The 60,420-nt window shown below is 35.2% G+C and overlaps 10 protein-coding genes, 1 long non-coding RNA gene and 1 pseudogene across 13 annotated transcripts; 5 read left to right on the plus strand and 7 right to left on the minus strand.

Annotated features, from left to right (window-relative positions):
• The first annotated feature begins 3,408 nt into the window (after positions 1 to 3,408).
• On the plus strand, positions 3,409 to 5,107 carry LOC105127540 (CASP-like protein 4D1). Its single transcript, XM_011028884.1, has 3 exons — positions 3,409 to 3,721; positions 3,904 to 4,042; positions 4,647 to 5,107. Exons 1-3 carry the CDS (start codon positions 3,513 to 3,515, stop codon positions 4,842 to 4,844), a joined length of 546 nt encoding a protein of 181 aa, XP_011027186.1. The 5' UTR covers positions 3,409 to 3,512; the 3' UTR covers positions 4,845 to 5,107.
• A 2,012-nt stretch (positions 5,108 to 7,119) lies between these two features.
• On the minus strand, positions 7,120 to 12,054 carry LOC105127542 (uncharacterized). Of its 2 annotated transcripts, XM_011028887.1 has the most exons (3): positions 11,934 to 12,054; positions 8,817 to 8,891; positions 7,120 to 8,063 (listed from the first exon to the last, which is right to left on the minus strand). In XM_011028887.1, exon 3 carries the CDS (start codon positions 8,059 to 8,061, stop codon positions 7,300 to 7,302), a length of 762 nt encoding a protein of 253 aa, XP_011027189.1. In that variant the 5' UTR covers positions 8,062 to 8,063; positions 8,817 to 8,891; positions 11,934 to 12,054; the 3' UTR covers positions 7,120 to 7,299. The 2 variants fall into 2 exon arrangements, with proteins under 2 accessions (XP_011027189.1, XP_011027188.1); XM_011028886.1 differs by lacking the exon at positions 11,934 to 12,054 and having other exon boundaries at positions 8,817 to 9,080.
• LOC105127541 (uncharacterized) lies at positions 10,303 to 11,938 on the minus strand. Its single transcript, XM_011028885.1, has 2 exons — positions 11,863 to 11,938; positions 10,303 to 11,278 (listed from the first exon to the last, which is right to left on the minus strand). The coding sequence occupies exon 2, from the start codon at positions 11,274 to 11,276 to the stop codon at positions 10,512 to 10,514; it is 765 nt and encodes a 254-aa protein (XP_011027187.1). The 5' UTR covers positions 11,277 to 11,278; positions 11,863 to 11,938; the 3' UTR covers positions 10,303 to 10,511.
• Positions 12,055 to 14,111: 2,057 nt separating the features above from the next.
• On the minus strand, positions 14,112 to 15,868 carry LOC105127544 (uncharacterized). Its single transcript, XM_011028888.1, has 2 exons — positions 15,639 to 15,868; positions 14,112 to 15,088 (listed from the first exon to the last, which is right to left on the minus strand). Exon 2 carries the CDS (start codon positions 15,084 to 15,086, stop codon positions 14,325 to 14,327), a length of 762 nt encoding a protein of 253 aa, XP_011027190.1. The 5' UTR covers positions 15,087 to 15,088; positions 15,639 to 15,868; the 3' UTR covers positions 14,112 to 14,324.
• A 2,842-nt stretch (positions 15,869 to 18,710) lies between these two features.
• LOC105127545 (DNA/RNA-binding protein Kin17, conserved region) lies at positions 18,711 to 20,308 on the plus strand. Its single transcript, XM_011028889.1, has 2 exons — positions 18,711 to 18,814; positions 18,897 to 20,308. The coding sequence occupies exon 2, from the start codon at positions 18,944 to 18,946 to the stop codon at positions 20,147 to 20,149; it is 1,206 nt and encodes a 401-aa protein (XP_011027191.1). The 5' UTR covers positions 18,711 to 18,814; positions 18,897 to 18,943; the 3' UTR covers positions 20,150 to 20,308.
• A 7,817-nt stretch (positions 20,309 to 28,125) lies between these two features.
• On the plus strand, positions 28,126 to 31,423 carry LOC105127546 (very-long-chain enoyl-CoA reductase-like). Its single transcript, XM_011028890.1, has 4 exons — positions 28,126 to 28,531; positions 28,654 to 28,693; positions 29,569 to 30,323; positions 31,047 to 31,423. Exons 1-4 carry the CDS (start codon positions 28,463 to 28,465, stop codon positions 31,113 to 31,115), a joined length of 933 nt encoding a protein of 310 aa, XP_011027192.1. The 5' UTR covers positions 28,126 to 28,462; the 3' UTR covers positions 31,116 to 31,423.
• A 1,567-nt stretch (positions 31,424 to 32,990) lies between these two features.
• LOC105127547 (actin-97-like) lies at positions 32,991 to 36,022 on the plus strand. Of its 2 annotated transcripts, none has more exons than XM_011028892.1 (5): positions 32,991 to 33,133; positions 34,003 to 34,072; positions 34,320 to 34,713; positions 35,025 to 35,638; positions 35,743 to 36,022. In XM_011028892.1, the coding sequence occupies exons 2-5, from the start codon at positions 34,013 to 34,015 to the stop codon at positions 35,806 to 35,808; spliced, it is 1,134 nt and encodes a 377-aa protein (XP_011027194.1). In that variant the 5' UTR covers positions 32,991 to 33,133; positions 34,003 to 34,012; the 3' UTR covers positions 35,809 to 36,022. The 2 variants fall into 2 exon arrangements, with proteins under 2 accessions (XP_011027194.1, XP_011027195.1); XM_011028893.1 differs by lacking the exon at positions 32,991 to 33,133 and adding an exon at positions 33,168 to 33,252.
• Positions 36,023 to 37,251: 1,229 nt separating this feature from the next.
• LOC105127549 (uncharacterized) lies at positions 37,252 to 38,040 on the plus strand. Its single transcript, XR_842653.1, has 2 exons — positions 37,252 to 37,596; positions 37,703 to 38,040. It is a non-coding gene; the product is annotated as an uncharacterized LOC105127549 (long non-coding RNA).
• LOC105127548 (uncharacterized) lies at positions 37,871 to 39,441 on the minus strand (annotated as a pseudogene).
• Positions 39,442 to 40,746: 1,305 nt separating this feature from the next.
• On the minus strand, positions 40,747 to 44,830 carry LOC105127550 (Nucleotide-diphospho-sugar transferases superfamily protein). Its single transcript, XM_011028894.1, has 10 exons — positions 44,550 to 44,830; positions 44,402 to 44,450; positions 43,602 to 43,708; positions 43,056 to 43,101; positions 42,494 to 42,628; positions 42,271 to 42,360; positions 42,017 to 42,148; positions 41,824 to 41,907; positions 41,602 to 41,666; positions 40,747 to 41,323 (listed from the first exon to the last, which is right to left on the minus strand). Exons 1-10 carry the CDS (start codon positions 44,660 to 44,662, stop codon positions 41,137 to 41,139), a joined length of 1,008 nt encoding a protein of 335 aa, XP_011027196.1. The 5' UTR covers positions 44,663 to 44,830; the 3' UTR covers positions 40,747 to 41,136.
• Positions 44,831 to 47,651: 2,821 nt separating this feature from the next.
• LOC105127552 (uncharacterized) lies at positions 47,652 to 48,877 on the minus strand. The gene is made up of 2 exons (XM_011028896.1): positions 48,753 to 48,877; positions 47,652 to 48,721 (listed from the first exon to the last, which is right to left on the minus strand). Exon 2 carries the CDS (start codon positions 48,684 to 48,686, stop codon positions 48,012 to 48,014), a length of 675 nt encoding a protein of 224 aa, XP_011027198.1. The 5' UTR covers positions 48,687 to 48,721; positions 48,753 to 48,877; the 3' UTR covers positions 47,652 to 48,011.
• A 5,209-nt stretch (positions 48,878 to 54,086) lies between these two features.
• LOC105127677 (glucan endo-1,3-beta-glucosidase) lies at positions 54,087 to 57,153 on the minus strand. The gene is made up of 5 exons (XM_011029053.1): positions 56,689 to 57,153; positions 55,624 to 56,208; positions 55,096 to 55,112; positions 54,642 to 54,837; positions 54,087 to 54,197 (listed from the first exon to the last, which is right to left on the minus strand). Exons 1-5 carry the CDS (start codon positions 57,151 to 57,153, stop codon positions 54,087 to 54,089), a joined length of 1,374 nt encoding a protein of 457 aa, XP_011027355.1.
• Positions 57,154 to 60,420: the final 3,267 nt, after the last annotated feature.

The raw sequence follows: 60,420 nt of genomic DNA on the forward strand, positions 1-60,420 counted from the left end.
GGACATCAATCTTATTCATATAACAAAATAAAATATCAAAACATTTACCCAATCGATTGACATAAAACTCTCATTCGAATAGATAATCATATCCGAAAACAATATCTGAAAATACCAGGCTTCGATAATAATAAATAAACAAAAGGATGGAATAAAATCTTATATGTAGAATTGAAGATAAGAAAAAAATCAACCAAATAGAATTTCAAAACTTTTATATATGTAAAGGGCCTAATTTCCTAGACCTGAAGACATTAAAGTTTTATTCAAAGAGGGAATTGTATTTGCAAATCAGATTTGAAAAAAGCAGGCTGCCTTATAACAAGAAGAAATGAATAAAAGGTGTTATTGTCATTCAATCTAAGTTATGAGATTCGTAGGTTAATCTTTTGATTATAAGATATATTAACATTTTATTCGGTCTATTTTTTATTGCCACGCTATATATGTTGAGATCGTTTTACATATGCTTGGGTGTGATTTTTTTTTTTCTCATTTTTTCAGTATGATCAAACATTTAGGTGAATTGCACTCGGTTAGGTTCCAACTAGTAGGCCCATTTGGATATCATGACATGGACTAGTGGTGTGCATCATGGGAATCTTGGGTGAATGGGTCCCCGTGAATCGAAAATGTTTAACCGGCGGCAAGATCAATGGGAGGAGTCCTGGCTAGAAGCTTAAATTAACCGTAGTGAGGTTGTGGGGATACAGAAAAGTGGTCACAAAATCATATTTGACAGGCAAAAGACACTGGTTCCATGCTAAAGAGAAGGCCTGTTTAATCAATTTAAGGCCGGCTTTAGATTGTACCGAAGCTCATCACATTCTTCAAGATAAAAGGTGCGAATGGCAGCACCCTAGGCAACTCGGAGAAGCTAAAATTCTCTCACGTTTTCTGTTCTATCATCTGCTTTTGACCCGTCCTATTCTATTATTTGGACGACTGTTCGGGGAGAATCTTAAGTTTCCATGGAACAGAACGAAGGCTGATTTAATGCGTTCACGTGGCTAAAGCAATTGCTCAAGATTGCGCAGGAGTGACCTGAGAGGGCACTTATGGAAGGAAATTAACCATGCCGTTCGGGCCCAATTCAGCCCACCAAGCTGGGTTTTGTTTTGGAACGAACAAAAAAAGTCTGAATTTGATGGGTGCATATGGATCACCTTTAATCGGGCCTCCTTTTTTTTTTCTCCAAGAAAAACGATGGTGAGAAGTTTTACACTTGGCTGAAGTGCGGGGGAATCAGCAATCCATGAGCTATGACAGGTCGAATGATCACTAAATCATCAATAATTTGAATCAAGAAGTCATGGAAAAGAGGATTTGCTTGAATAAATTAATCCTGTTGTGGAGGTTTGTATAAATTTCAATTAAAAGAAAAAATAAATAAATCTGATACACTAAAGCTGCGAGTCCCGTGACAAACTTAATCATTAAATAAATAATAAAAATGTTTATTAATTCATAATAAACTATAAATATGCTCCAAAACAACACTTCTTAGAATTAAATTTATAGACGGGCGGTGGTTTTTACTGAAGGGGGGTTGAAATTCCAAGTTCGAGTTTCATTTTTTTCATAAATCCTAATTAAACCGGAACGCTCTCATAAAAAATAAAACAAAAAACACATAATCGTACATGTATGAGAGACTAATGGGAGTCGGGACCGCATATTTTTGTATACAATTTGTGTATAATGCAATTAAAGAGTTGAAATGGCTAGTGGTTGTTGAAGAAGTAATACCAAACGGCCCATCATTTAGCCAGGAAGGGCCTAGGGCGACAGTGAAGTTATGGCTTGAATAGAATATGAAAACATCTACCACATTTTATTTGTTCATGTCATATGTTAAACTAATCTCGTGGTTAACTCGGTATCAAAGTTTAATTTATATTATATTTAAACTAATCTCGTGGTTACCTCGGTATCAAAGTTTAATTTATATTATATTTTTTATTGAACCGGTTAAAATATATTGATTTTAAACAAATTAATTGATATTTTAGTCAAGTTTTTAATGTTTTGGATAACCCGATCCAAACTTGGTCGTATTAACATAAAGGGAAAAAAAATGTTTTTAAAGGGTTGTCTTTCCCATGCCCCAGGACGAGAGTAGTTTGCAACACCGAAAATTTGCTTCAGGCCAGGCCAGCAATCCATGGTAGACGACAAGTGGACGACTTATCTCACAAGAGCAATATCTTGTGCAGCTTTGAGCATTACTTAGATTTAACAATTTTACTGATAATTTTTTTAATTAATATTGATATTAATAATTTATCTATAATTATTCTATCGACAGGATTAAGTACAAAACTGAGCGCCAAAATGTTTGCAAGCGATTCTGAGTTAAGAGGTAAATTCTAAAACGAGAAGACATCAAGTCAACTTGTGCTTAATCTATAAATATTTTAATGAAACTTATACTGACAGCACGCGATTCTGATGCGGTGACAGCCCACAACCTTTGCTTTGATATCGGACGAACACGCATGAAACCAGATTAGTAGAGATAGCTGACAATACTTAGACATGATCACATGACATTCGGTTGGAAATGAGAGTTTGCACCGTTATAAACCAATCAGTGATCAATTTAGATATTGTTTTAATTAATCCGCATGTTGGAGGTTAAGTTCAAGATCATTTATTCATTCCTACGGGAATTTAAAATTGATTTGACCAATTGTACGGTTAAAAGTAATTGAGCTCACTCAATTTTTTTATTTTATAAAAAAACTAAAAAATGATATCATTTAAAAAAATAAAAAATATTAATAAATCATAACTGAGTTTTTTCTAGGCTAATAGATTCATGTATCAATTTAAGTTTTTTTTATCAAATTATATTAAGTGATTTTTTTCTAATTTTTATTGAAATTCGACTTAATTTCAACCTCGAATTATCTTAATGACAGATCAACTTGGTTATAAATGCTTGCAAAGGACAACCGTGCATCTAATAAATTCAACTGTAATTATAAATCATCAGGTTGTCCAACGAATTATTAATTCTATACTGAAAAATAAGAATCTACACTATATGAACTATTGATGTTGCACAAGTTTTTTAAGACGTCTAGATTAATTCTATATGAGATTCTATTTCATTGAAGGATTGAAAAATGGTGGTAATGTTCTCCGAAGTTGCGGATACGTGGAATGGAAAAATGAACACAATTGATGGAAACGGAGAGCTTCTTCTCTACGTTTTGTTTCGGGTCATTGAACCAAGCATGTTACGATGCCAGCTAATTACATTCCGAATTCTGAGTGCAAGTAAACTCATGTTTATGTTGACTACTTGGGCTCGTTAACCAGCTGGGTATGCTAGGTGATGCAAAAGTCAAAGTAAACGATGGAATCATGGCCCTGTAGTGGCTCTAGCCTCCGTCAACTTGGTTATAAATCGAGATGAATGTTGAGCATCGATTGCACTATCTTCTTAATTGGCTAATTACTGAAATTAATACTATAGCTAGCATTAATTTTGCAGTAAACGAGAGATGACCGCCCCCCCACCACCATCCATGGCTTCTCGAATGACCGCCCCCCCACCACCATCCACGGCTTCTCGAATGACCGCTCTTTTTTTGAGGGTCCTCACTTTTGCTTTCCTTGTGGTGTCACTTGTCATCTTGACCACCAATACTGGCACCTTAGAAATAGGCTTCGAAGAGTTTAAATTCCGCTTCAAGGATATTTATTCTTATCGGTAAGTGATCGGATACATGATCCTTGCTAGAATTTGCTTTGCAATGCAAGAATTTGTGCATAACAAGCTAGGTACTAGCATTGATGCTATCATACATAATTATACAGGTTCTCTTCCTCTTGCCTTTTTTAAACTCGATTTTTTAGTGATTCTTAATATCTCTTACTCTCTATAAATCGCAGATACATGCTTGCGGCAATTGCATGTGGATTAGCGTACACAATTTTGCAAATTGCTCTCACTTTAAACCATATTGTCAAAGGAAACGGCGTCCAGACAAGTGGTGACGGCAACCTTGTGTTTGATTTCTATGGTGACAAGGTACAACGTTTAGAACATGATCGATCCCTCGATTTTATTGGAAGATTTCCATGTTTAAATTGACTTAAAAAGGGATGGACAGAGAATATAGGAAAACTCTAAAAACGACGGATATGAATTAAATGATTGTCGGAGAGTCTGCTCTGATCATATGGCCTAGCCCGGCCGTTGTCCTCCCATACATTCATACTCTAATTTATTCAGAAGATAATTTTGAGTATGATTTTTCGATGCCCGTTTACTCAGGGATTCTACGTTAATTACTCGTGCTTTTAAAGATGTTTTGCTTCGAATATTTACTTTTTGAGAAACACAAGATTGTTTCCAGTTTTCATATAAAATCAACAAGATGACGTTGATAAAAAATAAAAATAAAAGTTGATTCTTCAAAACCAAGGCTGGCCCGTTTATTAGTGCATAAGATCCAGGAAGTTGCAGCCCAGACTAGCCTCTGAATTCTGATGAGAGATAATCCTGCGCGGTGGAAGCAAGCCTCAGGACTAGATCTGGCCTGACACCTAATTCCCTTTTGATATGTACATTTCTTAGTTGGATTTTTTTTTCCATGATGATGGCTGGACACTTTTGTTTTGTGTTTGGGCAGGTTGTATCGTACATACTAGCCACGGGTGCTGCTGCGGCTTTTGGAGCGACAAAAGACTTGAAGACACAATTTGCAGGGCTAGGAGGTGATAAGTTTTTCAACAAAGGTTATGCATCCGCTAGTCTCCTCCTCCTCGGATTTGTGTGCACGGCTATATTATCCGTTCTCTCATCATACGCGCTCCCAAAGAAAGTTTAATTGTATCAGCGCCTAGTTTCGTGTTTATAGTGTGTTTTGATTTTCCGTTCAAGTCCTAAGAAATCACCGTTCGCGTTCTCGTTTGGAATTTGTTTGTCACCAATGTAATATATGTTGTCCTAGTTTCCTTCTGGCTAATTTAAAGCATATAGCTGCGGGGGCGAGAGTCTCACTTTGTTAAACAGTTTACTGAATCAATGTTATGTTAATGTCTAGTCTTTCTATAGAAGAATTGAGCACATAAACTTCGGAACAATTTGTCATTCTAGCTACTAATAATTATCAGGCTCGGGCCCAGACAGCTGGAAAACCTAGCCATGTGGCTGCACCAGACTGGGTCTAGACTAGGTCCGGAAACCCAGCCTTGGTTGTGTGGCTGAAAACCAAGCCCATCATTCGCCCCGTTTTCTCTGCAATAACCTCCGTTTCTGTAAAAAATGGCCCTCGAAATAACACACACTCGCCATTCATTTATTCACAGAATATTATCATGTCATCCCCGCTTACCGGCGGTACCTTGATCTATCAAAGCGCTAGTTTTTACGTCAAATATAGACTTCAGATTTTTCATCAAATAATTTATTTGGACAGAAAACTAAAATTGACCGTTACAAGTATGAGTACGAGCTACGCTAGATACCATCATCCTATAACACACAAGTAGCGACCTTCTGTCTTCATGGGTAAGTCAGTGTCTTCTGGGACTTCAGGATATACGAGATGTACACAGTACAAATATTGTATATTACACTTGCACCCGTTTTGGGTTAAAATATATACCGGAGGAAAGTAAAAACGACAAATCCGGGGCCTCTTGATTATTATTTTTTTGATTTTTCAATATATACATACACATGTGGTGTTTCCTGTGTTCTTGATGAACTTTTATGGCTCTGGCACTTTCCACCTTTCAGTCTCCTTTTTGTTTGTTTAAAGAAATAACATCTGCATAATTATTAAGAAGAAAAAAAATATTATTTTAATATATTTATAAATAAAAATATTTTAAAAATTAATCATCACCACAGGCGCAATCACTATTTAAATATCTCAACTATTGTATTCCTTCTGTCCAAAGAAAAAGAAATATTAAAAAAATCAAAGAAAATCTGACCACTGCCTCAGTTTCTCAGCAATAGCACCGAAAGGAAATTCGGTGACATTTTTCTTTCAAATATACGAGTAGGAAATATAAAAAGAAAAAGGTACTTTCTCCGCACTTTACACTTGTGCGAAAGGAGGAGTCACAGTTTTCAATTGTTATTTTCCAAGGGAAGAAACCTTCCTTGTCCTGTTCTTGCTGGACGTGGCACCCAACCAAATTTTTTTGATTAGTTTTAAAAATAATTTTTATTTAAATATATATTTAAATAAAAATTATTTTTAAAACTAATCAAAAAAATTTGGTTGGGTGCCACGTCCAGCAAGAACAGGACAAGGAAGGTTTCTTCCCTTGGAAAATAACAATTGAAAACTGTGACTCCTCCTTTCGCACAAGTGTAAAGTGCGGAGAAAGTACCTTTTTCTTTTTATATTTCCTACTCGTATATTTGAAAGAAAAATGTCACCGAATTTCCTTTCGGTGCTATTGCTGAGAAACTGAGGCAGTGGTCAGATTTTCTTTGATTTTTTTAATATTTCTTTTTCTTTGGACAGAAGGAATACAATAGTTGAGATATTTAAATAGTGATTGCGCCTGTGGTGATGATTAATTTTTAAAATATTTTTATTTATAAATATATTAAAATAATATTTTTTTTCTTCTTAATAATTATGCAGATGTTATTTCTTTAAACAAACAAAAAGGAGACTGAAAGGTGGAAAGTGCCAGAGCCATAAAAGTTCATCAAGAACACAGGAAACACCACATGTGTATGTATATATTGAAAAATCAAAAAAATAATAATCAAGAGGCCCCGGATTTGTCGTTTTTACTTTCCTCCGGTATATATTTTAACCCAAAACGGGTGCAAGTGTAATATACAATATTTGTACTGTGTACATCTCGTATATGCTGAAGTCCCAGAAGACACTGACTTACCCATGAAGACGGAAGGTCGCTACTTGTGTGTTATAGGATGATGGTATCTAGCGTAGCTCGTACTCATACTTGTAACGGTCAATTTTAGTTTTCTGTCCAAATAAATTATTTGATGAAAAATCTGAAGTCTATATTTGACGTAAAAACTAGCGCTTTGATAGATCAAGGTACCGCCGGCAAGCGGGGTGGCATGCTTTTGCTAGTCTTTCCTTGAAATCTTACATAGATAATTAATTACAATATTAATTTTCATATCCCTTTGAGAAAATCAATCTACAGGACAAACCTATACACAGAGAAACAATACACAGGAAAACAAAGATATATAGATAGCTTTGGTACTCAAACAAACATTAATTACAAGAATCTAGCTATAAAAGAAAGCAAAATCATCGATGAGGCCTGTATTACGCTTTAATCGGAGAGCAACTGTTGAACAAGCACTGAAATCAGCGTCGTGGGATCTCCAAATAAAGCAGAAATAATGAGCATAATAACTTTTTTTGCCTGTCTGATCCATGTTTTCTTGGCCTTGCTTGAACTTTTCCTACTTGGGAGTTCTAGTTCTCTACCTGGGATGGCACTTTGAAGTGCTAGGTAATTATCCGTCTCATTCACTTTGCCATCTTGAAGGAAATAGCCCTTCTTCCACTTCTTCAAGATCATGTCCTTCACACATGCTACATGGTAACAATATTTCCCACAGGAAGAAACATAGGACCAGCCTTTGATTTTTGAGTTCAAAGTTTTCCTACTTCCACAGTTTAAGCATTTCGATGGCAGCTTCTTCCTCAGGTGTAACCTCGTGCCATCTTCAGCTGTTAAGGTACGCTGGAGCTTTAAACAGCTGGGATGGTAATCGTGTGGGTTCTTATTATGGTTGCACTGGTACACGAACCCTAATACATCTTGTCCACAAGCATCACACAATCTTTCATCCCCTTGCGGGGCTCTGGAGTGAAATGTCAAGCTGCAATTTGAAAATGGATGGGAGGCTGATTTAGTAGCAATTGCGCATTCCTCGTGAAGATGGAAGCTGCAGTCTTCGTGCTCGCATTCGTAGCATGGGCCAAGCCCAAGTACTTTGCATCCGTTACATTCATAAGGCTCTCGTGGATACTTCAACAAGAGAAGATGTTTGCTATGACTGGCATGTTTAATCGTGGAAATTCCCATATCTGTTGAAGCAAAATAAATTTGCTCAATTAATCTCAAGCAAGTGCGTAATAAAACACGTATAGTGTTGTGTGAAATTCAATAGACCCAAACCGAAAAAAGAGAAGAATTGATCACCAAATAATATATTATGTCTTTATCCGAAATTAAGCTATATTTATAGGAGAAATTGTTTCCGGATTGAAATGAAAAGAGGAGAAAGAAAGAAAAGTACGTAGACTACCCGTTCAACAACAAAGATATTGTTTATGAATTAAGAGAGCGAGTCTCTAGCCGCGTATTTGAGATTTTCTTTTTTGAATTTGAAGAAATCTTATTTTAAAAAAAAATATATTTTATGGATGCAAATAAGTGAATAAAATCTTAATTATTATATATTTTTATAAAAAATATAGGCCTTAATCTAAACTCAACTCGAGAATTACTTTATAAATTTTAAATTTTTTTTAGCATCACGTCATGATTTTTGGAGACGTGGTTGAGAGTATGCTAACACATGATATTCATCTTGTGATCACCAGACACCTGGCATGTATGCCTTTTTCGGAGATGTTATCCTCGAGAAAAGAAAAGGGGAAGCGGGGGTGCAATTAGGGATGCAGAGTGCGAAGTCATTAAACCACTCGTCGAATAAAACAAGAATCATACATGAATTGATTTCACTAAACGCGAAGTACATAAAATTATATTAAAAGAACACACATGAATTATTAATCGTAATAAATAAATGCCAAGCAGATAAAATATTATCTTACCGAAATGTTCCCGCTAGGATGATCTCTGATGAATTGGTCTTGGCTCCAACTGCAGGCTTTATAAACCACGAGCACCTCTTTGATACCCAAGATGATGTGCGTTTATGTATGTATACAGTATACAGGAGTAGTTTGGTTTTTCATTCGAAGTGAAGGGCCTCCTCTGAGGGCGTGTGGTTTATATAGATGGGTAATTAACCGACTTAAATAGGAAACATCCTGGAATTGAGGGTGGTTTCTTTGGTGGAGTGTATCGTAGCTACTGAGAAATTATATTGAGCTTGTATATTGCGTGTTTTTTGGTCAATCCGATTTTTATTACATTAATTTAATATACAGATTAATTAAAATTAATTTATAAATTTTACAAACCAACATGTTCAAAGATTCTCAACTTTCAGTCGTCATAATTGAAATATATATAGGAAACCATTTTATATTTTTTAATTTGGGTTGATAATGTAACGAAAATGCTTAATATTCCCGTGGACATGGACATGGACCTGACATATAAGCAACAAAGAAATACAAAGATAAATATCAATCACAGGGAAGCCGTGCCTTGGGGGGCAAATTAGCTTCCATATAACGCAAGTACTGACTCGTGAGCCACGAGTTGGAGGGTTGAGAGGCAACACTGTCCATGCCCATGTCCATGGGAATGTTAAGCATCATCGAGAGATTTAGTCAACTTAATACGACATGTATGCCCGTTTCTATCTATATTTTCAAGGGATCTTCTTAAAGTAGATTTTTTTTTTGTTAATTTCGATTTTAATAAGTTTTTACAGTTTTGTATTTTTTATTAAAAAAAGAGTCGGTTGTGACTTGATGCGTGCATGAACAGTGTTGCATATCAACTCGAGGCATTTTTACCCAAGTCAGATGGAATATTCGATACTTACTTAATCACTCTTATTTCGAAAGCATAAATTCGAAGGAAAATCACTATAATATTTTCTTTCTATTGCAGGGCAACACTTGATAAGCAAATTATATAATAATAAGCTTGATTATTGATCTTTAGGTCTCTCGTGCACCGCGAATACGTGATGATATTTATAATTAATTTTAAGCAGTAGTACTATCGATTCTCTCATGAACGGCATGTAATCAAGATTGACTGGATTAAATATTGTCAAAGAGTGGAGTGTTATTTGATTAACTACACTAATAATTAAAAGTTTATTTTCAAAGAGTTTATAAATGGATCTTAGGTGTGGTGTGAATATCTAACTGTGGGAAATTGGCCGGCCTATCATATATACTGTACGTGCTGCCTTGTGACGCAAAGAGAGGGGATGCAAATGTCGGCAAATTTCATGCACAGAGATTGTGGTTAGGAATCCATCCGACATAACTATAAAAATGTTATAGAAAGAGACATTCATGACAGATTAAGTAGACTTGTATACATGTTTTAGAACCTGGCATGGTTACATGTCCACTGAAAAACAATATTATACATGGCATGCTTTTGCTAGTCTTTCCTTGAAATCTTACATAGATAATTAATTACAATATTAATTTTCATATCCCTTTGAGAAAAGCAATCTACAGGACAAACCTATACACAGAGAAACAATACATACGAAAACAAAGATATATAGATAGCTTTGGTACTCAAACAAACATTAATTACAAGAATCTAGCTATAAAAGAAAGCAAAATCATCGATGAGGCCTGTATTACGCTTCAATCGGAGAGCAACTGTTGAACAAGCACTGAAATCAGAGTCGTGGGATCTCCAAATAAAGCAGAAATAATGAGCATAATAGCTTTCTTTGCCTTTCTGATCCATGTTTTCTTGGCCTTGCTTGAACTTTTCCTACTTGGGAGTTCTAGTTCTCTACCTGGGATGGCACTTTGAAGTGCTAGGTAATTATCCGTCTCATTCACTTTGCCATCTTGAAGGAAATAGCCCTTCTTCCACTTCTTCAAGATCATGTCCTTCACACATGCCACATGATAACAATATTTCCCACAGGAAGAAACATAGGACCAGCCTTTAATTCCGTTCGAAGTTTTTCTACTTCCACAGTTTAAGCATTTCGATGGCAGCTTCTTCCTCAGGTGTAACCTCGTGCCATCTTCAGCTGTTAAGGTACGCTGGAGCTTTAAACAGCTGGGATGGTAATCGTGTGGGTCAATCTTATTATGTTTGCACTGGTACACGAACCCTAATACATCTTGTCCACAAGCGTCACAGAATCTTCCACCCCCTTGCGGGGCTCTGGAGTAAAATCTCAAGGTGCACTTCAAAAATGAATGGAAGGCAGATGGAGTAGCATTTGCGCATTCCTCGTGAAGATAGAAGCTGCAGTCTTCGTGCTCGCATTCGTAGCATGGGCCAAGCCCCAGTACTTTGCATCCGTTACATTCATAAGGCTGTCGTGGATACTTCAACAAGAGAAAATGTTCGCTGTGACTCGAATGTTTAATCTTGGTAATTAATCCCATACCTGTTGAAGCAAAATAAATTTACTCATTTAATCTCAAGCAGGTGCGTAATAAAACACGTATAGTGTTGTGAGAAATTCAATAGACCCAAACCGAAAGAAGAAGAAGAATTGATCACCAAATAATATATTATGTTTTTATCCGAATATTAAGCTTTATTTATAAGAGAAATTTGTATCCGAAATTAAGCTATATTTATAAGAGAATTTGTTTCCAGATTGAAATGAAAAGAGGACAAAGAAAGAGAAGGACGTAGTCTACCCATTCAACGACAAAGATATTGTTTATGAATTAAGAGAGCGAGTATGCATGCATTTGAGAGTAGGCTAACACATGATATTCATCTTGTGATCATTTGACACCTGGCTTGTATGCCTTTTCGGAGATGTTATCCCCGGGAAAAGAAAGAGAAAAACGAGGATGGAACTAGGCAGAGTGCGGAACCATTAGACCACTCGTTGAATAAAACAAGAATCATACATGGATTGATTTCACTAAATGCGAAGTACATAAAAATATATTAAAAAACACACATGAATTATTAATCGTAATAAATAAATACCAAGCAGATAAAATATTATCTTACCGAAATGTTCCCGCTAGGATCTGTAATGAATTAGTCTTGGCTCCCACGGCAGGCTTTACAAACTACAGCACCTCTTTGATACCCAAGATGATGAGCGTTTATGTATGTATACAGGAGCAGTTTGGTTTTTGGTTCGAAGTGAAGAGCCTCCTCTCAATGCATGTGGCTTATATAGATAGGTAATTAACCGACCTACAAAGGAAATATCCTGGAATTGAGGGTGGATTATAATTTATATTTCACTAAGAAATCGAACCGCGCAAGCGTGTACAGCAATGTAATGTGTTTCTTAAAGGTTCCTTCCCTGTATTTTACCTCATAAGGAGATGGGCCAGCCTAATATATTACGACATTGGCGTTGATCTATTCCGTTACGCTAAGATGTTTATTCAAACAAGTGAAGTATTAATGAAAGGGAAAAAATGACCTCTATTGCTGGTTGTGCGTAATTTAATTAATTATTTTATTGCCTATTCATAAAATATATTTAGGATGGGTTAACTAATTTATACCCGAGATCTTCTAAGAACTCTGAAATAAAATGTGTTTTAGCTAGAACAGTATCAAAATGAGTGATTTGAAAATTATTATCCATGTCAACTAACACGCAAGTGTGTAGTAACCGAAGAAAAAAGCGCTTTTTCTGCACTTTACACTTGTACTAAAGGACGAGTCATTGTTTTCAAGTAAAAAAACCTTGCTTGTCTTGTTATTGCTGGACGTTGCACTCAACTAAATATCAATCACTGGGAAGCCATGCCTTGGGGGGTTAATTTAGCTTATATATAAAGCAAGTATTAACTGGTGAGCCACGAGTTGGAGGGTTGCGAGGCAGGCTTACAGACGCAATTCATTTCAAGCTGATTTGCCTCCATCCAGGAATTTCAGATGGTCAAATCATGCGATGATATATACCACATCACATGATAGAATTAAATGATAAAGTAAAGCTTGTTGTGACTAAGATTGGCTTCGGTTTTTCCTTAACTGTCCATTTTGTCTGCAATAATCTCGTATCTAAAATTGTATTACTAAATCTAATGTTTTTTTTTTAACAGTATTTGAATATTGGTCTGATATTTACTTAATTTAAGGTTATCTTTTGATTTTTTTATTGCCTTTTGTATTATTGTATGATCTTTCATAGACTTTTGTGTTCAATAATTGTTTTACACGAATTACAAATTAAAAAATTAGCTTTCAAATCTCCTATTTGTAAAAAGAAATACCGAGTAAGTGATCAAAGTGATAGCGACGTTATTTATTGGTGGACTATCGAATCAATTGTTTGTACACTTGTAGAATATTTTTTCTATTTTGAATCTAAATTCTAAATGTTTAGTTTTAATTAAAAATTTTCATTGTATATTTTTAGAGCACCGGCCCTTAATACGACATGCATGTATGTCCGTTTCTATCTATATCTCCGAAGAATCTTCTTAAATATTAGTTGACTTTTGATCTAGAAGTAGAAGTTTTTTTATTTTAGTTTAACGAGTTTCATATTTTTTATTAAAAAAAAGCCGGTTGTGTTGCATAAAAACTCTAAGCATTTCTACCCATTTCACATGGAATTTTCGATACTTAACCATACCAATATTTGGAAAGCGTAAATTCCTATGAAAATGAATATAATATTGCAGATCAACACTCGATGAACAAATTATATAATAATAGGCTTGATTATTGATTTGCAGGTCGCTTGTGCACCGCAAATACATGATGATATTTATAATTTTAAACAGTATTACTGTCGATTCTCTCATGAACGGCATACAATCAAGATTGATTCATTTAAATATTTTCAAAGAGTGGAGTATTATTTGATTAACTACATTAAACGTTTATTCTCTAGAAAAAGTCGTTTACTTTTGTTTGTAGATGGATAGGTGTAGTGTGAAGATCATACTGTGGGAAACTGGCCGGCCTATCATATATACTATACGAGCTGCCTTGTGACGCAAAGAGAGAGGACGCAAATGTGGGGAAATTTCATGCACATAGATAGTTTTAAATCAAGGTATATCACTAACAGAAGAGCGCAATAGTTCTATATAACAAGTGAGACCTCCTATATTAATTTTATGTGCTTTGTGGTTAGTAATCCGTTCGACATAACTATAACAAAATGTTTCAGAAAGAGATGTTCATGACAGATTAAGTAGACTTATATGCAATATGTTTTAGAATCTGACATGTATAGTTACATGTCCACTGAAAAACATTATACATGGCATGCTTAGCTAGCCTTTCCTTGAAATCTTACATGGATACTTAATTACAATATTAATTTTTAGAACCGTTTGAGAAACACAATCTTCAGGAAAAACCTATACACAGAGAAACAATATACATGAAAAAAAAAGAGGATACATAGATAGCATTGGCACTCAAACAAACATTAATTTCAAGAATATAGCTATAAACGAAAGCAAAATCATCGATGAGGCCTGTATTACGCTTTAATCAGAGAGCAACTGTTGAACAAACAATGAAATCAGAGTCGAAGGATCTCCAAACAAAGCAGAAATAATAAGCATAATAGCTTTCTTTGCCTTTCTCCATCTATTCTTGGCCTTGCTTGAACTTTTCCCACTTGGGAGTTCTAGTTCTCTACTTGGGAGGGCACTTTGAAGTGCTAGGTAATTATCTGTCTCATTCACATTGCCATCTTGAAGGAAATAACCCTTTTTCCACTTCTTCAAGATCATGTCCTTCACACATGCTACATGGTAACAATATTGACCACAGGAAGAAACATAGGACCAGCCTTTGATTCCGTTCGAAGTTTTTCTACTTCCACAGTTTAAGCATTTCGATGGCAGCTTCTTCCTCAGGTGTAACCTCGTGCCATCTTCAGCTGTTAAGTTACGCTGGAGCTTTAAACAGCTGGGATGGTAATCGTGTGGGTCAATCTTATTATGTTTGCACTGGTACACGAACCCTAATACATCTTGTCCATAAGCGTCACAGAATCTTCCACCCCCTTGTGGGGCCCTGGAGTAAAATCTCAAGGTGCACTTTAAAAATGAATGGAAGGCACATGGAGTAGCATTTGCGCATTCCTCGTGAAGATAGAAGCTGCAGTCTTCGTGCTCGCATTCGTAGCATGGGCCAAGCCCCAGTACTTTGGATCCGTTACATTCATAAGGCTGTCGTGGATACTTCAACAAGAGAAAATGTTCGCTATGACTCGAATGTTTAATCTTGGTAATTAATCCCATATCTGTTGAAGCAAAATAAATCTGCTCAATTAATCTCAAGTAAGTGCGTAATAAAACACGTATAGTGTTGTGTGAAATTCAATAGACCCAAACCGAAAAAAGAAGAAGAATTGATCACCAAATAATATTGATGTTTTTATCCGAAATTAAGCTATATTTATAAGAGAATATGTTTCCAGATTGAAATGAAAAGAGGAGAAAGAAAGAAAAGTACGTAGACTACCCGTTCAACAACAAAGATATTGTTTATGAATTAAGAGAGCGAGTGAGTATGCGTGAATTTCAGAGTAGGCTAACAAATGATATTCATCTTGTGATCATCAGACACCTGGCTTGTTGCCTTTTTCGGAGATGTAATCCTCGGGAAAAGAAAGAGAAAAGCGGGGATGGAACTAGGCAGAGTGCGGAACCATTAGACCACTCGTTGAATAAAACAAGAATCATACATGGATTGATTTCACTAAATGCGAAGTACATAAAAATATATTAAAAAACACACATGAATTATTAATCGTAATAAATAAATACCAAGCAGATAAAATATTATCTTACCGAAATGTTCCCGCTAGGATCTGTAATGAATTAGTCTTGGCTCCCACGGCAGGCTTTAGAAACCACGAGCACCTCTTTGATACCCAGGATGGTGAGCGTTTATGTTTGTATACAGGAGCAGTTTGGTTTTTGGTTCGAAGTGAAGAGCCTCCTCTTAATGCATGTGGCTTATATAGATAGGTAATTAACCGACCTACAAAGGAAACATCCTGGAATTGAGGGTGGTTTCTTCTTTTTTTTTAGTGGGGTGGAATATCGTAGCGACTGAGAAATTATATTGAGCTTAAGCATATTGCGTGTTTTTTGGTCAATCAATTTTTTATTATATTAATTCAATTCACTGATTAATTAACATTTATAAATTTAATTTTTGATTCCATTTTATCTGGTTGCTTTTCAACACAGCTGAAATTTATATTTCACTAAGAAATCGAACCGCGCAAGCGTGCACAGCAATGTAGTGTGTTTATTAAAGGTTCCTTCCTTGTATTTTACCTGATCGTAAGGAGATGGGCCAGCCTAATATATTACGACGACATTGGCTTTGATCTATTCCATTACGCTTGGATGTTTATTCAAACAAGTAAAATATTAATGAAAGGGAAGAAATGACCTCTATTGCTAGTTGTGTGTAATTTGATTAATTATTTTATTGTTTATTCATAAAATATAACTAGGATGGGTGAACTAACTTATAAACTACATCTTGTAAAAATTCTGAAATAGACAGAATTATTATGCATCTCAACCCACATGTAAATATGTGATCATTGATGGACCTTCAGTTGGTAAGCTCTCTTGTGATTCGGATCATCTCAACCCACATGTTCAGGAATGCATTCACAGCTAAAAAAGACAGAATTATTATGCATTAAATATGTAATCATTGATGGACCTTGAGTTGATAAGCTCTCTTGTGATTTGGATCATCTCAACCCCCATGTTCAGGAATGCATTCACAGCTAAAAAATTAAATTATGATCGCTGAACGGAAGTCGATTGTATGTGGAAATAAATCAGAAATAAATCAAGAAGGTTTGAACGTGCAAAAATTACAGATTTTTTTTAAAATTGAATGGGTATCTTTAGGAGGTTAGTCTGGTTATTGGCTGGTTCCTTGTGTTATCACTATTCAGTAAGAGCTTAAATATAAGGAAAATCATTAAAAAATAATTTTATACACAATTTATTCTCAAGGTTTCTTGCACCTGAAAAATGCTACAGGAACTCGTATTTTGTATACAGTTCTATACTTTCCCTGAAATGATGGCGTGAATGGTCTCAATCGATCTCGTTCACGGGCTTATGTCATTAGATTGACGTAGCTGTGCCTATGTAATTAGCAGAGAAAACAAGACCAATGATTTATTCCCTAAATGCTACTAGCTTAAGAATCAACCAACCCCAAGTTTGTCTATTATCTTCCAGAGCACTATATTTCTCGAATATTTTATGATGCCATGAGATCTATTCAAAGATGTATTCATCAAGGCCCCGATTATATAAAATAAAAATCCTTTTAAAATATAAAAACAAACGAGAATGATTTAAATGGGTTTCGAGCAATCTATTAATCTTGTGAAAATTACTTTTCCCTTTCATGACATTAAAAAAATACTAATCTCTAATAAATCTTTTTATTGACAATTTTATAATGTTTGCTTGTCAGAAAAATACAAAATTATTTTTCACAAAACAAATATATCTTCTGTATGTTTAGCATTTACATGGACTAGAGAGAGTGATGTAAAAATAATTTTTGGAGCTCTAATTTATTGATGAAAAATAAAGACGGGTTTATGGATGAGAGAAAGATAAAAAATAATATAAAATTATTTTTAATATTTTATTTTTAATAAGTTAAATTTTTTGGATTATAAATTTGTATAATCATACACCATTTTATATTTAATTTTTATTAATTAGAATGATAAAATTAGCTTTGAATTCATTAACAAATCTCTAATATTATATTAACGAATTACATCAACCTAATATTTTCAAATATTGAATTAAGTTATGAAAATAACTCAAGATACAAATATTTTAAGATAGCAAGTCAAAAAACATATAAATAACAGTAAAAAAACACAAAAAAACAAAAAGGTGCCTATAAAAAAGATAGGAGGGAGATCCAGTTGGGCTCGCTAGCAGCCCAACCGAGGCTGTGGCCTTATCATTATTATTATTATCTTAATCATGCACCCATCAACAATAACTATAATGTCCTCCTGAAAAGTGAAACTAGTTCCCCCTTGCCTCTCTTCGGAAAATCTCTTTGTGGCTTCAGAAAATATTTCAATGGTGGAGTAATTCACTGCTGTCAGCACAACCGAACACCATCTTCACCACCTATCGCCATCACCTCAACTCTCTCTGCCACCATCTCAACTCAATTCGAGCCTCAAAATTCCTCGTGGAACGGAAACATCAAACGGATCACCGATACATTTAAATCTTTATTTCTATTATTTGTCACGGTGCTCATCAAGTCGGCTTCAAATCTCCCTATCATCCTCCATAACCATCACTATCTTGTCCATTGCCTCTGCAAACTTGTTCTATATATATATAATAACTGAGAACCTAATTACAATTTAACAATTTTTTTACGAGTAACTAAACGAACAAAATTTGCTAACAGAAAAGAAGATTTGGATAAACAGAGGAACAAGATTCCAGCAAGACCAAGAATTATTAATCGAATCCCAAGCACAGAAACTCGACACAGAAGGCTTTCTATAACAAGGCAAAAGGGTAAAGAAAAATGAGTTTTCTCAAACAATACAGGGAGCAAATATTGACCCTTATAGACAATTTGTCAAACATGCAGTAGGTATCTTCAGTGTATGCGGTAGAGGCTCTTTTGAACAAGACCCAGTCCAAATACAACAAATTCCAGTACACACGAGACAAAACAAGCCAAAATAAATTTAAATCTGGGATTTTTGACGTCATGTATAAGGGACCAAAATAAAACAAATGAGAAATCAGGGGTAAAATTGGGTTTGATCAAACTCTCAGGGATCTTTTCACAAATTAGCCTTTTTCAAACCGACGCGCAGGTATGCGAGTTAACTTCCGCGTTCTAAAAATCCTAAGCCCGGTCGGTTTCTTTTTATCAACCTTGCTTCTTCTTCTTGCCCCCCCAATATTATTCGCTTTTAGATTTAGAGGTAAAGTGCTTAATTTTAATTTTAGTTTTCTTCTAGAAGAAAAACTAATTTGTGTTTTATTATTTTTTTATTAAATTTCTAGGTAATTCTCTAATTCCGATTGCAATTCAATTTATCAAACCCTAAAAAATGGGTAAGAACGATTTCCTCACACCGAAAGCAATCGCGAATCGAATCAAAGCGAAAGGTCTTCAAAAACTCCGATGGTACTGTCAAATGTGTCAGAAACAATGTCGAGACGAGAACGGTTTCAAGTGCCACTGTATGAGCGAGAGCCACCAGCGGCAAATGCAAGTCTTCGGTCAAAACCCTAACAGAATCATCGACGGCTACTCTGAAGAATTCGAAAACGAATTCCTTGACATGATGAAACGGAGCCATAGGTTTTCTCGTGTCGCGGCGACCGTGGTTTATAATGAGTATATTCATGATAGGCATCATATTCATATGAACTCGACGCAGTGGGCGACGTTGACGGAATTTGTCAAGTATCTTGGGAGAACTGGAAAGTGTAAAGTTGAGGAAACGCCCAAAGGGTGGTTCATTACTTATATTGATAGGGACTCAGAGACGATTTTCAAGGAGAGCATGAAGAATAAGAGAGTTAGAGCGGATTTGGCCGAAGAGGAGAAGCAAGAGAGGGAGATTAAGAAGCAGATCGAGAAGGCTGGAGAGTTGTTTACTGTTAACAATGATGGTGTGGAGAGAGGTGATGTAGAAAATGGTGAAGTGCGGCCAGCCAAGGAGTTGAAATTGGACAGTGGTGTGAAGGTTGGTTTCGCGCTTGGTTTGAAGAGTAATAATGTTGGGAAAGATAGAGGGGAGAGTTCTAGTTCTAGACTGGTTTTTGAGGAAGTTGAGGACAAGGAGAGGAAGACGGGGAGAAGTAAGGAAAGTAGCAATGGAGGTAAAAGTGGGAAATCAGCATTGGAGGAGTTGATGAAAGAGGAAGAGAAGGCCAAGGAAAGGAGTAACAGGAAGGATTATTGGTTATTCGAAGGTATTATTGTTAAGGTAATGAGTAAAGCTTTGGCAGAGAAAGGGTATTATAAGCAGAAAGGGGTAGTGAGGAAAGTGATTGATAAGTATGTTGCTGAAATTGAGATGCTTGAGAGTAAGCATAAGTTGAGGGTCGATCAGGAAGAGCTCGAGACTGTGATACCGCAGATTGGGGGTTTAGTGAAAATAGTGAATGGGGCGTATAGAGGTTCCAATGCCAGGTTGTTGGGAGTGGATACAGAGAAGTTTTGTGCCAAGGTGCAGATAGAGAAGGGAATTTATGATGGGAGAGTGCTCAAGGCTGTTGAATATGAGGATATTTGCAAACTTGCGTAGTGAATTGTTCAATTTTTTTATTTGAGTTGTGGAATTGCTCTTGTAGTTTTCCATCTATTGATCTCGTGGAACATGTAACGTATCTTTTCATGATTAATTAATGACTTTGGAAAGTTGTTTATCCGCAAGCTTTTCTTTAGTGTTCACATTCTCCCCAAACCCAATCTTACTCGCTTTCTTTATGGCTATGTGATTTCTACTGTCATTACTCTATCTGTTTGAGATTTTGGTCTAGAAGTTCCCCATGAAGTTTATGTTTTTCTGCTCTCTCTGAATTTTGCAGAGAATTGTTTAAAATTTAAAGTTTGTGCTTTCTATACGACTTTACATGAATTTGGTCTCTTTCATGTGATCTCCAAAATGGAGTTGATTGTAGTTTCTAGCTGTGTTAAAGAGGTCATCAAAAGAGTTATCCCTTTTATTCACAGTGCGTTGCAGATGATTCCAAGCATCAGGCAGCCATGTGCTTTGATTGTTTAATCCATCTGTTTTTATTTTTTGTTGTGAACTCATTCACTCCCTTGAAAGTTCAGGGGCCCAATTGATGTGATCATCGTTTATTTCTGAATGTTTGACATAGATTTCTTGATCCTAACATCAGTGCACTCCTAATGCTCACAACTCCTTCGTAGGGTATTAGGTCTTCACACTCAGAATCTCCTACCCTATTGTTCTGAATCTCATCGTTATGATTTTTTGTTTCTCGATTGACAGCATTGTACATATGTGAGAAGAAGCGTTAAGTGCTCGACAACTATAATGGCTGGAAATGTGGAACGGCCCTTTTCTTTGCTCTCTCGCATGTTTACCATTCATCATTAAAAGAATGTTTGGTTTATTGGGTCATTATATGGCTCTACGTTCCAATACTATACTAGGGATGGGAAAAATCGCATATGGGCAACTACCGAGATTGAAATATTTAAAAGATTTAGTGGATGAGCACTGATCCCTCAGCTTCTCCAAAAACCGTGCAAAAAGCGGGTGATTGTGGTTGGAGAAGTTAATGTAGAACGAGAAGGCTTAGGAGTGGAGCAATCAGAAGGACTGTTAGTTGCGTAAAGATATGGTTGCTGAGGTGATGAGATTGGCAGCAGAATGGTACTGCAAGCAGATATGAGTAGTGACGAAAATGTCAGAAAAGTTACATTAGTGAAGCTATTGATCAAAAAGAGCTTGAGTTGTGGTTCTGCTGATTGGAGAGAGGGTCCAGTGCGAGGCGAGGTTGCTAGAAGTGAATGCAGAGAAGTTTTGTGCCTAGTAGCAGATATAGAAGGGAGTTTTGTGATGGAAGAGTGCTCAAAACAGAGCATGAGGGTACATGCAGACTTGCCTAGTAAGTTTTATGCATATTTTACTTTCGTGGTTGCATTGGCGTTCAAAGATTTTTCCTTGTAATTTTAAGTCTTCTCTTGCATATGCAATGTTTATTTTATGGTTTTGGATCTCTCCAGATTTGATGACGACTCAAAGCGTGGTTATCAAGGAAAACAAAGTCGTATACACTTCTATTATCGTCCTATTAAAATTGCATGAAAGATGATAACTTGATGTTCCGGAATTATCCATAATTTGAATTTTTTTGTGTATCCTTATCGATTTATTTCTAACACCTTGACCTCAAGAATTATGATGCTTCGCTGACAACATGCAGCTCTACTGTTTCCCACTAGTCAGGTTGCTAAATAGTATTTTTTTGATAGAGAAACAAGCAGAAATAAGGAAAGTGGTGAATAATCTGAGGTTGTCCCATTTTACATGGATAATCAAGCAACAGTTGAGAATGATATCCTAAAGAAGCAAAACCCAAAGAATAAAATAACGGGAAAGTCTTCTCTAGGTTTTCCCTGTAAATTGCTTTGACGGTAAACTCTCTAGTGGAAGCTATTCATTTAAGAAGTTAAAGCAATGCCATTTGTATTCCTTTATATGTTTTGGTCCTATGTTGTTTTTCAGACGTGGAGTGTGACTGTGATGGGGGAGCTTGTTAGATTAGGGAGATGTTACCCGTGCGATTTTACAGTGGAAGATCTTCCATGAAACCCCTGTTCAACTCATTTTTTCTTCTTCAACTGAGGTCCCATGCTTGTGAAATTGGCTACCAGGTAAAGAAATACCTCGGGAATTTCTATGGTAAAAGATAATAATTTCATTTGAATATTCTCGTGTTAGGTCATATATCAATTATCAACATGTTGAATTCTCATCCTTGCAGGTTTTAGCTGTTCTGGTTTGATATGTATTAGGCTTGAAAATCTCCACTAGTTGTAAGGTATGAACATTTCATAGTTAGAACAATTGCTAATCGTTCATAGCTGATTGATCAGTGGAACACTATAAAGTTGTGAAAGACGCCTTTATTTTCAGAATATTGCCATATATAATAGAAGTTTCTTATCAACAATTTTACTGAATGATGCGGCGATTGTGATAGTTGCATGTAATTCGATGATAATAGGTCCCCGTTGATTGTTAAGATCCAACCCTCCATGATCTGAAAAACTTCACCACAAGAAATGCAGCATCTGATGGTAAAGATTTAGTTAAAAAAATATGTATCCATCCCTACCATTGCTCTTATTTTTCTTCTTGTTTCTATTTGTTTTAGGGATATACCCTAGTCTTACTGGGAATCCAACATGAAATCGATATAGGCAGACAGGCCATATAGCTTGTCACGAGTTTCCATGGCTCGAAATATTCACACTTTTCTAAGCAGGTGACTTATTGTAGATTTCTCTTCTATGAACTCCCTTTGCAACTGATGAGAGGCAACAGTTAGGATTTCTCATCTATTAATGCCCTTCGCCACCGATGCTCACTCTGAGAACGAAAACAGTGATTAAGTGCATTTCGTTTAGTCACCAGCTACGCTGCAACTGCTGCGCAAAATGCTGAATTCTTGAAGCGGTGAAGGAAATACTGCTGGTGCTTCATGTTGTGTATCTGTTGTTTGTAATCTTGGCTGCACCATCAGGTGCTTGGAAAAGGAATTATAGGTGCTGTTTCATGTTCTGTATTCGTTGTAATCTTGTTACACCATTAATGCCTCCCTGAGATTTTAGCTGTTCTTGATTCTCCCTTTCGTACAATGCGTACATAGGAAAAAGGTTTTTATAAAAAATGTCTGCAATCTGACTTGATTTAAAGTTGTTCTATGAAAAATAAACAGCTCTTCACTCTTACTTGGCTGTGGGAGATATTTGGCAGTGGTTAGTAGTTCGTTGTTAGCAGAACATTCAACAGACACGTGTGAAGAAATATGTCAATTCAGCTGAACACAGGAAGTCAGTTACTAGTCAATTCCAGTAAGCGATTGGGACCCACTACTTTAAATGCTTTTCCGGCCAACACTAGCCAACGGCCGCCAAACCATAATTAATAATAAATATGACAGCACATGGAGTTCGGATGACAATTGATCTGCACTCGAACAAAATAGCAAATAAGAAAATATCCAAGTCACCGCATCATAGTTTTAAAATCGACACGGGCGGGTTAGGATTTAAAAAGATTAATTCAAGTTAATCTAAATTTTTTTGTTTTAAATAAAGTAAAATAAATGTTTTTTTAAAAAAAATATCAAGAATAAATCAATTATCTCTTCAGTATATTAGTCAGGTTAGGTAAATTTTTTTATTTTTTTTAACTTGAACCAATTTATATATATTTTTAAATTATTCAGATTTTAAAATTATGGTGTGGATATAATCCTTTTTAGGTCTAAAATATATATATAACAGTTAATATGGGAATGAACTAACCAAATTTGAAAAAGAAGAGAAAAGAATAATTTTAGACCTTTTAATTATGAAGCATGCTTTCTCTATATGTTTTTAAAGAAAACAAGAAATAGATTGAAAAAAAAAACATGTGTGGTCTTCCCTCCACCGTGGCTAATAAGCGTGTAAAATACCAGAAACTTTATGAAAGTTGAGTTTATTGATCAAAAGAGTTATTGATCTCTCTCCATCTCTATTCTGTAATAATTTTTTACTTGGTGTATAAAGATGTTGTTTATATTCTTTTGGACTTGCAGATCTTCAAATTACCCAACAGGATTTTCCATTAAAATATGTTGAAAAGGGTAACAAATAAATGAATAGTGTCAAGGTTTTTACCATTCTCGAAGTAATTCTTACTTGGATTTTGTTATGAAGTGCGAATCGACACACGTATTGGTCATCTAAAGTGAAAAAAATTAAGTATAAACTTGGTTTATTTTTTAGCTAAAATACAAGGTAAATGATGAAGTTTCATATATTAAAGAATTATTTTAATTTAATAATTTAAGTTATTAAATAAAATTTTAAAATATATTTTATATTATTCTCTGACACATCTTTTTAAATAAAAATGAATTAAGTTTAAAACTTTTATGGATTCACACTACTCTTTGTTTATTTTTTATCAAATAAATAAGAATGGTACGATTCGAACTCATGACCGCTTGGTTATTAAAACTCTGATATCATGTTACGAACTCATGACTGCTTGGTTATTAAGACTCTGATATCATGTTAAAGAACCAATTCAACCCAAAAACTTAACAATTGAACTTAAAAACTTAAACTATTAGGTGATGTTGTAATATATGATTTATATATTATTCTATCTAACACTAAAAATTTAATTAGCCAAGAAATAAGGCTCATGAGTTAGATAATTAGTTAATCAATCAGTCCTAACAATCTTATTAATTACTATTGGTCAAGGTGATTAATAGGTTGTATTTGATTTTTAGTGGGCCAATATAGCATGTGGCTAATTCTTAAAAAATATCCTATTTGATGAAAATGAGGACTCTACATGCTTAAATAAATATCTTTTTACAATGAGAAAATATAATAATATTTTAGATAAAGATACTTTCAAAATATAAATGTAGCAAAGAATGAAAATTATGAAAATGTATTTTAAAGGTTTTATGGTGTATTTATAACTCATAAGTATTATTTATTTATGGAGATGAAAGACTGAAGTGTAATTTTAATATTGTGATATTTTAAGTTATACTATGAGTTGTATTCCACTCATTTCATCTAGTTAAAAAATGATGATCTAACTGGCTATAAAAGATTTTAATACATTTAATAGTCTTGGTGGAGTAAAGACTTATTTAATTAAACCTATTTATTAAGAAATGATCACTATATGATTTTATATAAAAATATATAGAATCAATAGTGTTAAACTCAATCATCTCCTGAGTTTAGCTAGCGCCAGGATTAATTTGCCTGTATTTGGCGTATTATTGAGCTCATATGTGGTTGAGTTTAGCATTAGACCTATTGCATCTTGATCTTGGCACACTATCACGCCTATTTGTAGCTAGGTTTGGCTAGCATTAGACCTATTGTGCTTAGAGCTTGACACACTGTCATACCTAATTATGGATAAGTCTAATGCTTAGGGCTTGGCATATTGCCAAGCCCAACCATGAATAGATCTGGCTAGCTTTATACCTAACACATCTTTATTGGGGGCTTTATGCTACCAAAAAATTTATACTTATAAGTTTTTCTTAATTCAGTGTTATTTAATAAAAATATACCGATGAAATCTTGGTTCATCACTAGTCCTACAATCTCTGCAGTATAATAATATGCGAAGACTTTAATTAATTTTTTAGTTTAGGTAGAGAGATGAGTTTTGCTTGTATAGAAAAGGGTGTAAGTTACAAAAAGTACAAAAAAAAATATTCATCTAGAGTAAACAAAACTCTTTTAGACATAAAATACTAAGAATTTATATTTAGAAAAATTATAAGAGATCAAGGATGTCATGATCATTATCTATATAAATTTCTAAATGAGTTTGTGAAACACACAAAGGGTGAAATTATACTTTTAAATTTCTAAGTAATTATAATGAGAGCCTATAGCTTTTCCAGCATTATCATTGGAAGATAAGAGTCCCTCATTAAAGAGTAATGATTGAATGATATTGTTATTATACTAGGAAAACCAAGTTTATCTTTTAAAAAATGAGGTTATTATATTAAGGAGATAAAGTTGTGCAAATGGCAAGGAAGATAAGTTCGTCCCTTGGTAATTTGAGGGATTACTGCTCTTCCCTTAAAGATAAGATCTGTGCATGTAACACAAGGAAGATCACATTTATTCCTTGAAAATTGATGCATATAACACTACGAAGATCATATCCATCACTTTGAGGTTGATATATTATCATGAGAAAGATTGCATCTATCCTTAGAAATTGATGCATGTAGTATTGGGGCAATCATATTTATCCACCTAAAATGGTTACATAAATCACTATAGAGTTTATATTTATCAATTTATTAGAGATTGATGCATATAATATTAGAGAGACTATATATATCCATCATGTTCATCACTTGAAGATTGATATGTACAACACTAAAAAAACTATGTTTATTCTTTGAAAATTGATGCATATAGCACTATATATAATCATATTCATTCTTTAGAGATTAATGCATATAGTACTGAGAAAATCACATCTATCCATGAATTAAAGATTAATGTATATAGCATTAGAAAAATTATTTATATCTATTTTTTAGAGATTGATGCATACAATACTAGGGAAACTACATCTATTCTTTTATAAGAGAATTGCATATTCCTTTAATAAGTGTTAAGGATTTTAAACCATTATTTGAAGAAAATAAAAAGTCATTTTAAATAAATTATTTATATTTAAAGAATTTATATTTCTATTAAAGATTATATATCTTGATATAATCTAAATGATAGTACCGGATTTATCGCACCTGAAATTTAATATACTACCAAGCACAAATATAACTTAGTTTGATTAGTATTATATTAACATTCAAGACTTGATGCATTACCAACTTTAAATATAGTTGTGTTAGGGTCAAACCTAACATATTTTTATATGGATATATTTATATTTCAAAAAAATTTATATATATTTTTTTTTTATCTAGTATTTTTTAATAAAAAAATATGGTGATGAAATCTTGGCTATCAGCAATGATGGCAGCACCGCAGCAAAGATGGCAGCACCGCAACAGGTGATGAAGACGATGAAAAAATAAAAAGGAAAGACACAGAACGGATTCACCCTTTAAATTTATTATTATATTATTTTGTTTATTCTTTTTTTACTTTTACCACAGGAGTCGTGCAAGGTTAGCTATCGTATTAATCATTGGTTACTCTAGAAGCGCGTTCAAATATAAGAACGTGCTTATCTTCCAATTCATGCCCCGCCCCTGAATGGCTAAGAAAGTATACCTAACTGGATGAAGGTGCTGTTAGAAATTGCGGTAAAATCATATTTTTTAAAATTTTTGATTTTTTAAATAATTAAAAGAATATTTTTTAATTATTTTGACATGATAGTGTTAAAAATAAAAAAATATTATTTTAAATAAAAAATATTTTTAAAAATAATTTCTACCTTATTTTCAAATAAATTATAAAATTATAAGCTAAGCATTAAAATTAACTTCTTTTTTTTAACCATATCTTTTAGCTGCATAAGAAAAGACATGGTATTAGACTCAACTTCAATAATTTAAAAAATTCTTGATTTGCTAAATTAAATTAAATAAAAAAATATTAATGAAGTAAAATTTAGAAAAATCAACTATAAAAATGTATTTGAAAATATGTGAGTATTTTTTAAATTATTTGTTATATTAAAATGTATTAAAATAATTTTTTATTTTTAAAAATTATTTTTAATATCAAAACATTAAAAATGATATAAAAATATTAAAAAAATATTAATTTAAAATAAAAATAAAAATAAATATTTTTTTAAATACTTTAAAAATATAAAAATAAACAAAACATTAATTTACATAGTAAAACTCAATCTAATTAAATTTATTTTTAAATGGATAACTTATTTCAGGATGTCAGTCCTTGATCCGACAACTACGAAGAAAAGGGCGTTAAAAATTGGTGAACAACGTTATTATAAAAATCCACCGTCCGATTACTTAAAAGCTGAGATGGCAAGAACGGGGACGATCAACATTCAACACTGGCCCACAATCAATAACCCCTATCGATAAACGAATTCGTGATAGGAACCTACATGCATCATCAATGAGGGAGGGTGTGCAGTTCATCAATCCATATGGTTAGCTCTCCTGCCCCAACCAAACTCCTTTAATACACAAGTACTTGCTTACACTGCCAGCTCTATATTTTGTTTTACGGAGAGATCGAAGTACCAAATCCCATTTGCATCCTGAACAGAATCCTTTCAAATTCACAGGGGTTGCTTCCTCTTCTTCTTCTTCTTCTGTCTTTTCGTGAACTGGGTCGCTCTCATTTGATCTTTAAAATGAAGGTGACTGTAGTTTCTCGCAGTGGTAGAGAGGTCACTAAAGGGGGCCTTGAGCTCAGTGATTCGGTATGCTTGGTGCACATTTTCTATTTTGTATTTATTACTAGTATGTTTGATTGATATGAAAATCCAGGACAAAGAACTGTGGGTTTTGATTTGTAAGTTTGTCTCTTTTGGTTGTTTTGTAGGCTACAGTAGCTGATCTGCAAGAGGCTATTCATAAGCGAAGTAAGTTCCTTATTTTGCTTCTCTCATTTTGTAAAAAGATCGAAACTTTGGTGTTGAATTACTATCGGGACCTTAGTACGGTGTGAGTTTAAATTGGAGATGAAGAAGCCAAACTCTTATTATAATTTAATTAAAAAAATTGATTAGATAGGAAATCCAACAGAATTCAGAGTCTTCTCTCTCTCTCTCTCCTTGATTTCATGTCCCGGGTATGATTTATTTGTAGAAGAGCATGAATTGTGATGCATCTTTGCTCCTCTGTTGCAATTTCGATTTTAGGAATAGGCATGCTGCTTCTTTCTGTTTCATGGTTGTGTTGAGAGTATGTAGATTTTGCTTAGGGTGCGAATATATGTTCTTTCTAACAGCAACTTATCAAATATACTAACTTAATAGCTGAAAAACTAGACTTGTGTATGTATTTGAAGAAGATTCTGTCTTTGGATTTGAGTTTGCTTAATTATTTATTTACTTTCTTTGTACAATAGGCTCACCGCTCATTTTTATTCTCCAAATCATCAAGTCATGTTGGGTTTTATATTGAGTAGTTTCTTTCTTGCAAAAAGCTTCTGAGAGTTATTTGATTTGATGTTTCATACATCATTACGATGAAACTCACAAGATCGGAGTTGCAAATATATCAATGGCATATGTTCTTTAAAATCGAGAATAAGAGATCTTCAAAGCATGAGATTGGCTCTGAACTTTGAATTTTTTGTTGCCAAATTTCAAATTTATGTCTATTTTCTTTTTTACTCGAGCCCCTACTTTCCTTACCAAGGAACCATATGTAAGTAAGGAGTGTTTGTGTGTGTAGTTGGAGCATCAGATGTAGTTTTATTTCAATAACCTTTCTTCATGTCTTACATCAACAGCCAAAAAATTCTACCCTTCTAGACAGCGGCTGACCCTACCTCTTCCACCGGGATCAAAGGAAAGGCCTGTTGTCCTTAGCTACAAGAAGAACCTCAAAGAATACTGTGATGGGAATTTGAATAGCTTAACTGTTGTTTTCAAGGACCTGGGTCCGCAAGTTTCCTATCGCACACTCTTTTTCTGTGAATACTTGGGTCCTTTGGTGCTCTATCCTTTTTTTTACTACTTCCCAGTCTACCAGTTTTTGGGCTACAAGGGAGAGCACATCATGCACCCAGTTCAGACATATGCATTGTACTACTGGTGCTTCCACTATTTCAAACGCATCATGGAAACATTTTTTGTGCACCGATTTAGCCATGCAACCTCGCCACTCTCCAATGTGTTTCGAAATTGTGCTTATTATTGGACCTTTGGTTCCTTTATCGCTTACTATGTGAACCATCCCCTTTACACCCCTGTTAGTGATCTTCAAATGAAGATCGGATTTGGATTTGGTTTGGTTTGTCAACTTGCAAACTTGTATTGCCATATGTTGCTGAGGAATCTTCGCCGTCCAGGTGGGAATGGTGGCTATCAAATTCCAACCGGGTTTCTCTTCAATATTGTGACATGTGCAAATTACACAACAGAGATTTATCAGTGGTTAGGTTTCAACATTGCAACCCAGACTGTTTCAGGGTACTTTTTTCTTGTGGTTGCTACTTCCATCATGACCAACTGGGCCCTTGCAAAGCATCGGAGATTGAAGAAGGTAACTCTCTGTAATTTTGGTTGAACTAGTAGCTTCAAATATATTCTTGCATTTTCTACATAAGAAGTTAAAAAATCGCAAGTCTTTCCCTGCACATAGGGCAACCGTGGGTTGCTGTGGCAGTAAGATATTATAGGTTATAAAAGATGGTTCGATATAGACAACATTAGATTACTAGCTTCTGAACTTCCATATAATCACACTTATAATGTGCCACCTGTAAATTCATGCATATCTTTTTAGGTATGTATTGTGGGTGGGCCTGCATGCAGATTTGGATTTGAAGCCTATCAGAATTGAGATGGATTTAACTGATTCAAATTTTCTCAGAGTTGAGATGGATTTAACTGATTCAAATTTTCTGATCCTATCACATTCATCAAAATAAGGTGTTCACTAGTTGCTGAGTTTTTTTAACCGGATCCGCATCACAATGTTTCGTCTTTCCCTGGAAAATTTATAGTCTTCATATTACTGAAGGATGATATAATGGAAAAGCAATTTCTTTTATCTAGAGTCGATACTTGTGAGTGAAATTTTGGGCTTGAAGGAAACACATGCACAACATCTCGACCTTTTTTCTGCTTCCTTGTCTTGTCATGGCATGGTTTTATGTCATGGATCAAATCATCTCAAAACAGCTAAATAAAAAAGTGGTTTCCTTTCGTTCCTGTTTTTGGCATTTGTTTTTTTGTTACTTACACCGCATCCTGCCCTCTGCAGCTATTTGATGGAAAGGACGGAAGACCCAGATATCCACGCCGATGGGTTATACTGCCCCCATTCCTGTAGAATAACTGGTATCTCTGCCACTAGTCAGCTTCTTTGGTACATCATCTGATTCGGTGTCAGGAATCTCATATTTCTGGGGACTGTGCCCCTGTCCAATAGAAAATGGAGCACACGTTCTCATTGAATTCTCGTAGATCTTTAAGTCTTTTATTGTAGACAACATAAATTAACGGAGACACTTGGCGATGGGGATACTTCACTCCATAATCCTTTATTTCTCTTCCTGTCTTGAATTATCTGGAATAGATTTACTTAATCGTGTTGGTTTGTTTCACTCATTGAAATGGTGGCATGGTTATGAGTTTTGTGCTTCTTCAGCTCTCTTCTTTCCATTCAAAGCGGGATGTATTATTCCATGGATCTAGCCTAAAACCATGGCTCATTTCGTCAACTTGCAATATGGGTTACGTTGCCTGATAAGTGATATTTTTGCACGCTGACCATTGCTAGGTGCCGCATTATGAAACCCAACTTCATGGTCTCGGTGTAGACATTGAACTACAGTTCATTAAATACAAATTTTCAAAGCATGCAGGGTAGAAGCCACGACAATGGAGGGCTGATGTCCTCTCCAGCTTTTTATGCCAATTATGGCCATAGCAGTTTTTGAGTGGTGGGTGGGAATTTATTATCAAGATCATATTAGAGGATACGCCAGTATAGGAGAGGAGATTTGTTTTGCCAAGAGGACGTCATTTTATGTTCCGCAAGAGAAGCCTGCATACGACAGGCAGTGTGTTAATGGCCACATTTATCTAGCAGACGTCTAATTCACGAGAAAACTGCAAATTGATGTGCCAAAACTACACCTTTTATATGCAAATTCATTCGATCCCTAGGGATTACTTCATATTTATGTAAAGCTCGGAGTTCTGGTGGATATGATTATTGATACTTCGCAAAAGTTGACCACTGGTTTTTGGTTTCTAGATCTATAACCAAATCATCATTGCTACTGGTGACATTCTAAGGCCTATACAGTACCCACCATGCTGGGAGGGAATGTAAGGTGTTTGCACTCAAAAGATTCAGAATTTCCAGCTTTTTTGTCCCCCATCGCACCCACCCTTGTGATTCATATGCTTCGACTGGCAGCACTGTCCATGTAAAAGAGAAAGGGTCCGTCCGAGCCATTGAAGCCCACTCCAACTATTATGTGCTGGAAAAGGCAGCTCCAGCTAGCTTGGAATAACCATTTTAGCGAAAAAGTAAACGCTGGACTATATTATTTATCCAACGCACATCTTTGATTCTTCCATGAATCATGGCTTGCCATTTCATAATCAAGGGAAAGTTCCTACCTTTTTACTCGTGAAGGGAAAAGTAGTAATAGAAATGCACATGTCCAACTCTAACATGCTCAAATAGTGGACTGTACTGACAGGATTGAAAAAAACTTAAAAAAGAGTAAATGGATGAGCGCTAATCAACCATCTCCTTCGTAATATTGAAAGAGATCTTTGCAGCACGATAAAAGCGCTAAAAAATTCGATTATAGTTGACGTGGCTCGGACGCCGACAAAATTTAGGTCAATTTGCCGGTCACTGTCGATCTTACAATAAAATCCCCATATAGAAATAAAATTAAGGTAGTGTACTCCCGGTAAGAAAGAAAAAAGGAAAAAGAGAAAAGAGGAGGCTAAAATAAAGAAAACAGACGGAGGAGCGACAAAAAGAAAATGACTGGAAAACCGGAAGGAGCTGGATCGAGCAAGAAATAATAACTCCAGACAGACAGGAATAGGATAGATTAGGGAAGATTCAAAAATAATAATAATAATAATAATAATAGCGCATGACGCGTTCCCCTCTGTAAGCTGTGCCCACAAAATAAAAATAAAAGAATCCAGCGGCTCACAACGCATCTCGCGTTGCATATATTTTGAGCTTCTTCCCTTCTCATTCAAAAAGAGAAGAAGGCTAGGCAACCCCCCTCTAAAACATTTTTGTTTGTTTGTGTGCTGTGCGTCGTCTAGCTTTCTCTATCTCTCTCAAAATCCTTCCTCTCTTTTAACAAGGTCCATTTCTTCCTCCTCTTTTCGATCAATCGCTGTTCTCTCTTCTCGATCTGTTATATAGCAGCCTCGATCTGTGCTGTTTTTTATGTTGCATTTTGCTTCATAAAGCTGGGGATCTTGTAATGTGCTTGCGACTCATGCTGAGAAATCATTTCTTCTTGTTCCTTTAATTTTGATCGTCTGTTTGGATCTGATTTTGTGATCATTTTACTTTTTTTTGTCTAAAATCTGAAAGAAAATTGGGAAATTAGCGACGAAGAACGTAAAACACATTAGAATCATAATGTTGGAAATGGAGTTGTTGCGTTCGCGTTTTTTAGTGGATGTCTATGTTTTAATTTAGCATGCAATTGGTATGTTGCGTTAAAGAAGAACGTAATTTCGCGAGATTTGCCTGTTCTCTTTAATCATTTATTTGCAGATATTCACAAATGCTTCGATGCATTTTGACTTGGATGCGATTTATCTGTCCATTTTCTGATTATTTTTTAATTCCAAATATTTTGTTTTTACTAGTTTTTAAAAAGACAGAAACACGATGGTTGATTTGCTATTTCATCCTCGTTAATATTAAGTATTTAGTTTTGTGCAATGAGCTACGAATCTATAATGAATGTGGCGTGGTTGAAGCTTTATTTAATTTCAATATATGTATATATCCTCTGCTTCATTTGTTGTGTTGCTTTATTTTACTTTATGCTAGTTGCAAAATCTGGTTTGATTCTGTCTAATAATTTGAATGAACAGTTTCATGTACTTATTACGAGATGATTTTGATGATGTTCAAGAAGAGAAAATGAATTGATGAATCTGCTTTGGTTGATAAACGAAGTCCGTACCTTTTTGCTGATTGCTGTTTGGTGTTGCAGGCATTAGAAGATGGCAGAAGCCGAGGATATTCAGCCACTCGTTTGCGATAATGGAACTGGAATGGTCAAGGTATGTGATTCGACTATGTTGTGTTTGTAGAAAGTGTAAGTTTGGCAGAGATTATTTGAAACTTTGTTTTTAGAATGATCTAGAAAATAAGCTTCTAGTTGGAAATTTTATAAGACTTCTTTCTAGTGTTGCTTTTTTTCTGTTATGAAGAAATCTGCATTAAGCAGATTTAATTTTCTAAACTAGTTGCTTTCTTTGTTTTTGTGCATTGTTTCTGGGAGAAACTGATTTCAATATTTGCTTTTAGGCTGGCTTTGCTGGAGATGATGCTCCACGAGCTGTGTTTCCCAGTATTGTTGGGCGTCCTCGTCACACTGGTGTGATGGTTGGCATGGGCCAAAAAGATGCATATGTTGGTGATGAGGCTCAGTCCAAGAGAGGTATCTTAACTTTGAAGTACCCAATTGAGCATGGTATTGTCAGCAACTGGGATGATATGGAAAAGATCTGGCATCATACCTTCTACAACGAGCTTCGTGTTGCCCCTGAAGAGCACCCAGTGCTCTTAACGGAGGCTCCTTTAAACCCCAAGGCTAATCGTGAGAAGATGACTCAGATCATGTTTGAGACCTTCAACACTCCTGCTATGTATGTCGCCATTCAGGCTGTTTTGTCCTTATATGCCAGTGGTCGTACAACTGGTAAGGTGTTAAGTGATTTGATTGAGACTTAAAGAGGGCTCAAATTGAAACTGTATATTATTTGCCAAATTTTCCATTACAGATTATTTTGAAGAGGGCTAAAAATGAATCTGTTGTCCTTGCTATTTTATCTCCTTTCCTTCTGTTTTTCCTCAGTTGTGTTTAGACAGGTGGATGTTTTCCATTTTTTTTTTGTTGGCATGGTCAATTTCTTTTTGAAATCTTGAGCTTGTTGGTCCCCTGTTTTCTTTTGAAGGCATTTTTTTTTGTTCTATGATACCTTATTTGATGGTTGTGGTTTTGCCATGCAGGTATTGTGTTGGACTCCGGTGATGGTGTCAGCCATACGGTCCCCATATACGAGGGGTATGCCCTTCCACATGCAATCCTTCGTCTTGACCTGGCTGGTCGTGACCTCACTGATTCCTTGATGAAGATCCTCACTGAGCGTGGTTATTCTTTCACAACGACAGCAGAACGGGAAATTGTAAGGGACATGAAGGAAAAGCTAGCTTACATTGCACTTGACTACGAGCAAGAGCTAGAGACCTCCAAAACCAGCTCAACAGTTGAGAAGAGCTATGAGTTGCCTGATGGGCAGGTTATCACCATTGGTGCTGAGCGATTCCGTTGCCCAGAGGTCCTCTTCCAACCTTCAATGATTGGAATGGAAGCTGCAGGCATCCATGAGACCACATACAACTCCATCATGAAATGTGATGTCGATATCAGGAAAGACTTGTATGGTAACATTGTTCTCAGTGGTGGTTCAACTATGTTCCCAGGAATTGCTGACAGAATGAGCAAGGAAATCTCAGCACTAGCACCAAGCAGCATGAAAATCAAGGTGGTTGCACCACCAGAAAGGAAATACAGTGTCTGGATTGGTGGCTCTATCTTGGCATCCCTTAGCACCTTCCAGCAGGTTAGTTGAAATCTATGATGTATACATGAATGGTTCTTTCTATAAGCTTAATTTGACATTGATTTCTGACTGGAATGTTTTCTTGCTTGTTTCTTTGATTGCAGATGTGGATTGCCAAGGCAGAGTATGATGAGTCTGGACCATCAATTGTGCATCGGAAATGTTTCTAAATGCTTAGAGCATGGGATTGCCAAGAAAAAAGAAAAAAAACTGCTTTATTTCTCGGATAGAAGTGCAGCTTGCCATCCTTTTCATTCTAGCTTTGTTATCCATCTATGTTTATTCTCATGTTGCAGTGATGATTTTGAAAAGGCGAGAAGTTGATTGCCAGAACGGTCCCAATTCTTTCATTATTAATATTTCTAGATGTTTTGACTGTTAAAATGTTTATCTTTTGCACCCTAAAACCCTTAATTTTGTTAATGGGTTTAGGGGACTTCCTTGCCTAATTTGCACGAGTTATTCGAGGAGTCAATTACAACAATATTCCACGTGTAAAAACAACATGGAACCGAATCTCATTAATAGCCTGAATCAATAGTGATCCAACTTACAAGTACAGTTACCTTCAAAATTGTAAGGATAAATGTGGCCATTAGCAAATAAAATTTTAAAAAAGTTTTTTTTAATAATTTTTAAATAAAAAGCAATTACTGTTGCAGTAAAATTTTTTTTTAATGAAATCTGATATTTTTAGTTTTAACAGTGTTTTTAAAAAAATTTAAAATTTAAAATTTTTTATTTTACATTAATAATTCTTTTAGTGTTTTTAAATTATTTAAATATTATTTAAATATATTTTTAAATAAAAAATATTTTAAAAAATAATTATGATTACACTTTCAAATTCGTGGCCAATCGCCGCATGTCATGCTATACTTCTGCCGTGCTGAAAGGAGATTGTGCACTATCTCTATTGTTAAAAAAAGGGACCAATTTATTTCCGGGCTTGGGATTGGCCGATGAGTGTCAGGGAATACTGGTTAAGGCCAATGTATTGACTAATAACTAATATATTCTTTTTTTATATATATATATTACCGAAAGTATGGGCTGCAACTTCGTATGAATATAAATGTTTTTAGGATACTTGTTAAGAAATTAGTTATTTCTGGTTTTTGTTAGTTAAATATGGGGATAATTAAATAATATTGAATTTCAGAAATTTCATTTAATCCATAAAAAATCCACCTGCTGGCAATGTATACGTGGTTAATTTATAGTGATTAAATTAAGATTAAAATAGAAGTTCAAAACTCACTCATTAATAGTAAAAATTTAACTGCTCGTTAACGAATGTTCTAAGAGTAACCACTAGTTTTTTCCCTAAACATGCGTCGTTAAGATAAACGGTGAATCATGAGTCTTGTAAAGATTAAATGATTGCTCAAGAATAAATAAATAAATGTAAAATTGAAATTAATTTGTTTATATATATATATATATATATCAATGCTCTTTTAAAAATATTACTCGCTCGCTAATATTGGAAATTTCAAAATTTTAAAAGTAACTAGCACGTGTTTTTACATCTCAAAAACACAATATATCTACTTCATAAATTTTGTAGGAATGATTTATGCATCTTAACAAATATTCTTTGACAAATTTAGCCGAGTCTCTTTTTTTGGGATCCGGGTTTTCAGTTTGGACATGACGAAGGCAACACTCGGGGGACACAGAGAGGGTGCTCTGACCATGATTGGGCCTAATTCAATTCATCCTCAAGGCCAAGTAGTAGCCCAAACCATGATCCATCTTCTTAGAACTTCACAGAAGAAGTTGGGACCTGCAGTCCAAGAATCCATTGGTAGTTTCTGAAATCCAGAATGAGTAAAAAATTCGGAGCAGGAAAGCAGCCCACGGGCACTCCTTCACTGGGGTGGTCCTTCGTTGTTGCCATCGTTTCGCTTCTTGCCGGCGCTTCAGTTGTCCACAGCATCTACAAACCCAACCTTGTAACAATATTCTTCTTCATTTCTCAATTTGCATCTTACATTTTCTTTGCTCACAACCTGTTCGATAAAATGTCTAACTGGAGTCTTCTAATTTTTATTTTTGTAGACTCTGCCTCCAGTCGAAAGTGTTGATGCTGCTGCCAAGGAGAAAGAGACTGGAAAAAAGTGAGTATTTCTTACCTTTTTTCCACGCAATACAGGTGTCTGTATTTCACGGCAGCGATGTGAACAAACTTTTGAATTCTACAAGACATTTTTATTCTTTAACGTTTTCTGTATTTTGCTAAATATGCCGTCTGTTTAATTAAGAACGCTGATCACTAGGGCGGTCCAAGGAAATGTGGGGTTTTTTTTAGGTTTGATTTGCTCCTCTTTACAATGATGATTGGCCTAGTAAAAATACTTGGGAATATATTGGGGGTGCCATGTTATTATTTTTTGAGATATCAAGTTTTTAGCTTCTTTTCAATATATGTGAATGCTAACTCTTATCAAGCATCAAGATAAGAGCTGTATTTTTTGTATAACCCGCACAGAAAATGACACAACACCTTGCCATCTAAGCTACAGTGCATTTACAAGGATAAACACACTCTGCCTACTTCACATATCTCCACAATCTCCTCCTTTCACATCCTTCCAAAACCATTAGAAAAAGGAAAGAAAGAAAACAGTTTGGGAAGTTCACTCCGAGGTAGAGAGAAGGGATACTGTGGTATGATGAAGCTTGTCGCAGAATGGATGATCTTCTGCAGTATATTCCTCCCTGCAAATCTTCACTGGATTTTCCAGTACTAGCTGGCTGGTATCCTCGTGGATGTGGATTGTTTCCTCGAAAAAAAGCTTCTCGTTTGAGTCCATGAACTCGTCATCTTCTGCATGATTGTGTTGATGGCTATAGTTTGAGTTACACCTCAACCATGTCCTGAAGTCTGATGCTTTAAGGCTTTCATCGGCTGAAGAGGATCGTCGGGAGAAGCTACCAAACCCCTGAATCTCTCGTGTTAACTTACGAGCGCTTGCCCTTTCTTTTTTGAGAAATAGTCCATTTTCAAGAAGCTTCAGTATTCTCTGAGATAGTGTTCTTACTCTCGATCCCCAATTGAACCTGCTAGTGAAACCGTATAAAAACTGGAGGCTACAACCATAAAATTGTACATTGATTAATTTGTTAATTAGAAACTACACCGACCCTTTCTCATGGACAAACTGGAAGCTAACCATCTCCTTGATGGCATCTTTATCACACTGAAACTCGTCAGCAACTCTTAGAGGTCCATTTGTTATTAGCAGATGTTCCAATAGAATCTGTGTCTTCCAAGAGACTCCCCAATTTTTACTATCAAATTTCATCAACCTGAATTGGCAGCCAAGAAGAAACTTAAATCCTTCAGCATAATATAAGTTTCACAGGACTATAGGAGGGCAAATAGATAAAGCGAATCCCAATAGACAAAATATAAACCTCTTGTGCAGAGTGTCCACAATTCTCCAGTAATCATCAACTTCGAAGGCAGCCAGTGAAATAACACCCATGGTACGTGTATCCGGAGCCCACATATCTCCATTTGTGATCTCTTCTGTCAAACTTTATGGCGAAAAACGCAACAGATTCAAGACAATTTGAACAAATAAAAGAGTTAATAAATAATTGTATGGCATCAAAATGGTATAAATTAACACAAATGATATGGAGTCTTAACGTACAGTTCTGTTGGCGCAACATCAGTTAGCGCCAAACGAGTAGTCTTTCATTTTCTCTTGTAAGAGGAAGGAAGCTTGCCTCTTGAATTCATGGAGAAGAGGGCTACCCATCTTGCTGCTTTTGTTGAGAAGCATAGCCATGTTCTTTGACATCCATGAATATAATATTTCACTTTGGATTTTCTCCCGAAATTCTCAGTTGTGTACCCATCTTGCTGCTTTTGTTTAGAAGCATAGCCATGTTCTTTGACATTCGTGAATAGAATATTTCACTTTGGATGTTCTCCCGGAATTCTCAGTTGTGTATGTAATGCATGCGACTACTCCATCAACAGCAACAAACACCAACTACTCTTTAAAAGTGCATGTTTGCTTATGCAATGAGAGGGAAAAGACATGAATGCAAGTGAATATTTAAGATAGAGGAAGTGGAAAGCCTGACTGAGGATTTTCGAAAGACTTGGGCTTTGCAATTTGTGGCCGCTCAAGCCCAAACCACCCTAATGAATGGGCCTCCTATCAGACTTGAAATTAGATATCAGACCCAGCCAGGCCTGTAATATTGATTTGTTCTTTTCATGGTTCAGCCCAGTTATTAGCCTTGTCAACATGGAGCGTGCTGGTTAGGCGCTTCTTTGATCCCGATTCTCTTTCTCAAGCCCCCAAACATGTCATCGTCAAGATTAATTTATCAGGAACTGAAGCACACAATCTATGACCTTAGCCTTTGCTTTTCAGACTTTCACCACTTCGTAACCCGTTTCAGGTTTTACATCTTCAGGTGATGAATAATAATTTGCCACAGTTAGAAAAAAAGAAAGATGCAAACAAAAAGTAAAAAGCCAGAATCAACTTTTTTTCCGTGCGCCTTTTATTTTCGGGGCCCTTTCAGGTTGGGAAAGAAAGTGTTTGCTGATGAATTCAATATCAATTCCTGGCCGGTGTTGATTTTGGTTTTCTTGATGACTGAATTTTTGTTCTGAAAATGCGGCAGTTGAAGGAGATTTGGATCGTCCGGTTATGGTGTTTTTATTAATCTAGCGAATATTTATGATAGATGGCTCTTGTTGATTAATTCGTCACTGGTAATGAAAGAACAAAATGATGCTGCAAAAATGAAAGTATTTTACGGCTGAGGTTTGATTAAAAATAGTATCCTCTCTCTTCAACACACTTCTTTTTCTAGCAAACACCACACCTACCACCGCATCAAGCTACAGCCACCCACTCAAACCTCCAACCTCTAGGCAAAGTATGTGATCGTAAGCTAATGCATGGGGCACAAAAGAAGAAAACAGAGCTACTCTGGCCTTAGGTTATTCTAGTGCCATGAGTCGTCTGTGATTTTCACAATCCTGATTCGTTTGAATAAGAGAAAAGCTTGCAATAAGATTCTGGATCGTGACGCTAGGAACAAAATTAAATCTCATCCTATAGATAAGAGCAGCGACAAGAATAAGGGAGCGTCATGACAGCATTACAGAATTGTCTACAATCTGCAAAAACGTAATGCTTGATGTGTGTCAACTTATATAAAAATGAAAGGGACCCTAATAGCATTCCCCAGTTTCATATAATTGAATGAACTGCATAATTTGATCATATGATTCTAAGTTCTGAAACAATAATATCATGTTCTTTAAATGGAACGAAAAGATGCGCTCCACAAATAGCATTACAGATTGAAACTGCTGAGTTAGAATCGTATTCATTGCAACAGCATATTCCATGGCTCGTATACCCTAAGCTTGACTAATCAAGTGCCAGAATCACTCTAGAGCCAAGAATGCCCGGAAGATCGCAACAGTTGTCAAAAATAAAATCAAATGAGAAGTCTCAACTGCTAATTTTCCACATTCTAGTTCTATATCCCACGGACATGAGCGCTAGCTCCCAGAGCATGTTGGGAATGCTTAAAAGATTCACCTTGGATCCTGGAATTTCAGACCAGTTTACAGAAATCTCAATCATCAGGATACCAAACCATTTGCATAGGAAAATTAACTCAACATCAAAGCACCATCTGCACAAAGTACATGTTGATGTGTCAGTCCCTGTTAAGAGATTTGGAGCCAAAGTATAAAAAGCAAGCAGAGTAGCAAAGAAAGAAGAAAAAAGGTTAAACCAGAATTCATTAGATTTTATGGTACACACATAGGTTGATAGTTTGATAGAGTAAGGAGCAACAAGTAACATATGGGAATATAAATATCAGCATACCTATGGTTTCTTCTAATGATTTTTAGAAGATAGGAGCAGAAAAGATACAATTACTCAATATCTTTAAGAGTTTATACTTGCCTCTTCAGCCGGATGTTTGTGAACAACTTTCTGGCAGCAGCCCTGGTGAACATCTTAAAACCACACTGGAATGCATGAAAGACAACATCATGAAAAAAGAAGGCATATTTACAGCATTACTTTCTATGACCTTCAAGCTTCGACCAAAAAAAAAAGAAAAGTCTGCTAGCATCAAACTAACAACCACATATACCGGCATGACTAAATGCTGCAGAAAATTACCTGTGTATCACGAATTCCAGAACCAGCAGTCAAGAGAACCACAAGATGAAAGCCTTTCATAAGAAAATTGCGGTACCACTTCCTCTGAGACATGAAGGCAAGCAGATCAACTAAAGGCAATTATAAAATAAGGATGCTGAAGCGAAAAATCAAGAAACATGTGAATTATAGAGAAGCATCAATAAGACTGAACTGTAGCCAAAGCCTTCTCCTCAAGGTGAGCACGGGAACCAAAGGCAGCAAGTGGCACATCAGATATTCTAAAACTTGAATCACCAGCTGCTGACTCTCCTAAACAGAACTCCTTTCTAGCAACTGCATGGATCTGATAGGTAAGACATTAGATAGCCTGAAGTGAAGTTTCACAATAGCTGAACTTCTTCTTCTTCTTAAAAAAAGAAATTTGCAGGGTTTTACCCACTAGACAAAGCAACTGCTAAAACGAACCTGGTTTTCTAGTTTCTCTAAGTCAGCAATCTTGGTTGCCCCATCAGCATCCAGCATTAAAAGTAGTTCACCACGTGAATGAAGCATGCCCTGTTTTACAATGCTTTCACATAGGTAACAAGCTTCAATGAGATGTTGTTATGAACATGGGAGAAAACATGGGTCCACCAACAGCATTACAGCTTACATAACTGAATCAAAGAACAGCTTAGATTATACTCACTTTTCTAATCGCCTCTCCTTTGCCATGATTTCTACCAATAAGGATAATCCTTACATTGTCCACTGTGTATTTCTTTACAAAGTCAAAAGCTACTTGTTTTGTTGCATCAGCACTTCCATCATCAACGATCACCACCTGTCCAGAAACTTATCTATTCAGATAATGTAGAGCTAAAGAAAATGATAGGAACATAACACATCCTCAGTAGTTCATAACAGTAATAACACATGGCAGAACATCAATCACTATGTATTGCTCAAATGTGGTGTAGGTGAAGAACAGCACTTAACAAAAGGTTTTCAACCTAATTACTACTTTTAAAAAAAATTAGATGAACGGGATAAAAGTTAACATCTTGATGTCTTGATGGGATGCTTGGTAAGATTCTCTTTTCTTTCGTTTCCAGTTACAGTACTGCAACTTTCACAAAAAAAATCCTGAAACCACTATCAGAAAAATCTCATTCATTTGATGATTCTCACAACTGTATGTTATACACTATCATTGATCACTAGGTGTGAAATAAGTCCGATAAACCAGCAGAGTTAGGAACCAAAGGTACCTCATAAGTAAATGACTTGTCCTTTGCTGCACGCTGTTGAAGATAACTACAGAGTGAAAACATATATAACATTATAATCTTGTAGTTTAATACTATTGCAGATAGTTATCAATCCAATAAATTACTTTATGAGATCTCTACCAGGAAACAATATTCCCCATCTCCAATCCTCATTTTCTAACATACCATGCAACAAAACAACATGCGCACACAATGGATTGAGAAAAAAAAATGAACACTCTTTTGCATGCCCAATTTGCCAGCCAGCAAAAGCATATTGCTCATTCAGGTACATGTATACAATTGAGTTTCCTTGTCACCAAGTTCCTATTTAATGATTGTCTTTGTCTGAATTTATCATTTTTATTCCTTGAATTTTGCATATCAGGAAATGAGAAAGAATAATCAATCTTCTCTTTTGAGAGGAAATGCAATGCACCTAAAATGCTATAATATTCAGAGACTCTTATTCTTGCTCAGTACAGACTCCAAAATTTAAAAAACAAGACTACTGTACTACACTACAATCAATTTGCTTCAACCTACTTGATGGTTTCATCAAGAGCTCCTGGAAGTCTATACTCTTCATTAAATGCAGGGATAACCAAAGATAAATATTTCTCAGCCGGATCATGAATATAAGGGCATGGAACCTGTAACAAAATGGTTTAAAAAATAGTCAGATTCACTAAAAATCTCTTTCATATTTCTTTAGATGACAATACACATATGCTAACAACATATAATAATGATCTAATTATAAAAATCCCCCTACTTCCACTTCAAAATAACTCATTTTCTGCAAGGATGCATTTCCAATTTTAAGTGCTGGTAAGAGCAATCAAAGCCCAGTGAACCCAAAACACACAACTCGATTCGAGTAAAAAGGGTTATATGTTGGTTCTTTCTTATATAACCTAACCAGAAAAGCTTCCCAATTGATCAATTGTAGAGTTAAAACCAATCTAGACCATGGAAAATTACTATAAAAGAACCTCGATAAACAGCTGCAGCATCAGGTCTCGATTAGCAATTCATATCATATAATGCACATCCAAACAAACAAACAAAAAGATAAAAATATTTAAGCCGTATATGTTGTTGTTTCTTCACCATTTAAGAGGCATTTCGTTAATAACATTGGGCAACCAAATCCCTCTACTAAAAAAAAATAAAAGGCCAACATCATCTATTTCTGTACTTCCTCTACTAAAAAAAAATAAAAGGCCAACAAATACCCAAAATTTCCTGCCAATTACTTAGCAACCAAATCCCTAAATTAGGCAAAACAAAACAAACAGCGACAATTAAACTTTTTGAAAGCCAATGAAGCATCCTGATTTTACCTGTTTCAAGGAATTCGGATCCTCGAAGATAGCATGAGCATCAACATGCCTAAAAAAAAAAAATGTCAATCAACACGGATTATATCTGATATCATAAAAACAATAGATTTGATTCATTAGAGATTTGAAAAAAGAGAAGAGGAGATACGCGTTATTGTGTCTTCTCCTATAAGCTTCCGATACGATTGCAGTAAGCAAGAACGAGGCTATGATCAAAATCAAGGCTACCAAGACCTCTGCAATCGTCCATAGCAACCCCATTCTCTTTTACCTAATGTTTCTCTCCTCTCTCTCTCTCTCTCTCTCTAAGTCCTACACTACAACTTTGACAAACATATCTTCATCACGTCCTTACTCCGCATTCCTCAATAACAAATAGAAAAATTGTTAATTAAGAAAATTTATCGCAAGCCTGTCTAGGTCAGACGGCGGAAGGTTCTTAACCTTGTGGTCTGAGTTCAAGCCCACGGTGGCGGTCGTATTTTGTGTATTACTCGCAAAACCCAGCGGCGTCGCTTATTGTTGTGCAGCCCACCTTCATAAGCTTGGACAGAAAGAGATGGGAAGACCTGGGCCCAAAACTCCATAATCTTTTGCCACCGGATGGCTATGTTGATCAAATTATATAGTGGGCTTTTAAAAAACAAAAATGTATATTGGTTTTATACGAGAGACCAAGTGTTTTTACGTTTTTAAGGATTACGTCCAGCTTTTGCAGTGTGAAGTTGCTTTTGTAAAGAAATTAACTTTATTTTATTTTAAATTACCGTTTTTCAAATCCAAGAAAACTGCTATGATAACACTGGAAAAGTGGAAGTTGTTAACTCACCATTGACAACTCTTGAGCAAGCATAGAAGAATGAAATGAACGTTTTTGAATCGGATGGAGGGGAGGAGTAATTATAAACGAGGACACGATGTTCAAGGAGAGTGAAGCGTGAGTCAAAATGTTAGGAATCAAATCATGTTGTTTACGTGCAATTTTGTCAAGTTAATAGCAGTATCATTTCTTCGACAACTTTTTCAACGTATTTAGCTATAAGTCAAGCCCTATAATTGATCCAAGGCACCAATACCCTCCTGTTTTTTCGGCTGAAGAGATGTCATATCGATGCTTTTAGTATTTTAAAAATTTTTAAGAGAATTTTTTTATTTTTTTAACTTTAAATTAAATTTTTTATTGTTTTTAGTTGCTGTCAAAATTAATTTTTAAAAAATAAAAAAATATTATTTTAATATATTTATAAATAAAATATATTTTAAAAAACAACTATAATCATATACTCAAATATACAAATATACATGTTACAATTATATTAGCACTATATTAGTGTCCGGGGTTGATATAACTTTTCAATTAATTGTTTTTTAAAAAATAATTTTTTTTAAAAATATTTTTAGTTATCATTTAAAAAAATTAAAAATATATATTTAATTAAAATTGTTATGATAAAAAAATTTACATGTAAAATACATAAAAAGCAAATATTTATAAATATAAAATATATTATTTTATATTCTATAAAGATTAAGCTTGAAATTAGGTGGAAAAAAATATTAATTAACTAAATATTTTTTTCCACGTGGCTGAGAAGGAAAAAAAAACTACCAGCCACTCCCTCAAAAAATCAACCATAATGGAACATTCAATGCAAGTCTTGCTAAACACAATTGAGATTTTGGTTTTTTTAAAATAAAAAACAAATACAAAGCATTTTGCTAAACACAATAGTAATATCTCCATCTAATTTTTTTTTTTTAAAAAAAAAAAAAAACTCCTAAACAATACCATATGACTATTTACTTAATTTCTCCTTTTACCATTTCCAGCGATACTGTATTTTCAGGCATCTCCTGCTTTTGTAAATTGCTTTTACTTCACTAACGGATGATGAAAGAACGATGTATGGAGTATGGACATGCAATCCCATCCCATCTCAATATCCCCAACATAAGTACACCGAAAATCTTTGAATATATACCACCACCCTGTTTTAATTTGATTCTGCTCTTCTCTAGGTTCTTGGTTCCATAGAAGCTAAGAAGAAAAAAACTGCAAAGGACATTTTAATTTCTGTAGATACCATGTGACGCCCAGCGATACTTGTGATGGAACAGCAGAGGGTACCTATGACACATCTTCTGATGCAGTACTCGATCCTCTCACGTACACTTGCGAAGCTGCACTCTTATTTTTTCTGGAGCGGAAGGAAAGAGATGTCCATGATTCTTTTGAAAAAGGTGGTTTGCAGATGGGCCTTCCCATGGCATGATTAAAGCCGTAAGAAGGAGTGTGATAAAGAGAAGGATTTTCCGCTCTTACCCCACTTTTGTAGACCATAATGCTTTTGTAGAGGTGGGAGGGGTTGGCCCTGAACCTGCTCCCTGTTTTGCTTTCTATCATGCTCCAGAGGTTGTTTTTTCTTGTATTGACCCAACATGTAGTTGAAATATATCATCCATCATCAGCATATATCCTTATCATCACGCCCATAAAACAACAAATTCTCCGGTCACCGTGTAAATCAACCCTTGCTTAGTACTTGCTATATAATGCTCATATAAGAACCTTTTAGATCTTGGAGAAATTTTTGACGTTATGGTAAAATGACACAACCAGATTATGACTGCCATGACAAATGGGTTTGAGTTTGTCGAATGATCAGCATTAGGTTCAGATTTTTATCATCTTCTCAATCCTTTCATATTTTTAGTAACTGCATAGCTCCCTGCATTGAGCCATGGTAGAGATGAATCGTGCCAATTAACCCTGTAATTGCCATCAGCATCTCTGCAGCGTGACAGGCTCATTCAATCCAAAATTTCCCCTCTCCAGGACTCAAACAGTACTCTTTTCTCGTAAATTGTGTTCAAGATCAATTTGTTAGAACTTTGATCCAACCCGTGAGCTCAAATATCGAAGTTACACTTGAAGATTGCAGCCCTACAGTTGGTGTTGGAGTTAAAACTTACCATTCCAGCGGTATTATTTAACTACTTTCACATTTTGGCATTTTACATAACGTCAAGATTTTCTTCAAAATCTAAAAGGTTCTTGTATGACGTTATGTGCAAAATTAGCACACTAATATTTTCTTCGGACACCTGCACAGGCCACTCAAGGAGCACTCATGCAAAAATTAAAATACTGTAGATTATTGCCTGTAAAGGAATATTCTTTAAGAATAATTTTCTTGGCTATATTGTTACCAGCAATTTGAAAAAAGACAACAGAAATGGTAGAAGGAAATGAATAAATAATAATTTGTCCATGAATATTATACAAGACTCATCACAAGAGTATAATAATATACTCCTTCCATTTGAAAGAGCTTTGATATGCCAGGTAGCTGTGCCACTGCATGTCAAACTGCAACATCGACTTGCAGATTGAGACATTGAATTAACCACCAAATAAACTCGAATTTTTTCAGTATTTACTTAGACTAAACATAAACTCCTTTTGTTAATTAGGACAAATAGAAAATCCCATACGCGATCCCCCACAAATAAACCAATCCCCACATCGTTAAGGAAAAAACAGTACTAAAATCATCAAAAGAAAAGGCCTAAAACTATAATAAAAAAGGAGGAGCAAAAATAAGCATGCCTAGTGAGCCATGGCGACCTGGGGTGATGCATAGTTGATGCTTCTTTGGTGAGGCATGGCAAGCATAGCAGTGTGATCCAAGAAATCATTGAGGGCAACCACAGACTGTAATATAATCTTTAGATCATCTGCACAAGAGAATCCCATGTTGCCTACATGTCTAACTGCATAGACATAAAAAGTAATGCATCCTTTTCTAAACTTAAACCTTGCCATTTCACATCCATTCAGGCCTCTTATAAGTTTCTTGTTCACTTCTCCAAGTGGTATCTCTGGTGGCCATATTCTGTCAACAGCCAACTTCATGGACTCGGATTCAAAGACAAATAGGAGTACTTTAGATTTCTTGGTACCAAGGCCAAGTGTTAAGGTATGCCAAGCATGGTGTGCTAATATAGCGAAGTTTGTAGGCAGAAAAGCTGTTGTTGAAGGGAAAGCGGCCTTACTGTTGTTGCTGTTCTTGTTCGTTGGTGGATAGGAAAGGACTTTTAGCAGCTCAAGAGGCCTTGCTCGCCGGATTGTGAAAGATTTTACAATGAACTGGCCTCCAAAACGAAGACCCTTCACTTCTGAACTAGGCTTGAAAGAAAAATCTGATGCTGGTTTGCTGGTTTGCTGGTTTGGGTGCTGGTGTTTTTGCTTCTTATTGTGTTTCTTCTTCTCCTTCTCTTCCATGAGGTTTGTGAATTTCTTGGTGGAGGCGGTTTTGCTTCTTCTTCCTCCTCTTCCTCTTCCTTGTTTTTTTTTTTTGGTTGTTGTCTGTGATGACCACACCAATCTATAGCTTTTCAAGATATGTAATGCAGTATGAATTTTCTCTTGTCTGGATTTTCTTTTGTATTTGAAACGTTATTAAGAGTCAAAAAGAGGGTAACCACTTTCCACAAATTAAATCATCTTTATACTATGCTATCATTATCAGTGTTTGTTATGTATGCCATCCCTTCATTAAAAATTACGTTTATTTTACATGTATCCACTCAACTTTGATTATCCTAATATTGCGTGTTATTATATTTTAATTCTTGAGTGAGCCACTAGAAAAAAAAAAAAAAAGTTATTACCTGCCCTCGTATTTTGATCGCACGATTCTGATCATGATGCTGCCACTTCTTTCACTCAACTTTTTGCTGTTTGGGCACCTTTTATTGACACGGTGCTTCTCATGAAGGTGCTGTATGGATGCCCATATTAATGTATGGAATGGATAAATAATGTACGCGTAATACCGAAAAGAATAATGCCAATTGCTTTTGTAATTAATAGATTATTCATTATTGGTCTGCCACGGTCAGCTTTTTAAAATATATAAAAATTTATTAAAAGTATAAAGAATTTTTATTGTATTATTAATCCTAATTTAACGGTGAATTTTAAAATCTTACCATCTATTTTTTTTTTTTGTCTGATGTGAGTTTTAAACTAAATTTCATGCAACTTAAATTAAATTAATTGATTTTATAAATTAAAATGCAATCTTGATAAATAATAAAAATATAACTTAATTTTTAACAAAACTTTAAAATAATATTTTTTTATTTTTTATAAAAACTATTGAGACAATGACTTATTAGATCGATTTCGGTTCCCAGTCAAATTATATTAGGAACTCTATTGAATTTAATAATTTATATTTTATAAAATAATTTTTTCTTATATGATGAAAATATATGGTCACGAATTGAGTACAGCCTAAAAATAAAAATTTATTTGGAATGATAATAACCTTGAAGAAAGCAAAAACAAATAAATAAATTATACAATTTATTTTTCAAACAATTCAATAATAAAGGTTAAAATCAAGAAAAAAACTATTAAAAAACTTAGCATACTAGAAACTAAAAAAACATTTATAATAACTCATCAAACTTATGAATAGAATAACTCAAGCTAATACATTAAACACGTGAATTGGGTTATAGACTTTTGTGAGATTACAATTTTTTTACCAAAACTATTTTTATTTAACTATATGATACAAAAATATACGATTGCAAAAAAACACATCAACCTAATATTGAGATGTTGTACAAAATCAAGCAGCAAATGAAGATCAAAATATTTAACATCGCAACACAAGTAATTTACCTTATTATGTTTAAAGAAATTTTCTATCAAAATAAATTTATAATAGAAAAACAAATAAAAATTATTGAATAAAAAAAATGCAAGGCTACACATGTGAAAAATATTATAAAAAATAAATTTAATCTATATAAAATTAAAACAAAATCACAAATAAACCATTTCTATCTCTTTAAAAACTAAACACACTCAATATCATTAAAAGTCATCACAAACTAATTAAAACATAAAATCAATTTTTTTTAAAAAAAATATCAACTAATACATTACTTAAAAAAAAACCAAGTTAGGTGCTGCTAGACCTGGTCTAATTATGCAATGGCGACTATATGTTTTTTATTAGAAAAAATAATTGACACATCATCTATTATACATTACTTTAAAAAAAAAAAACCAAGTTAGGTGATGCTAGGCCTGGTCTAATTAACCAATGACGACTATATTTTTTTTTTAGAAAAAATAATTGACACATCATCTATTTATTCCCAAAATCACATTGAAAAACAATATCATTTATTGTTTATCCAAAAACTCATTTTCAACATATTTTTAGCCTAAAATACTGAAGAAACATTCTAGAGATTCTGTTAAATGAATTTATAATCACAAAAAATATAAAAAACCACCTTAAAACCCAAAACTCACCCAAAATAAATAAATAAATAAAACTTTCCAAGCTTAAATGTTTTTCAAGTGTTTTTAAAGTGTTAAAAAATATTACCTAATCTTAACACTTATCATCATATAGACCTATTTAACACAAAAAACTATTGTTTTGGTGGTTAGATTCCTCGCTAATAAATATTCTCTTTTTCTAAACCAAAATCTGTTACCTTTTCTTTTTTCTCCAACAAAAAAAACTAATTACCTTTTCTTTTTTCTCCAACAAAAAAACTGAAAATGAGTAAAATTATATTCGATATAAAAATTGAATTCTATAAAAGTTCAAGGGCCTATAACATAATAAATAAAAAAGATGAGAGACTCAACAGATTTTTTGATAAATATTCTCAATTTATCACCATATTCTCAATTTATAACCTATATTTCATGTTTTTTTCACTAGAATTATCTTTTTTTCAATTCAATCCTTTTTTATAAGAAAATAATAATAATTGGGCATCAATTTAAAAAATTTTAAAAAATAAACTATTTAATTCACAATACAATGTAAAAGGATAAACAATATTTTTGTGAATAATAAAAATACCAGATGTTTTAACTTTACTAGTAATATACATAGCAAAGTAAGTATATTGATACCACTTTTCTATCACGATCTGTTTATAGAGATTTTCACAACTTTTTAGACTTAATATTGCTCAATAACATCCATCACAAAAACCCTTGTGCCAGAGCCAACATTTGTACTGATTCATGAGTGCAACATGTGCCGCTAGGAGAGATACAAGAGGAAATTATTCCCAAGTTGGCTTCATAAGGTCGCTAACAGAGGGGCAGGACCACATTATTGGCAACTCCAAACTGGAAAAAAACACTAATCAAGAAGATAATATGTTTCCTAGAATCATAATCACACCCATTTGTTTAATCCTTCTATTGACTTTTTAACTATAATTTTATCTCCTCGGGCAAAATTTTAATAAACACGGGAAGTTGAGCTAACAGTAGGCAATATGTGGCTATCTGAATACAATAAAAGACACGCTTACAGACACTGGTATTTTTTTTTTTTTTGGTAAGTTTTTACAGACACTGGTATTGCTGTCAATTACACTCCACAAAACCCCAGTCCGCAACTGGAACAGTGGTTAGATCAGCCATGGGCTGTAACTGGACCCATTAACAATTGTTTGGTGGAAGTTGTTCAGAGAAAAAGCTTAATAAATGAACTATTTTTTCTTTTTTGAAAAGGAGGAGGTGGTTGCCTTTGATTCTGTATGTTCTGAGAGGGATAGAGAGATGACGCTCACCTCATTATTGACAGCCCATTACATGTCTTCCCATTAAAGTTGTTTCCTTCCAAAGGCACCATTGCCTTTAATCATTTAATGGGAAAGAAATTCCAGTCCAGAGGTGCCGAGAGAGAAGACCAGCTAAGAGCAATAACTCTCGCAACGAGGGCCACCACCCCATGGGCCAAACCAAAAAACCCTGCCAGGGTTTCATCATTGATCAATTGCTTTCATTTCTCATCCCTTCAATGAAAGTCATAAATCTGTGGCAGTAATGACACTTTCCTTTCTGAACAAATACTAAAACGTTATTTTATTTTATTTGTGATTTGTCGAGTATAATCATGACTACATGTGAGTCCTAGGTTCAATTGACAGGAGTTTTAGGGATCAACTAATTAGTACCATGTCCTCCTATACATTGTTTGGGCCCCAAGTTTTAAGCTTTCGTTGCGTCAATTGCATGTACCATAATTGAGATATAAGTAGGTGGCGAGTGGCATCCTAAATCCCAAGAAAGTTGGCTCAGAGATCATAAAAGTCCATCTCTAAGCATGAAATCACACCTACATCTGCTTAACTGGTACAAAACCTATCAATAATTGAACAAATGGGTAGCGGTCTCGGATAGGTTGAGTTGAATGGTTTGCAAGTCATTCTCAAAACAAGCAACGACTACGATTCCCGAAAAAACAGAGAGTAGGCATACTCTTATTTTCAAGCAGATGTTCCTTGCTGCAATCACCATCACCCTCTCCATGAAAACACCAAGTAGAGATTAAAAATAAAAACATGTCACCACTGCACTCCTGTAAGAACAAGCTTTCTCTTTTATTTTAAGCATCGCAAAGACAAACGAGATTGGTACAAGTTAGAAAACTCCGTTTATTCGGACAGAACCTAAGAGCATTATAAAAAAATATAGTTCCAAGTTGGCTTATCTCATGATTGCTTGGATGGTTATAGCGACAAAGCAGTACTGTAATTAATAGAGTCTCGATGAATTTAACTCGAAGTGAATACACATGAATATTTGATTATTTCCTTTTTCTTTTCGGATCAATCAATTTCTTGTTTTAAGCTGTGATAAGCATTGTAATTACGATTATTGATAATAATGACTGTAATCACTTCAGTCCATCATCATCATGCATGCACCTGCAAGGTGAAAAATTAGGGGGGAAAAAAACAGTTCAGGCAGCTTCTTGAAAAAGATTTTAAGGTCATCTTTCATTGTAATTTTGGACGTGGTCGCAATCAAGGGAAAGCAATATCATAATCAAAAAAATTATTATATCGATAATGGTATCATTGTATCAAGTATGAACATCGATGAATCATGGATGATATACAGAAAAAACATAATTAATTAGAACAAAAACAGGAAAGGTTAATGGAGGTTCTTGGCTCTCATTAATAATTTCAGAACGAAAATATCAGGTTGGGTGTTTCTCTCATGGAACGTTTGGTTTTCCATGATTGGTATAATGTTCCCTCTCCCGAAAACTTAATTTCTAAATTTTGCTTTTCCGAATTTGTGTACCTTTTACTGTAAACATAGGTAACCCATGGATCGGGTTACTGATGCTTCTGTTTTTTCTCCCTCTATTTCAACGGATGCAAAGTAAATAGTCCAACAGGCCTGTAGTGGACCAATTATTTGGAGATTTGATTGATCCTCGAGAGCTTCATGATTTTTTTCCAGGTGAGCCCGCCTTGTAACGTTAAAAATTGGCAGATTAAAAGCAAAAAGGTTTCTTGATATTTTCATGCGTGTCTGCACTTGTGTATTTATCTTTCTTCTGCGTCGGTCAGTGTTTTATCAGGCCGCATGGGTGCAAGCTCAGAGAAGTTGCATTTGCATTGCTCCTCTTCATTTGATGACGTTTTTGCTGAGGAAATATTATATATTTCACACCAGAAAATCAGCCCCTCGGGATAAGCAAGCGACATGTCGGCATGTCTAAGGGGAGATGGCTTCTATGTGAGGGCCATATTATGCTAAAAGAGCCCAGGTAGGTCTAGAGCAGGCTCCAGCCTTTGCTGCATAGGTGCATAAAAGCTGGCTGCCCTCCTAAATGGGCCTGTAGTTCTCCACGATCCTTGTAGAATAAGAGCAGGTGCAAAAAAGGGGCTGGGCAATTGCTGGCTGCCCTCCTAAATGGGCCTCTAGTTCTCCACGATCCTTGTAGAATAAGAGTTTTGATGTCAAACAAATCAAAACAGGAGGAAGAAAGAACAACAAGGTGACTTCTTGTCATTGAAGTATCATTTGACTATTGTCTTGTTTGACACAAGAACGACGTGCATTTAAAAAAATAAAAATAAATTTACTTTAAAATAATCCCAGAACAGATTTATTTTTATTTTTGTTTTTATTTTCCTGTTTTAACAACCTTTTGTCTTTTTTGGATATATGTACCCTAATACAAGTGTATACTATAGCATATATTGTATCGCTGACATTGTAAACATTAATGTATATGCGCAATCAATAACATTGATTAATAAATTGCCAAGATTGTATATACAAGTACACATAACAATTTCAAAAGCCTTCAATACATTTTTAAATTTATTTTCTTTTATAAGTAGATTCAAGCATGTTGGTATTTGTCTATATACATACAAACCAAATCATAATGAGCGGGATTAACAATGATGCATGGGACCTGATATTGTTTGGATTGAAACTGGAACCACCAGTTTGAATAGGCTTGCAATGCGCCCCCTGGATGCACACATAGCCTTTGTTCGCTTGTGATGCCTTGCCACTAGCGTTCACTTTGGGCTCACTCCATGTCTTGCTTGTTGTGGGTGATGGGCTTGAACCAGTAGAAGGGCTTGTTGTTGGTGATGGGTTTGAGTCAGCGGACGGGCTTGCACCAGTATATGGGCGTTTTGTAGGATATGGGCTTGAACCAGTTGATGGACTTTTTGTAGGGGACGGGCTTGAACCAGTGGATGGGCTTTTTGTAGGAGACGGGCTTGAGCCAGTGGACTGTATAATGCAAGTAAGCAAAAGACGAAAATGAATCAGTAAAATGCAATGGCATAACCTTGCAAATAGCGACTGCTGTGACAGGGGAGAATCTGCCTGCTAGCCAGTTCAGTCCAATAAGAAATTAATCAAGTGTGTGCACGTGTTCTCCTTACTTCCTCAGATCGTTGACAGTAGTAATTTAAATATTAATCAAGTTTTTTTTTTTACAAGGAGTGAAGTAAAGAACAGTGATAGCTGCAAAGAAGCGAAACAAAGAGAGAGACAGATCAAAGGGAAAAGCAAGTGAAGAATATTATTTAGACTCCTTCAAAAAAAAAAAAATTCAGTTTTATCGAATATGGTATGACATTTTTAGATTACCTATCATAATGTCAATATTATGTTTCATATACACGCAATTTTTGTTATGTTCATACACATGATCGATCTCCTATCCATGTTAATCATGCAAGTGATCAAAGCAATGTCTCAATAAGAATCAGTCATAGATCGGGTTTTTGAAAAAAAAATTATCCATAGATATAAATAGTTAAATTGAAATCACTACCCAAAAGGTGCAAAGAAGATTTCTATAAAGAAGCAAAAAGGTGGCGTATATACTTCATACCTTTCCAATATTGCTCAAAATGCCAACATCATAAACCGGGCTAAAATCTGGCCTAAACAAGCCCCAATTCCTCTCTGCGGCTGTTCCAGGCTTAAGATTCTCATTAAACAATGCAAAAACATATGTCTCGAACCGCCGTTTGGGCATTAAAGGAGTCCCCTCCCCCGAAGTAACAACCTTAATCATGTTCTTATTATATAACACTGCGTTCTCCACAGTACACATGGGCTGGTTTGGGTCGCCAAGTGAGGGCCAACCGGACTCGGCCACAACAATGTCCAAGTCATCGTAACCCATGGCCTTTATTGCCGAATAAACTGCATCCATCATTGCAACGAACATATTAGTGTAGGTAATGTTGGTGTTGTCGTCATGGAAACCAGGGTTAGGCTTGAAAAGGATGTAGTCTTCCATGCTCCGAGCGTAGCTAAAATAAGGGTATGGGTTAACCAAAAGGGGTGATTTGGTTTGACGTAGAAATTCGAGCATGGGTGCAAATACGACTTTGCCATAGGCAGGCTTAATCCGGGCAGCACTTGGTTGCACAGAAGTTTGCAAGATTCCAAGGGTGTAAGGAGTTGACACCTGCATAATTAAATTACAAAAAAAAGTAATGCTTAAATACTAATTTTAAGATCGAGATGTATATTGCTATGTTTAAGAATAAATGAGGATACACTTACACTCAATAAGAAATTGAAAATAACTAAAATTCAATGTGTATGAAATACGTTTCACATAATGTATATACTTTTAGGAACAATTTTGTGGAAATGAACATTTTGGCTTTCTTGGTGATAAAGAAAACCTTATTTGACTTGTATTGCAGTTCAAGGTATATATAGCCTTAAAATGATATGTTGAATTTTCTGATATTATTTTCATGAATTCATGTGAATGAATATAAATCATGCACGAACATATTCCCAGGACAGAGAAATTACCGGCAAAATATATTTCAAGGAAAACTGGAAAAAATAACGGATTACCAATCGACTATTTTGATGAATATATATCGTCCATGTATTGACAATGGGGAAAAAAAGAAAGAAAGAAATATCTTACCTTAACATCGTTGATCCCAGCACGGACAAGAGCCTGATGCAAGGACTTCATGCAGGGTACAAGATGAGAAATCCACTCCTTATTACCAGAAAACAAGATTTCATTGCCAACAGCGATGAGTTTAATCCTTGTCTGTGGATAAAATTGCTCGATATTGTTAGCAACCCATCGGCCGGCGGCATTTGCATCAACAAGAGCAGGAATATCACCATTACCAACGGTTACAGTCACGGTAATGTTTGTGTTGGCAAAACCGCGAAGAATGTCAGGATTGGTGTCAAAGATTTTGATGCTATCAATAATTGTTTGTGTTTTAAGGAAGCTGGCCACCTGAGATGGTGATGGCAGATCGTTGGCCAGGGTACCATAATTGACACCAATCGAAAAGGCTGTGGTGGAGAGGTGGAGGAGTGTGGAGAGGTGGAGCAGGGCGGTTGTGATGGACGTGGTGGTAGTGGCGGTCATGCTTTTAAGGCTTTCTTTCTTTCTTTCTTTGATCTCCTCCTCCCAAGAGACAAGGAGGAGATGTAGGAAGCTATGAATATGTTTATATAGATTGGGGGGTTAAAGGATGTGAAAAACTATGAATATAACACACACACATTTGTTTTTAATCAGAGTAGACGTAGAGCCAGTTAATTAGGATAAGTAGTAAAATAAATAGATAGGACCAGCTGGGATGTTTGACATTTTACGAAGATGGACAGATTTTTGGAATGAAAGATACTTGGCTATTTCCTTCTCAGAGGTAAATTTAAAATATATAAATATTCTCATAAATTTCTTGGCATCCTCCATGACAAGTTAAATTTAAAAAGAAAGTGCTTTTTTAGCATAAATGTCATGTGATTACATTAGATAATTTAATTATTTATAAAATTATAAATATATGAAATAATACCAGCCATCTATTGGATAGAATTTGAAAAGTCGGGATTTAATTAACGTGGAATTAATATACTAATTTAAGGAAAGTCCAATACAGTAACAACGAGGCATCCACACAAAATCTCAAACGACCACGAAGGAAAGACGGTCACACGCATTATTTATTATTATGAAGGCCTCTGGCTAGCAGAGCTTGACAGCGAAAATCTATCTGGAATATTTTACTTCCATGATTCATAAATATTTTACTTCAACGTATGATATGATTAAAACATTTGGTCTAATTAACCTCTTATAATGGCAATGACCCTAAACTTTCTTGAGGAATTAAGTTTTGCACTGCCACCACTTACATCTGATTATTTACAATTTTCACCATCAACTTTTGCTTCCTTGTACCAAAACCCATAATTGATAAAAAGTTTTAATTTGAAACAATGTGGTCTCAAGCCATTGTGCAACTCTTATCGTTGGAGATGGAGAGTAATGGTCATCAAAAGCAAGAACGTCCCATGGGGAGAAATGGAGATCAAAACCAGGAACGGACAGTGGAAAACCAGATTGGAGATCAAAGGCTGGAGACCTTTAATGGTACTTACTCGTCAAGGTCTCCTGCTACAATGACCACCTTGGCTAGAATTAAGCCAAACCGCCGCAGAGCCCCACAACCAGGGAGCACGCGCTCCTATTTTGACAACACATCACCTTCATATGGGTGGTTGCTGCTGGATGGGTAGCTGAGGAAAGGGTCATGGAGAGTGGCAGGCTCTATAAGGTAATCCCTTTATATAACCCTCATGCACATACATGAACTTGAAGGTCGACTATATATTTCTCGGTTAATTCCTATATATCACGCTTTTTTTTTCTCTTTTTTTTTTGGAATAAAATCTTGCGCTTAGCTCATGATCTCTCCTATGGATTTATTATGTTAAAGGGTTTTTATATTTTCAGACATGATATTAGTGTTGTGTGATATGATAGCGTCTAGGTTATTTAGATAAGTTACATCCTTTAATATTGTTGACAAATCGATTTCGGCTTCGCCTAGCCGATGATTCATTAAGACTCTACAATGAGAAATAGAAAGTAAAAACTTGATATAGAATTGATTGGTGGATTTTCATTTTAGAAACTCTTATCACACACCACACACACACACCGAGGGAACTGTTTTGAGTCTCTATAGTGCACTATACGTAATGGTTTAGGTTGAAAGAAATTAATCAAGATGTTATAGCTAGAACAAAAATTGATCATATAAATCAAGAAATTACATTTTACAAGACTTCAACGTATGATATGATTAAAACATTTAAAAAGAATTGAGTAAGACATGAACTTTGGATCTATCGTTGAAGGTTAATTAATAATAAAATCTATTGTTTATTAGAATCTATATATATATATATATATATATATATATATATATATTACAATCTAGTGAATGATACATTGTCTAAAGAAGAAAAAGACGATCCATTCCATCATTCCAAGCTCTAACGTTTTTTTGTTTGCAGAATGAAAGTTGATAATATGAGTTCTTTCTAATCTTTTTCCAAATCTTTCTACTCATAGTGGAAAGTATCTTAACATTTTTGTGCAGTACTTCTATGATCCATCCAGGAAGAAGTTCGCTATTTATGGGAAGAGGCAGGGCTGATAGTTCTCGACCTGTGATGATCAGGTAAACTACTCATTTCATTCCACCCCTAAAAAGCTTCCACGTTAGGCAGTCTTATACATTACTCTTTGATGGACAAAAGGATCAACTTCTGAAATATTTCACAGTTGTGTTTATCTTAATTTGTGCTTCTGTTGTCCACTGTCCTGATATACATTTTTGTGTTGTTCACTGGAGGAACTAGCACTCAAGCTCGTGAAAAGTTGCTTGATGGTGGAAGAGAAAGGCATACTTTGGATTTATAACTTTTCAAGTTGCTCTATGTTTTCTGTTTCTGTTGTGTTCTCGGGAGTAATAAGTTGCATGGTACAATTAAGGCAACATTGACATTAAAGCTTTAAGAGAAGGTGTCTAAACATTCTTAAGAGTCATGCACCATCTATGAGTATTGTTTTTAGCAGATTACTGCTGTTGTTTTCTTTGATTAAGTTGGCTATGCCGATCACCGGATAGATCTGTATTGGGACTGAAACGTCAACCGATATCCTGCCATGGTTAAACGGTATCAACTAAGAGTCTCCATTCTCCAATTTTCCTTAGATGGAGCTTTGCTAATTTTCTTAATCCTCCGTAGAATCGACTTCTTATAGTTACATGCTTCCACTGTCTGTTTCGGTCCCTTGCTCATTTTCCCTCTGGATTTAGGTCACCTGGTTAACCACGATTTATGTATTTGTCTGGACACGGGTTTTCTTCGAGCAAGAAACTCTTTCAATCTTGTGGTGGGATTTTAAACAGAATTGCGTGTCTTCCAAGCAGAGACCATGGAACTCGTTCATGTGAGCCAAACCGCATACATTACGGAACATGACTGCAACAGCAGGTAAAATTAATAGGATCCGGCGCAATCAATCACACTGTTTTGGTCCCACATGAACTAATTTTCCTAATGCTCCTGGTGTGGACAGAGATTCTGTTTCAACGAAATACATATATCGTGTTCACTAGAACTGGAGAAGTCAAGAATCAAGATCCGTTTAACTAGGTCCACTATCGCCAGAGCCCATTGATGAAGCAGGCTCGTATTCGACTATCTCACAGTTCTTAGTACTCAAAAAATCAAAATGAAAAAACATGTAGGCTCATTTCAAACTTTCTAAGCGTCTGGCTTCTAATATAACCTACTGCCCAGCTACAAAAAGGTGAGAAAAATAGAAGCA

This window comes from Populus euphratica, unplaced genomic scaffold (assembly GCF_000495115.2).
Source record: "Populus euphratica unplaced genomic scaffold, PopEup_1.0 scaffold13.1, whole genome shotgun sequence".
In the NCBI taxonomy this organism is placed as follows: domain Eukaryota; kingdom Viridiplantae; phylum Streptophyta; class Magnoliopsida; order Malpighiales; family Salicaceae; genus Populus; species Populus euphratica.

What these genes read in the sequence shown, in the direction of transcription:
- LOC105127540 (XM_011028884.1), top strand. Translation starts at nt 3,513, where the DNA reads ATGACCGCCCCCCCACCACCATCCATGGCTTCTCGAATGACCGCCCCC. An exon ending in AAGGATATTTATTCTTATCG is followed by an intron (nt 3,722 to 3,903) that starts GTAAGTGATCGG and finishes TATAAATCGCAG; the next exon opens with ATACATGCTTGCGGCAATTG. An exon ending in TTGATTTCTATGGTGACAAG is followed by an intron (nt 4,043 to 4,646) that starts GTACAACGTTTA and finishes GTGTTTGGGCAG; the next exon opens with GTTGTATCGTACATACTAGC.
- LOC105127542 (XM_011028887.1), bottom strand. Translation starts at nt 8,061, where the DNA reads ATGGGAATTTCCACGATTAAACATGCCAGTCATAGCAAACATCTTCTC.
- LOC105127541 (XM_011028885.1), bottom strand. Translation starts at nt 11,276, where the DNA reads ATGGGATTAATTACCAAGATTAAACATTCGAGTCACAGCGAACATTTT.
- LOC105127544 (XM_011028888.1), bottom strand. Translation starts at nt 15,086, where the DNA reads ATGGGATTAATTACCAAGATTAAACATTCGAGTCATAGCGAACATTTT.
- LOC105127545 (XM_011028889.1), top strand. Translation starts at nt 18,944, where the DNA reads ATGGGTAAGAACGATTTCCTCACACCGAAAGCAATCGCGAATCGAATC.
- LOC105127546 (XM_011028890.1), top strand. Translation starts at nt 28,463, where the DNA reads ATGAAGGTGACTGTAGTTTCTCGCAGTGGTAGAGAGGTCACTAAAGGG. An exon ending in GCCTTGAGCTCAGTGATTCG is followed by an intron (nt 28,532 to 28,653) that starts GTATGCTTGGTG and finishes GTTGTTTTGTAG; the next exon opens with GCTACAGTAGCTGATCTGCA. An exon ending in AGCATCGGAGATTGAAGAAG is followed by an intron (nt 30,324 to 31,046) that starts GTAACTCTCTGT and finishes TGCCCTCTGCAG; the next exon opens with CTATTTGATGGAAAGGACGG.
- LOC105127547 (XM_011028892.1), top strand. Translation starts at nt 34,013, where the DNA reads ATGGCAGAAGCCGAGGATATTCAGCCACTCGTTTGCGATAATGGAACT. An exon ending in TGCCAGTGGTCGTACAACTG is followed by an intron (nt 34,714 to 35,024) that starts GTAAGGTGTTAA and finishes TTTGCCATGCAG; the next exon opens with GTATTGTGTTGGACTCCGGT. An exon ending in CCCTTAGCACCTTCCAGCAG is followed by an intron (nt 35,639 to 35,742) that starts GTTAGTTGAAAT and finishes CTTTGATTGCAG; the next exon opens with ATGTGGATTGCCAAGGCAGA.
- LOC105127550 (XM_011028894.1), bottom strand. Translation starts at nt 44,662, where the DNA reads ATGGGGTTGCTATGGACGATTGCAGAGGTCTTGGTAGCCTTGATTTTG. An exon ending in AGGAGAAGACACAATAACGC is followed by an intron (nt 44,451 to 44,549) that starts GTATCTCCTCTT and finishes TTTTTTTTTTAG; the next exon opens with GCATGTTGATGCTCATGCTA. An exon ending in AAGGAGAGGCGATTAGAAAA is followed by an intron (nt 42,361 to 42,493) that starts GTGAGTATAATC and finishes ATTGTAAAACAG; the next exon opens with GGCATGCTTCATTCACGTGG.
- LOC105127552 (XM_011028896.1), bottom strand. Translation starts at nt 48,686, where the DNA reads ATGGAAGAGAAGGAGAAGAAGAAACACAATAAGAAGCAAAAACACCAG.
- LOC105127677 (XM_011029053.1), bottom strand. Translation starts at nt 57,153, where the DNA reads ATGACCGCCACTACCACCACGTCCATCACAACCGCCCTGCTCCACCTC. An exon ending in CTGGGATCAACGATGTTAAG is followed by an intron (nt 56,209 to 56,688) that starts GTAAGATATTTC and finishes TTAATTATGCAG; the next exon opens with GTGTCAACTCCTTACACCCT. An exon ending in CGCTCATTATGATTTGGTTT is followed by an intron (nt 54,198 to 54,641) that starts GTATGTATATAG and finishes TTATTCTACAAG; the next exon opens with GATCGTGGAGAACTAGAGGC.